At 40.7% G+C, this 72089-nt stretch overlaps 1 protein-coding gene and 1 pseudogene across 1 annotated transcript; one reads left to right on the top strand and one right to left on the bottom strand.

Annotated features, from left to right (window-relative positions):
• Positions 1–33546: 33546 nt before the first annotated feature.
• LOC147425301 (bifunctional nuclease 2-like) lies at positions 33547–37597 on the bottom strand. Its single transcript, XM_086499950.1, has 9 exons — positions 37167–37597; positions 36850–37020; positions 36669–36721; positions 36490–36546; positions 36335–36400; positions 34788–34859; positions 34577–34692; positions 34402–34493; positions 33547–33913 (listed from the first exon to the last, which is right to left on the bottom strand). Exons 1-9 carry the CDS (start codon positions 37456–37458, stop codon positions 33858–33860), a joined length of 975 nt encoding a protein of 324 aa, XP_086356076.1. The 5' UTR covers positions 37459–37597; the 3' UTR covers positions 33547–33857.
• Positions 37598–63656: 26059 nt separating this feature from the next.
• Positions 63657–64275, top strand: LOC147425300 (uncharacterized; annotated as a pseudogene).
• The last annotated feature ends 7814 nt before the right edge of the window (positions 64276–72089 follow it).

Here is a 72089-nt window from a genome sequence, read left to right as displayed (position 1 = left end):
CTTTACTGCGTAAATCATAGCTAGACCTTCGCGCTCTGTAGTAGTGTAGTTCATCTTGGCATCATTTAATTGGCGACTTGCAAAGCTAATAGGGTAGTCCAATTTATGTTCTCCTGGTTGAGTTAGAACACGCCCAATAGCAAAATTTGATGCATCAATATGCACATGAAAAGGTACATTCCAATCAGGTGTTTGCAAGATTGGAGCACTTTTTAGGGCCTTCTTTAATAACTCATAAGATTGATGACATTCTTCCGTCCAGTGAAACTCGATAAGAAGCTTGTACAATGGACGCGCTATCTCGGCAAAGTTTAAAATAAACCTTCGATAATAACCAACATGGCCCATAAATCTTTAAACTCCTTTATAGTTCGTTGGTGGTGGCAAATCGGCAATGGCTTTAATCTTACTCTCATCTGTGGATATCCCGTTCTTGGACACTATATGCCCTAGAATGACTCCATGCTTAACCCAAAATTGGCATTTGAAAGGGTTCAATGAGATGCGATAAAATCTGCACCTTTCAAATATTTTTCGTAGATATAACAAATGCTTCTCCCAAGAAGAATAAACACAAAGGTCGTCTAGGAAAGCTTCACAAAACTCCCTTAGAAATTCTTTAAACGCAGTGTTTATTAATTGTTGGAATGTAGCAGGGGCATTTGTTAAGCCAAAAGCCATAACACGAAATGCAAACACTCCAAACTCTGTGATAAAAGCAGTTTTAGCTTGGTCCTCTAATGCAATTGTGATTTGATTGTAACGAGAGTACCCATCTAAAAAGCTATAAGCTTCCTTGCCCGCAACTCTTTCAAGCACATGTTATGAATATGGCAAGGGATAATGATCTCTCCTAGTGGGTGCATTAACTTTCTTGAGGTCCACGCACACTCTTAGTTTCCCATTCTTTTTTGGCACAATGACTATTGGAGAAACCCATTCTGAGTGCTCATATAGGGTATATGAATCCACATTGGATAAGTTTTTCAATCTCCTCTTGTACAATTTTGGCGTACTTAGGATTCATTGGATAGGGTCGTTGTTGGACGGGTTTAGCAGTGTTGATCATGGGAATTGTATGTTGCACCACAGAAGGTGGAACGCCCTTCATGTCATGATATGTCCAAGCAAAGATATCCTTGTATTCCTTGAGGAGCTCCTTAAGTACAGCCTCTTCAGTTTCGGTAAGGTCTTGAGCAATAAAGACTGGTTTAGACTCCTCACCTGGTTCTGCTAATTCTATCTCTTTCACTACCGCTGGACCATCATAGACTCCACTGCTTCCATTGGTAGGTATTCGTTGGGCTTTGGCATACACAACCTTTCGCTCCCCCGTGGTATAAGATTTAAAATGTTTAGGAGCCTTATGTAAGTTAGCAGGCTCTTGTCCTGACAGAGACCTTTCTTTCGGCTCTGTAACCTCCAATTGAGCGAGGTCAATGGGTCGCGGGCTGCACCACATGACACTCTGGAGATGTTCACCCCAATTGTCTACTAGCTTTCGATGAGCATCACATGTCCCTAGATAGCTAAGCCATTCTGCAATAGATATTTCCTTGTTTATCCTAGCTCTCACATTTGCTTGATATCATTGTCTCTTATATGACCTTTGTTTCTTGTTGAGGTTTTGATTTTGGTAAATGTTTAAACTCGACTCGCCCGATAGGTCTTCGCTTGTATCTTCTTCACTCTCATATAAATTACCATAGATGGTCGTACTAGGCGTTGAGTGTTCAGTTTCTATACTTGGCTCACTCGATGTTTCCTCAGGTTCCGAATCCATTTCTTCGTGAGATTCCGTTTCCGATGTGTATTGGCCTGAAGCCTTTGAGGAAGCCTCTTTCTTTCACTCTCAGGTAGGTGTGCCTCTTTCTTATCATCAGATGTTACATGTGCTACACCTAACATGTTTACTGGTGCAATGTGTTGTATCTCTTCCCCATCTGGTGTTACCCAAGTTGTTCCTCTAGCTCCCCATGTATCTATACTTGCCGCAAGGTGTACCCAATCGACATTGTTTGACTCAACCATTCCGGGTAGGATATCCATATAAGGAGAGTTCTCCCCAATATCCGTGTCTTCGTTACACGTGTAACAATACTCTAATGGAGCTGAGTGAATGGTTGTGTCTGATCGATTATCAATGATGAATTTATTTCCTAGAGGATGCGTTCGACCACTTAAAAGATCAACTCGAATGACAAAGTCTTGGAACTGTAAGTAGACGTGGTTTTTGGACCAGTCATGCACCATTTTTGCTTCCCTCATGAATGGACGCCCTAAGATCATCTCAAATGACATAGGATGCGTGGAAAAATCCATAACAATGAAAGCCTGCCTTACCTTGTGTCCCAAGACCTTGATCCTGAGATCCTTTAGCATTCCAATAGGCGTAACAATAGATCCATTAGCCATTTTTACCACTACGCTTGTGGCTTCAAGGTGAGGTCGCCCCATAGACTCCCAACAACTCTTTGTCACCATGCTGACTCCCGCACCACCGTCAAGGACCCCCTTTATAGTTAATCCTTTAGTAGTGATTGGTAGAGTAGCATTAGATTCATCACCTTCAAAGTATTGCCCCAACTTGTTAACGGGTACTTCAATTACAGATTCATGTCCCGCTAGGTCAGATGGTGGTGCTAAATGTTCCTCATCATTCATTACCGAGTCATGTTTGTTCATATGTGCAAACTGTGGTAATCCGGCCTATAATTCTCCATTGAGGAAGGCTCGAAGAGCTGAGACTAGCTCGTGGTCTTTATATAGTTTGGACATGATGGTGGTTCTAACTTCTGAAGACATGAAATCCATCAATTTGGCAACATTTAATGGCATCTTGTGGGACGTAGGACCCTGACAAGAGAATGGTGAAGATATAATCTCCACTTCCTCAAGGGGGTCGGGCATTCCCTCACCAAACATTCTCTCTAGTAGGAAAGGTGTGTGTCCACTTTCAGATGTCCTACCCTCACTCTCTTCCCGAATGATACTGGGTATAGCTAACGGCCTGTAGTTCTTGTGAGGTTGAACTTGTGTGGGAAACACTGTGTCCAACATCTGGATATGTTTGGGTTCAGGTTCTAATGTTCGTTGAGTTTCTTCCATCAAACCCCTCAGTTGTTGGACTCGTTCAATTTCCACTGTTGGGTTTGGATAGGTTCCAATCTTTCTCTTGCAATCCTCATTTTTTGTCTCTCGTGGCTTATCTTGGGGGTTCGCAACTGCATGGTTTAACTTTGAATACTCTTTTGGTGTTCGTCGTAATTCCCTCTCGTGATCCTCCTCACTGGCTTTTTCCTTTGTAGTAAAAGTTTTGGTCTCCGTGGTCTCTATCGAATCTGAGTCATCCTCAGGGTCATTCATATACACGGGATCCTCTCCTGTCCCTATGTTAGTCTTTGAACTAGGTTTTGAGCTAGAAGCATTAAGGGATTTCTTTCTTCGTGTTTTCTTCTTTCTCGCTCGGCCAATGGATGCAGCATCTCTCTCTTCGAGGATGTAATTTTGCCTTTGGAGCATCGACCGTGTGAGTGCATTCACTGGTGCTATGTTTATAGTTGGTGGTGTCCCATCAACAATCTCTATTATGTTCAATGGTGTGATTTTCGGTGCGTTTGGATTGTTAGGACACTGTGCGATCAAATGATCTATGCCACAATGATTACAAGTGAGTATTGGCATTGCCAATGCACTCCCTTGACTTGTTTTCATTAGTGCGGCGTTCTTTTGCATTCTAATGGGGCACTCAGCTACTCGATGTGGTCCACCACATTCGTAGCACGGAAGAGGTGGTCTCTGGGCAAAACTATTAATGTTTTGGCCTCTTGCTGCTAGCGCAGTAGCTTGATATACCAGTTTGATTTGTCACCAATGGTCTTCCATATAGTACATGGGACACTCCTCAAGCATGTCGACTCCATAGGTGATACTAGAGTCTATGTCCTCTTCGCAATCTACATAAGTACTAGATGACTCGCAACCTATTTGGTTCATAGGTGTACCTCTGGGATGAGCCGGTTGCGGTCCTAGCACTGGAGGTGGCAACGGTGTGGTTAGGACCACATTTTGGGTTCTAGGGACCATGTGCTGTAATGCCAACTTTTGCTCCATGGGTGGGGTAGGAATCAATGCAGGAACTCGAGGTGAGTTTGCCCAAGCTATAGGCGGTCTATTTTCCATGATGCGTTTAAGCATTAGGCAATCCTTTGCTTCATGGCCATACCTACCACACGCGTTACAAGTCCCATTAAACTTTACTCTGAAAGTAGGGCATTCACTCGTAGTATGTGGGCACAAGTAAATTGAGCACCATTGTTGCTCCCTTCTTGGATACATATGAGTGTTTTGTGGAGCACGATTACCCCTAAGTCTTTCTTGGATGGCCTTGGTGAGATCTGCCAAAGTCATCTCAGATATCGTTTGCTCTTTCACGATTGGCTTTATCTTCATCGGCTCATGCCTTGACGCTTGCGAGCTACTAGACTTCGGCTCGACAGACACTCTTTCTCCTACAATCATTAAATTATCCTCCAATTGGATTGCATTCATGGTGACTACTTCCCAAGTAGTGATACCTCTAATGACTAGGCCATTATAGATACTTTCATGTCGTAGTCCCCTAATGAATCTATCGAGCAATTGGTTGTTGTTGAATCGCTCGTTTGGATTGCATCTAGAATTCAAATTCTTTAGGCGACTAATAAAGTCTCTCACGGATTCACCTTCTTCTCGTTGGGCTTTCTGGAGCTGAGAGGCTACACCCCAAAGTACTCCCTCTCGTATGTATTCTTTTAAGAACAGTCTCCTAAGAGTAGAGTAGATCGTTTTCTCTTCTACTCTTAAGGTTCTATACCAATCTCCAGCCTTTCCGCTTAGGGTCAAACTCAAAGCCTTACACTTATGTAGCTCATTGTGCTCTTCCAAGGAATCGTACACATGTTCAAAGACTTCCATATGCTTTCTAGCATCTCCGTCTCCACTGAATTTTTGTGTGAGCTTAGCTCCTTGAACTGCCTTGCTCCTAGGATCTCTATCAAGTGCACTACGCATGTTTTCCACAATAGAGCGACCGATAGTTTGAGCAAATGCTGCCAAATCTCCTATTTGAGCAGGTATAATGGGTGTATGTGCTCCTGGAACCACATGTGAGATGGGAGTTGGCCTTGGCCTTGGCATACGCGTGGCTCTTGGGTCCCATATTTCGTATGGTGGTGTACCAGACGGTGGTCCAAAGTTTACAGGCATGGCCCTAGGCATAGGGGGTGCCTGATATGCCATGTTATTATTAAATGGCATGGCTCCACTTGTATGAGAGCTTGGATAATGCCATTGTGGATTGTAAGCTCTTGGAATAATCGGAGGTGTAGGAGCTACATGAGGCTGAGGTACGACAGGTGCACATGATTGATACATACATGTAGGTATAGTTGGGGGCACTGTGCTACTAGGCATCGGTGCAGTATTAACAAATGAACTCCATGGTGTACTTCTTGTCACGCTCACCACTGGGATATGCATGGTAGCCGTAGTGTCATTAAGAGAAAGATGAGCTAGATCTTGGAAGGTAAAGCTGCCACTTGTGGGCTCAAATTGTACTGAGGCTCCTGGTGAAACAACATATGGAGGATCAATGGGGCTCACTGAGGGAGTCTCCATTTGTGATAGGGTTGGTTGGTTGGCCTTTCCCGTATCCAAGAATCTCATTAGGCATGTTGAAGGCATGTTGATCCCTTTGTTCTGTCTTTCTAACTCGACAATCCTATGGAGGACATCACAGAATTTCTGTTGTTGCTCATCTATGCTAGTAGCACCCGATGTGGATTGTAGAACATCTAACCAACCCACATGATAGGTGTGTCCTGTGTACAAATTAGTTAAAGCTTCCGCTTGTAGGTCATACTCCCAATTTTCGTTTAGGAATATCCCATCTAGGCCTGGCGTGCTGGAGGTTTCCCTCAAGGTGGAAGCATTATTGCTCCCGATCGCTTGCCCCTCCGTGGCTGCTACCTTGGGAGCACTCGGTTGCTCTGCTGGCATGATTGTTGTCATAGGAGCCTTTGCTTTCAGGGCTCGACTTTGTTCTAGCCTTCGTAGGTTCTCAATTTCCCTCTCCCTTGTTGCTTGCATATAGCGTTCGATCTCTTGCACTTCGGCAAGACTCCTACCATCGGGTAGTAGAACCTCAGAGGGAGATAGTCCTAAAGGATCAGGAGGTGCAGTGGATGGAACATTCACATGCACACTCTCAAGAAGCATAGGGTCTATTTTAGGCATGAATGACAAATTTACTTCCCCACTCCCTTCATTTATTTCATTAACCGCATGTTCGGAGCGAGTAACTCTACTAAGGGTCTCTTTTAAGCGGCTAAACACGCTGGACCCGGGCCGTGGGCCCATGGCATGCATGTCTTGACTTGAACTATCTGGGTTTGGTGTAGGATACCCCTCCATGACTTCGTAGTCAGAGGAAGAATCACTAGACGCGATATGAGGATCTTGGTTCGCGCTACCTTGAGTCCCGGCCGAAGGTCCAGAACCTAGGGTGGAGGAATAATGGGTGCCCGCGTAAATGGAGGCACTACCAATATGCTCGTGCTCTAACACTCATCCAGAGCGTAGGTACATGTGACCTCCACACTCTAAGCGCGTTGGTGAGTGCCCGTGAAGGCCGCTCACTTAGTTTTTTTTTTATAGGTGTTTATAACCCAAGTTTTTTGTTATTCTTGGTTATTTTTTGTAACCAAGCCACAAAATATGGCGTGTAATAGCTCAAGACGAGCGTTTTGGCTAAAGGAAGGTGCCGTGCTTTACAGCTCCCTATTCGGCTACGTGAAGCCCTCAAAATCCTAAAAAGTCTTTATAGTCCTCGAAATCCTAAAAATAGTTTTTAAATATAAAAAGGTGTATAAACTATATTTTAAAACTGAGGACTGAGGTCTGGGTTTGAGCTTGGGCTTGGGGAATGATCCCCAGCTCGATCCTTCTTTTAATTATTTTTTTTAAAGTTTTTTTTTAATTTTTAAAATTCGCCGCGGCCGCGCCTCGCACGCGCGCACACACACACACACACTTAACCTACACCTAATTTATCTACTTACAGCTAATAGAGATACTGCCACACACACTCTAACACTGTTTACACAGTACTACAATAGCTAACAGATCTACAAAACTAACCTTACAGAACTAACATTCCATAGCTAATACCTTAATTCTAACAATACATTGCAAAAAAATTGTAACTCCTTTACAGAAAACAAAAAAGACAGTTAAGTGTAACAAAAATCTTCTCCACACAACCACACACCTTCCTTTTTCACAAATCCTTCTCCACACAACCACACACCTTCCTTCTTCACAAATCCTTCAATTGAAATTGCATCACAAGAAAGTGTAAGGTGCTTAACCGAGCTTAGTGTTGGGCATTTTCCCGACAGCGGCGCCAAAAATGTGCGCTCCTTGCCGCACTGTCAAAGCAAGGGACTTGCCTAACACTCTGTGCGAGCCACAGACGGCTCCAAGCACACAACTAGCTTAACTAGTAAGCTCAAAGAAAGCGATGGTGTGTCACTCACCGCTCTACGCTTGCTTCGTGGAGGATTCCTCACCGCGAAGAAGAAGGAGCTGCCGCTTCGCCGCACTCAACCGCTTCGCCGCCACCGTGCCGTCGTCGCAATGCTTGATCGCACACTCTCTCTCTCTCTCTCTCTCTCTCTCACACACACACACACACACACACACACATACACACACACACAAGGAGGTGAAGAAGAAGAAGATGGAGATGGAGATGGAGCAAGAGCACTCTTCTATTGCACAAATGAGAGAATAAGTGAATTTTAGGTTTAGTTGGCTTTTATATGAGTTCACCCCATTCACACTTGGGCGCCCATGCTTAGCCAACTAATCCCTTGAATGTCCCATTTAGAGTGCGCCTCTCATCGGCGATCACTCTTACTCTTTTCCTATTGGTCCGACAAGACCGATACCTGACTCTACCAAATACATATTACACATCCGTCGTAGGTGATGGGGTGTCCGTGAGCCGTGAGGGTTAACAATTGTATGAAGTTCACATCGCAAATAGTCCAATTTGTACATGCGGAGACTTTACAAATCATATAGCACAAAGAAAACCATACATGGATTGCAAGAATATTTACTTTTTCTTCCTTCGCTACTTTGGATTGGATGTGAACCATAACATGTTTATCCATCAAGACAAGCTCACAAATCAGGATCTACCTCGAGTGTTCAATTGCTGTCCTACTATGTAGTCACACCATATGGTTTTAATTGTACTTGGTAATGTCACATTGGATATTTTGAACATTTTTCAACAATATTTGATTGTCATAATGTTGTTCTTCATGTGTGCATAGTTGTAAATTGTATGGCGTTGCCCTTACTAAGTTTGACATTTAGTAGAGAGAGAGAGAGAGAGAGAGAGAGAGAGAGAGAGTAATGGAATTGGCCTATTAACTTGAGAGTAGCGAAAATTAAAGAGAGTACTTTTGAGACATTACTTTGTCAGCATAGTGGGTGAACATAATTGATGGTAGTAACATAAACATAGCACTTAGTTGACTTGGCATGAACAATACTTTTGCAAGCGAGAGAATTTCAAGAACATGACAACAATTGAGGACCGGATTTATGTGGAGCCGGTCCCCCCTCCAATAGGCATTTGTGTCGTGATTTCTTTCATTAAGAGAGACTTGTTACAATACAATCTTTGTGTTCCTTGTGACCTAGGTGATGCAATGAAGATAGAAAGTTTCATGCATCACAAGCATAGCATAAACTTTGAGGAAAGCATTAACTATCCCAAGCCTCAATCCCAAGACCTCAAACACCTTCGAAGGTGGAGAGAGCTTGCAGGGAATGAGGGTAGGAAGAAGAAACATTTCATAAAAGAAATAATTAGTTCCTCACTTATCATCACTCTTCTTGCTAGCATACATAATAGCATAGTAATGAAGATGGAGAAGATTGCAAGCTTAAGCATTGAAGCGTGGCTCTTGGTTGGATTTGTACTCCATAGCCAGGAGCGTTGGTGTAGGCTCTCAACCTCTACTTGCTTGGAGAAGGAGAGGGAGCTCTTGCACTTTGCACAATGCACACTGAGAGTGTGTGTGTGAGTGTGTCTGGGAGAGTATACCCCCATAAGCAAGTCCCCCACTTGCTTTGGTCATCCCCCACCTGTAGCTCATGCTTGAAGCTCATTGGACCCCTCCAGGCCTAGCCAATCACAAGCAAGAGTCATACCAAGCAACAAGGGTAGCTTTGGGACAAGTGTCCCCCTTTCCCCTTTGAGGGAGAGGACTTGATAAATACAAAATCAATCAACTGATTGTGCTAAATTATCATGGACCCCTTGGAAGGCCAACCAATAGGCTTTAGGCACACCATGAGGGCAACCTAGCTAGGGGCTTGACAAGTGTCTCTTTTTCTTTCTTTGTACCAAGCATGCCTTGTCTGAGTGTGTGTGTATGTGTTCTCTCTCATCCCCAATCTTGTAGGGCTCGCCCCCTCCTTGTAGTGATTGAATCTTGACTTTTGCACACCTCAAGCCACTCAACCTTGGGCCTAGTTCTCACCACAAGCTTGGCCCTTAAGCCCTTCAAGCTTGGGTTGGGTTCTCACCTCAAGTACAGCCCTAGCATCTCAAGCATGACAAGCACCTCAAGCATCTCAATCATCAATCATCTCAAGTATCTCAAGCATCTCAATTGTCAAGAACCTCAATCACCTTAGTCACATCAAGCACGACAAGCACCTTAATTTTGGGCCGGGTTCCCACCTCAAGCTCAGGCTTAGCTTTACCTAAGGTCAAAGGACTTTTACACTAATTATTGGAGGCCTTCAATGAAGCTAACCCTAAGGTCTTATGCTCCATTGCTTAGCCTTGCTCTTTGATAGACCATCTCTCATTTGGGCCCCTTTACCATTGGGCCCCGTGTTGAGATAGATCTATAAGCACATGTCTATATCTTAACCCTTGTTCTCATTTATTCTCACACATTAAATGATCAGTTTAATATGAGAAAATCATTTGGGTTGGTTAGATATTAGATTTTATGACATTACCTCTCTCTTGAAATTATAGTCATCCTCGACTGTAAGGTAGAAGAGATAAAGCATTAGTCATTGGTCAATCTTACTTATCGGGTATAGGATCCCTTTTTACCCTACGGCATCTTTCCAAGATGCACGACTAATCCATTTGGTGCTTGGGAGAAATAGCTGCCACAAGATGTTTGCTCCTTAGTCCATTTCATTCTCCCAAAGTAGAGTGACAAGTTCTACATGGTGTTTGAGAGACGTCGTCATCACAAACATGATTCTAAGCATGCATACTATTTAAATTTGTGCACAATAAAAAAAGGACTAGTCTTATAAGACAAAAACATTGGTCATTGAAAAGAAATTTGTACATTTGCTTACTCTAATGTAGCATTGTAAGCATTGACAAGGTTCATACTATTCTTAAGCTGTATTCCTTGCATCCATCTAGCATCTTCAAAAGGACAATTTTTGAATTTAATAAGATGTCATCGGGGATGATCTTACCATGTTGTAGTACCTTGTCTTCATGCCCAAGGATAGCTTCGGGTTGTAGCATCTCTTCGGGAGGGTCTTCAATAATTGGTTCACTTGGTGTCTCTCCTTTGTAGGGCTTGAATAGACTCACATGAAAAGCATTGTGTATAGCCAATGGTTGGGCAACTTGAGTTGATAAGCCGTCTCATTGATAGGCTTTAAAATTTGGAAAGGACCATAGTATCTTTTCGCTAGCTTAGCATAATACTTTTGATGGCCCATAGGATTTTTTCCCGTCGTTTGCCTTAATCGAGCCTTAGTAAACTTAAGTAAGACCCAATCATTTTCCTTGAACATTAAGGTCCTTCTGTGCTTGTCAGCAGCAGCTTTTTGCCTTAGTTGAGAGATGGATATAGCCTCCTTAATCTTTTGAAAAGATTCTTGTAGGTCACGGATATACTCATCGGTAGCGAAGATCTTCCCATATACTTTGAGTAGCAAGGCACTTTTAGGTCTTTCCTCAATGATCTCAAAAGGTGCTTTTCCCGTAGAAGTATGTATAGTATTATTGTAGGCATACTCTACAAGAGGTAAGTACTTTTCCCATTGTGAGTGTTGATCTACTTCGGTAACATAAGTCTTGAGTAGATCAAGTATCATAAGATTGGCTATCTCACTTTGACCATCCATTTGTGGGTGATAGGCCGAAGAGAAATTCAATCTTGTTCCTGTGAGGGCCATACCCAGACTCCACCCTACTCACCTCCCTCAGTCTTCGAGACTGCTCCAAGGAATGACGTAGATCTATCTGTAGGTATCCTTCCCACTTGGGACCGACACCCAGACAAGACTCCGGCCTATCTCGAATGCCGACCCAAGGGGGTAAATCCCATCAATTTGACGATTCTATCCGCTTATCATAATTTAATCCGTCCTTGGCATCTTTCAATCACCCACAGCCAAAATTTTGGTCCTTAGTCTTGATTCTCTTGATCTTTAACTTGAGGATCTACTCTTGCTTTTTTGTTCTCCCTTGGTTCATGGCGATAACCATTTTTTTCTGACAAGCAGACACGGTAGTTATCGCTTTCCCCTAAGAAGAGGGATCTTGTAATCCTACCCGGTCTCGTTCATTCCTACTTACCCGTTTTTATCCCGCATAGTCCTAGCGTTTAACATAAAAAATTTATTCAACATCTGACCATCTGACCCTCCGGATCCGCCCACCCACCGAACCATTTCATGAAAATCCCTTCCCGAGGTAGTACTTAACTACTACAAAATCAGGAAGACAGTCTATCAGACATCGTCAGACAACAAGTAGCATACAATCTATTGCATATCCTTGTTTAGGCAAATTCATCTGGTTGTTCCCACCAGATCTTTATTTAGAAACTTTTAATTCATTTCTTTACCTTTATCTGCTATAATTAGCTTGTAACTAGTTTCCTAACTAATCATGCAACACATTTAGTTTCAACCAATTCATTTTGCCTTACTGAGGACCAAGATAATCGGTTACAAGCCATCAAAATGACAGCACCTTCACAATATTTCCCAGAATTAAGTGTTTGGGAAAGGCTCATCAAGTAATTTAATCATTCCTTCTTAAGCATTTTATTTCGAGAGGTATAGAATCATCTGGTGACAGATGCATAGGATAGCCCCTATATTCCTAGCCTTTCCAGTTTCTTTTTACGCAACCAAATTGAACAAACTTTCTTAACTCAATTCACATCATTCTCCCTGAGTATGACCTTCTCATCCAACTATTGGCAGCAGGCCATACCCGGATTATGGCCGTTTTCCAATAAGAAACCACGGGTACTTCACCCGACCGGGCAAAAATAAAATAAACCCATTCATCCCTTATCCCTCGGGAATGAATGACCTAGGTATAACAACTTGCCGGTTATGCTGCCCTACCCGAAAAGGGCCAATCTTCATCAAGTTCCCCAAGAGAATCCTCTCACTGGGCCGGCCTTTCAATCAAATTGACCCCAAGAAGATCCATCTTGATTTCCGATCATTTCCAGACAATCTTCAAAAGTCCTAGTTAAATCTATGTTTTGCAATGCGCTATCTCTATCACCTCTCAAGATTCCTTTTTAATTCCTAGTCCGTAATTTTCAGGTTCGTTCATTTATCAACCTTAATTCCTACTTTCATTAATTATCTATGAGCCAAGTTAATTTAGAAAATACAAGCGAGTTTTTGCCATAGGCATTTGATGATTAATGTCTCTTCGAAAATGCTGACTTTTTAAGTTCAATCCCTGTTTTCTACGATTCTTAGGTTTTGCAATCTTTTGCCATCCATGCGGCATCTCCATGGAAGCTTGTAGAGTTTTCGATTCAAAACAACACGGAGATCAATTCCGTGAAGTTATTTCCTATCTCCCCCATCTCGTATTTGCAAACAAACTTGAAATTGAGAACTTTAGAAATACTCTTCGATACTAAAAATTGAACTACTTCTATCGAGCTTAGACAACTACTCTTTTCTTATGGTGCCTAGCTTTCCATTTAGAAAGCTAGAAGTTCCTCCTATAATTTATGAGTCTTTGAGCTTTCCATTAAAACTCGCTTTGGGGATAAAATGGGAATCTAGAGCTTTCCATTAAAGCTTGGAAGAGAGGATTATAACCATACATTCTTCCTATCGTAAAGAGACATGCAAACCCTAAGCTTGATTACCAAAATGAGACTAAACCTTTCTTTCTTTAATGAGACAAGGTTTCCATGGAAATTTAACCCTAATCACACAAGGTCACCATGGAAGATTAACCCTAATCACACAAGGTCACCATGGAAGCTTAGCCCTAATCACACACAAGGTTACCATGGAAGCTTAACCCTAATCACGCACAAGGTCACCATGGAAGCTTATCCCTCATCACACACAAGGTCACCATGGAAGCTAAACCCTAAATTGCAACCTTGTCTCTCAAAGCTTTTCCTAAGTGCAAAGTTACCATCAAAGCTTAGCTTAAAGATGCAAATCTACCTTTGAAACTTAACTTAATCATGCATAGATACTCTTAGCACTTATCCTTAATTGCGAAGTTACCATTAAAGCTTAAACCTAAAATACAAGGTAGTCACTAAAGCTTACACCTAAGTGCAAAATTATCATTAAAGCTTAGCTTAAAAGTAAAAATCTACCTTTGAAAGCTTAACTTAATGATGCATAACTACCATCAATACTTATTGGATCCCAATTCTTCTCAAATCCTATCTCTTAACTTTATCTTTCAATCAAGTTAGACTCTTTTTGTGCCAGTCTGCTCTAGATCAGTTCCCATGCGGCTTTTGACGAAGAAGTATAAAAATAATCTTAATTTTTTTTGGAAAAATATAGGGATGACGTAATTTCTTATCCGAAATATCCTTGTCTTTTCATTATGGAGTAAAGTCTCGTTATTCGCATGACTTCTTTGTTAATCTTTCTTTTTCTAAATTATTTTCTAGGCTGAAAAAGTTCTGAATGGCTCTAGGGTTTAGGGAGGGACCTTACAAACTCCCCAACAAAATGAAAGAGTTGTCTGCATGACTTCTTTGTCGGTCTTGCTTTTTCTAAATTATTTTCTAGACTGAAAAAGTTCTGAATGGCTCTAGGGTTTAGGAAGGAACCTTACAAACTCCCCAACAAAAAGAAAGAGTTGTCCTCAGGTCGAAAAATGCTTTAGAGAGTAGTCAGACTCAATCTTCGGTCAACTTATGATTGAATATGGTCAGTAACTTTAGGGTATTTAGATTAAAGGACAATGAAGCTGGTATGGACCTTGAATAATACACTTCTCTTCCATTTTTAGCACTGACTCAAAAGTCTTAATCATAAAGAAGTCTTAATGACTCGGGGTTACTTTAATTATTGAATGTGATCTTACTCAACTAGGTATTTTTCCTTTGGTGTGACTTTTCTTTTGTGAGGTTTGAAGATCATTTCTTCACTTCGCTCTCTATCTAGCCTCAATACGCTTTGTAAAAATCTTACCATTCTTACCTAGACTTGAACTTTTTTCGTTTTGAGCGTTGACTCATTTCTCTATTGATATCATCCACATGATACCATGTTCTTGATAGTTAAGGATTTCATACTGATCTTTCAATTAATCTTGCAATATCTCCTCTCTTGTGTACCCAATTTATTTCCTCCATCCTTATTTCTCTTATGTCTATAGCTTACTGCCTTATCTTTCACTTGATAATCAGATATTTCATCTATCATAAGAATTAGACTTATAAAACACCATAGACGATTTGAATCTCAAAAGAATTGACTGCCTAGAGATGCTTGAATTCCATAAATAATAGTACGGCCGGCCGCCTTCGACGGACTCGCTCTCTCCCCCTCTCCCCCTCTTTATCGCGTGCAAAGGGGCTTTTTTTAGTTTTGGACTTTAGCCTTCAGGTTGCAGATTGCGACACGTGTAAAGGACTCCCCCTTCGGCTATATTATGTTAGTAGATGACAATTGATTACATCCGCATAAAAATTACATCAAAAGTGCCATCGATATCTTGAAGAATAATTATAAGTTGTTCCAAAGAACCAACCAAAAATATGATCAAGGGTTTGGACAAAAGGGAGATATTGATTTGATTCCAAAAGATGAATTGCATGGGCTCATCCTCCAAAACTTAGAAATTGGGTAATTATCTAGTCCCAATCTTCCCAGGAAGCATCTTCAACCAGATAGCTCTTCCACTTGATTAATACTTCTCAAATTTTCATGTGCCGTAGTTTCTTCTCTTTAGTTTCCAGAACTTGTTTAGGTTCCATTTGAAATTCTTCCCGATTCAAAACATGTAGAGGGTCAACCACATATTTCTTAAGGAGGCTGACATGAAAAACATTATGAATGCGCATGTGAGGTGGTAAGGCTAACTCGTAGGCTTGTTCTCCTATCTTTCTAAGGATTCCAAAAGGTCCAAAATATTTGAATGAAAGCTTACGGAATTTCCCTAGCTTTAAGGAGCTACGTTTGGGTTTGACTCTGAGGAAAACTTGTTCGCCTTTGCTAAAGCTTTTGGTGGAGCGGTGAAGATCAGTGTAGCTCTTCTGCCTATCTCACTAGCTCTCTTCAGGTTCTCTCTAATGACTAGAAGTTGATGATCCATCTCTTCCAGGGTAGACTTAGTGGCAGGAACATGAAGAGCTGGGTCAGCTAATCAAAGAGGGACTAAACATTCCTAACCATACAAGGCTTTAAAGGGTGACATTTTGAGGCTGCGATGGTGAGAAGAGTTATAAGCAAACTCAACTAAGGGAAGAAACTTGATCCATTGCTGGGGCTACTGGTTGTAGTATGCTCAAAGCATATCTTCAATGACTTGATTCACTCCCTCAGTTTGACCATTAGTCTCCGGATGATATGATGAGCTGAGATTCACTTGGGTACCCAGAGATCGAAACATGGCTTGCCAAAACTTAGAAGTAAATTTGACATCCCGATCATTGACGATTCTTGTAGGGATTCCATATAATCTTACTACCTCTTTGACAAATACTTGGGCTATGTCGATGACGGTGGCTGTTTGCTTGACTGGAATTAGATGAGCCACCTTAGTGAGCTTATCTACTATGACAAAAATAGAATCATAGTTTCCAGTTGTCTATGGAAGACTTGTAACAAAGTCCATACTCAGACATTCCCACTTCATCTGAATAATATCTAAAGGCTAAAGCTTTCCAGGTAGTAAAGAAGACCATCTGCTAAGGTATAGTCAATTAAGTGTTCCCTTGAGTTCTGAGCTTGAATCTCTTGCAGAAGAGTTTTAAAATAGGGGTCTACCTAAATTTCTTCTTGAACTTCCTCGGGTAAAGAAGAGCTAAGGAGTGAATTATTCAGGGTTGATGAGGACATAACTACTGGTCAAGAGGTCTTTGAGTCTATTGAAGGCAACATCTCTCCCCAACAAAAAAAGAAAGAGCTATCATCCACTCAAATAAAATACGTAATTGATAAAGCTTCGTGGATACGTCTTGTGACTTAGCTTCTTGTTAACGCTTTCAACTTGACTTCTCTCTTACACTTCTTCATCCCCAAAAATCTGCTAATATAATATTGGAGTCATGGAAAATCTTTCTTAATAAGCTATCTTCTTGAATAAGTCATCACGTTTGTGGCTTCTTTGATACGCTACTTCCTCTTTATAAGCTACTGGTAACCCCTTCTTTATCAGCACTCGTTATCCTCTTATTTTTGCGATCTTCACTCTCTTGTAACTTAGTCATTTTCTTATCTGATGGCGCTTTGGCAAAAAGACTTGGTTCTTCTTGTATGCATCTCTCACTTGCAGAGTGCAAATGAGGCAGTTAAAAGACAATTCTTAGAGCAATACAAAGATCTTCTCTTTCCTCAGCCAAATTTTTGTGTCGGCCAGACGATATGGAAGACATGGCGGCATCTCACAAGAGTGAATCTCTAGGGTAGAGATCATTTCCGCAACAATACCGGACTTGCTATGGTTACAGAGGCTCTAGGACTTGGCCCTCGATACTACTGCGTCAAAAGGACACGAGATCGTGGTTCTCCGTAAGGTTGTTCTTGCTTGTGCAGTTTGTCTCCCATTTCAAGATTTACCTCGATACCATCTGGAGTCTACCTCTTAGAGGTCCTTTTCTTTTCTCAGCTCATACGTGAGAAATTGCTCAAGCTGTTTCTCGTAAAAGAATTCCAGAGCGTGAGCATCCTAATATGTGCGGTGCTTGCGATACTTGGTTTATGTGACCATATATTAGAGAGTCTTGATGAGCTGTAAATTTTCTTGCCTCTCTTGTAATTACTTCTTACCTCCCTCGTAATCCTTTTTGGCTTTAATTGAAGAAATAACCCTTTGTTGAAAAATTTGAGTATTATCCATACTTCCTTGTCTTGAAACGTCAGTCTCTCCTCTTTAATTAAATTCTTAAGGACATCTCTATTTAGTGCATTTGGTCTTTTGTTTATGATAGTTTTGAGTAAAGATTCCAACTTTGAGTTCTTGGATAACTCATAAGTTTGTTTTCTTATTCTTCTTCGGAGTTTAAATGTCCGCAATATTTATGAGCTTATCTATTGCACTTTCCCATCTTGATTCCTTGTGAGTTTTAAGCACGTCTCATTTACTGTCTTTTCTATTTGTCAAATACACATCAATAACTTCTCATTGCACTACAAGAACTTGAAAGTAGAAGGCTGGATTGATCTTCTTTTTTCAAAAATTACAGCATCACGAGCTTACATATCGTTGGAAAATTGTATTCATCTTATGATCAAAACATCAAGAGCTTACATATCGTAAAGGGATAGTAACACTAAAAGAGAAGTGGTTACAACGTGCGTTCGATAGTTTTTCTTGGGGATCCTAAGCCCTCAAGATTCATAGGCTACGGGGTAAAATTCTTGCTGTAGAATCCCTCCTATTTATAGGGGACATGACATCCGCTACTGGAACTTCAAAACCCTTATAAGAAATTTGGAAGCTTCAAAACAGGTTCAATGGATTTCTAAGACGTTTTCATAGATATTGTTTACGATCTTCTTGACTTCTGAATAAACCAAATGTCATCTGCGAAGACCAAAACAAATACCTCTAACTTCTTCGTGAAGAGGTCTGTCACCACGCGATTAAAAGTAGGAGGGGTGTTAGTTAGACCAAAAGGCCTAACTATAAAATTGTAATACCCAAACTTGGTGTTGAAGGCGATCTTGGGAATGTCTTCCTCCTTGATCCTAACCTGGTAGTACATGACTTGAGATCTATCTTGGAATAAATTGAGGCTAGGTGAGGAGTAGCATCAACAGTGGTGGTTTTAGGTAGAAAGGTTACTGGAATTTCAAGTGACACTTTCTCTGAAGGGTTTATAGGTCTTTCAGGGCCAGTTATTGGCACAATAGTAGGGGCAACTCGTTCTCTCAGCTTTCGACGTGGTGACATGGTTACTATCTGCAATATCATATTCTTTATTTAGCAAGAGAGACTAGCACAATTCTGAGACAGAATTCTAGCTTGGATAAATAAACATCTTTTCATGAGGCAAATTAAATGCTATAAGTTGAAGTTTTACTTTCAAAATCTGGAAATAAGATTGGACCATACCATATCTCTTTGGTCCCAGTCCCAACTTTCTCTCATCATTGCGATCCGTAAATTATTCAATAGTTGAACGCGTCCCCATAGGGTTAACCATGTAACTCCATTTGACCCACATGTTCTCCATTTCTTAGTAGAAATGGCACTTTCCTTACGAGAGAAAAGTTTGATAAGGTGTCTCAACATGACTAACGTGTTCTCTGGTTCGGCTATTCCCATTCGTCTTGAATATTCCAAGCCATCAGTAATTTCAAAACGAGTCTTGCTATATATATACTTATAGCTGTATCTGTGGCTAATCACAAGAACTTCTTGGATTTCTTCATTACTACTCAAAATTATCTTCCAGTCAATGTCCCAAAAATTAATTCTTCATGTGGGTAGCTACTTTACCCAATCTTGCTCCTTATTACTAAACTTAAGGGAGAATGGCAAGTAAAGCTCAATAAAAGTTTCATCCATGTCACTTTCATGTGTCTTCGCACAAGTGCATGCGTCACATTCATTTATGCCACTTCCATGTGTCTTCGCACAAGTGCATTACCTATTCTTTCACAAATTTCTATATAATTCATTTCCAACTTTACTCACACTTCCCACTTGCTTAAATCAAAGGGGAAAATATAGGTTTTTGGAAATAAGAGCTCCCTAAAATGTTCCAGCATAGCGAGCCTGCTCTAGCGTAGCAGTTTCAATCATCTCATAGATAATCCGTTGAATTTCTTCTGGCAGATCCCAAGCCATCTTGAAAGTTTTTGAAAAATTTATTGGAGCATCAAGACTTCATTTTGTAATATATTATTGAAATTTGGATGTAAAATAGATTGAGTTGTTTTTCCCTCATGCATTAATCGTCCAACGTCCAAAATTAGGCTCTGATATCACTTGTGAGGGCCATACCCAGACTCGACCCTCCTCACCTCCCTCAGTCTTTCAGACTGCTCCAGGGAATGACGTAGATCTATCTGCAGGTATCCCTCCCACTTGGGACCGACACCCAGACAAGACTCCGGCCTATCTCGAATGCCAACTCAAGGGGGTAAATTCAATCAATTTGACAACTCTATCCGCCTATCATAATTTAATCCGGTCCTTGGCATCTTTCAGTCACCCACACTCGAAATCGTGGTCCTTAGTCTTAATTCTCTTGATCTTTAACTTGAGGATCTACTCTTTCTTTCTTGTTCTCCCTTGGTTCATGGCGATAACCCCTTTTTCCTGACAAGCAGGCACGACAGTTATCGCTTTCCCCTAAGAAGAGGGATCTTGTAATCCTACCTGGTCTCGCTCATTCCCACTTATCCATTTTTATCCCGCATAGTCGTAGCGTTTAAGATAAAAAAATTATTCAATATCCGGTCATCTGACCCACTAGATCCGCCCACCCACCGAACCATTTCATGAAAATCCCTTCCCAAGGTAGTACTTAACTACTATAAAATCAAGAAGACAGTCTATCAGACATCGTCAGACAACAAGCAGCATACAATCTATTGCATACCCTCGTTCAGGAAAATTCATCTGGTTGTTCCCACCAGATCTTTACTTAGAAACTTTTAATTCATTTCTTTACCTTTGTCTGCTACAATTAGCTTGTAACTAGTTAACCAATTCATCTTGCCTTACTCAAGACCAAGATGATCGGTTACAAGCCATCAAAATGACAGCACCTTCACAATATTTCCCAGAATTAAGTGTTTGGGAAAGGCTCATCAAGTAATTTAACCATTCCTTCTTAAGCATTTTATTTCGAGAAGTATAGCACCATCCGGTGACAGATGCACAGGATAGCCCCTATATTCCTAGCCTTTCCAGTTCCTTTTTACGCAACCAAATCGAACAAATTTTCTTAATTCAATTCACAGCATCCTCCCTGAGTATGACCTTTTCATCCAACTATTGGCATCAGGCCATACCCAGATTATAGCCATTTTCCAATAGGAAACCGCGGGTACTTCACTCAGTCGGACAAAAATAAAACAAACCCATTCATCCCTTATCGCTCGGGCATGAATGACCTAGGTGTAACAACTTAACGATTACACTGCCCTAGCCAAAAAGGTCCAATCTCCGTCAAGTTCCCCAAGAGAATCCTCTCACTGGGCCGGCCTTTCAATAAAATTGACCCCAAGAAGATCCATCTTGGTTTCCGGTCATTTCCAGACAATCTTCAAAAATCCTAGTTAAATCTATGTTTTGCAATGGGCTATCCCTATCACCTCTCGAGATTCCTTTTTAACTTCTAGTTGGTCATTTTCAGCTTCATTCATTTATCAACCTTAATTCCTACTTTCATTAGTTATCTTCCAGTCAGTTTATTTAGAAAATACAAGCGAGTTTTTTCCATAAGCATTTGATGGTTAATGTCTCTTCGAAAATGTCAACTTTTTAAGTTCAATCCCCATTTTGTACGATTTTCAGGTCTTGCAATCCTTTGCGATCCATGGGGCATCTCCATGGAAGCTTGTAGAGTTTTCGATTCAAAACAACACGGAGATCAATTCTGCGAAGTTATCCCCTATCTCCCCCATCCCATATTTGCAAACAAACTTGAAATTGACAACTTTAGAAATACTCTTCAATACCAAAAATTGAACTACTTCTATCGAGCTTAGACAACTACTCTTTTCTTATGGTGCCTAGCTTTCCATTTAGGAAGCAAGAAGGTCGTCCTATAATTTATTAGTCTTCGAGCTTTCCATTAAAACTCGCTTTGGGAATAAAATGAGAATCTAGAGCTTTCCATTAAAGCTTGGAAGAGAGGATTATAACCATACATTCTTCCTACCGTAAAGGGACATGCAAACCCTAAGCTTGATTACCATAATGAGACTAAACCTTTCTCTCTTTAATGAGACAAGGTTTCCATGGAAGCTTAACCCTAATCACACACAAGGTCACCATGGAAGCTTAACCCTCATCACACACAAGGTCACCATGGAAGCTAAACCCTAAATTGCAAGCTTGTCTTTCAAAGATTTTCCTAAGTGCAAAGTTGCCATCAAAGCTTAACTTAAGGATGCAAATCTACCTTTGAAGCTTAACTTAATGATGCATAGATACTCTTAGCACTTAACCCTAATTGCGAGATTACCATTAAAGCTTAAACTTAAAATCCAAGGTAGTAACTAAAGCTTACACCTAAGTGCAAAGTTACCATTAAAGCTTAGCTTAAGAGTGGCAATCTACCTTTGAAAGCTTAACTTAATGATGCATAACTACCATCAATACTTAACCCTAATTCCAAAGTTACCATTAAAGTTTAAACCTAAAATACAAAGTAGTTACTAAAGCTTACACCTAAGTGCAAAGTTACCAACTAAACTTAGTTTAAAAGTGCAAATCTACTTTGAAGCTTAACTTAATGATGCATAACTACCATTAATACTTAACCCTAATTCCAAGGTTACCATTAAAGCTTAAACCTATGTGTATTACAAGTTGCAAGAAAAGAAGATTGATAGTAATAATAAGATCATAAGACTATTTTGTATGTTTTGACATGGATTTTAAAATACGAAGTAGTCAGTAAAGCTTACACCTAAGTGAAAAGTTACCATTAAAGCTTATCTTAAAAGTGCAAATCTACCTTTGAAAGCTTAAATTAATAAGTCATAACTACCATTAATACTTAATCCTAATTCCAAGGTTACCATTAAAGCTTAAACCTAAAATACAAGGTAGTCACTAAAGCTTACACCTAAGTGCAAAGTTACCATTAACGATTAGCGTTAGAGTGTAAATCTACCTTTGAATCTTAACTTAATGATGCATAACTACCATGAATACTTAACCCTAATTCCAAAGTTACCATTAAAGTTTAAACCTAATATGATGCACATAAACCTTCCTAGTATTAAAACACATGGTTTAGGTTAATTAATCTCGCTAGAAGTGAACATTACCTCCTCTAAACAAGAGGGAAGTGTGATTGAAGTCCTTCTTGAAGAGACGCGAGGCTCAATGAAGAAGGAAAGGGATTTAGAATGAAGAGGAAAGAGAGAGAATCTTCTTCACAAAACTCTTAAGGGTTTTGCCTTCAAGAGAGTGAGAGAGCAAGAGCAAGGTTTAATGGAAACCTTGATTTACTCAAGTATAATATTGAGCATGGCAAGTATGCAAGTAGCTTAGCAATATGTGTCCAATTACAAAGGAGAGGGGATGCTTATATACGAAATGGTGGGTTAAAATACAGTGTATATACTGGGGGGGTTTGGTTGGGCTCACCTTCAATGCAAGCTAGAGAGAGAATGAGTGGAAAGTTGTAACTTTTGACTCATTCAAGAATTTTAGTCTAAATTGAAATCTTCAATCAAAGAATTTTATTTCAATTTGAATTCTTCGAAATTCCTATTGGACCCCAATTCTCTTCTCAATTCCTATTGGACCCTAATTCTCTTCTCAATTCGTATTGGACCCCAATTTCTTCTCAATTCCTATTGGAGCCCAATTCTCTTCTCAATTTTTATTGGACCTCAATTTCTTCTCAATTCCTATTGGACCCCAATTCTCTTCTCAATTCTTATTGGATCCCAATTTCTTCTCAATTCCTATTGGACCCCAATTTTCTTCTCAATTCTTATTGGACCCCAATTTCTTCTCAAATCCCATCTCTTAACTTTATCTTCCAATCAAGTTAGTCCCTTTTCCTGCCAGTTCTCGATCTAGATCAGTTCCCACGCGGCTTTTGACGAAGAAGTATAAAAATAATCTTAATCTTTTTGGAAAAATATAGGGATGACGTAATTTCTTATCCGGAATATCCTTGTCTTTTCATTCTGGAGTAAAGCCTCGTTGTCCGTATGACTTCTTTGTCGGTCTTGCTTTTTCTAAATTATTTTCTAGGGTGAAAAAGTTCTGAATGGCTCTAGGGTTTAGGGAGGGACCTTACAGTTCCTAGATTTTTAAAGAGACCTTTGCAAAAATTACTGGTCATTCTAGGATCTCTATCTGACACGATGTATGTTGGTAATCCATGGTGTTTGAAAATCTGAGATATAAAGAGAGTTTCCATTTGGTGTGTCTTAATAGTTTTTTTGAGAGGAATAAAGTGTGCTTGCTTGCTAAACATGTCGACTATTGTCCATATTCGCGTATTCCCATGGGTGGATAGACTTGGATAATCCAAAGATGAAATCCATGGATATACTCTCCCATGGTGAATTTGGGTAGGCAATGGCTAAAGTAATCCAGGTTGCTTCCCTCTATCATACCTGGTCTTTTGGCATACTACACATTTTGGAACATACTCTTGTATGTCCACTTTCATGGTAGGCTAATAGAAATATGTCTCTACTCCTTGAAGAGTAGGTTGAATACCTCTATGCCCCGCATAGGGAGGAGCATGGGATTCATACATAACTTTCTCATGAAGGAAATGGGTAACACATAGCCTATTGCCGTGGAGAAGATAACCATCCTGCATGGTGAATGGTTCCTCTTTCTTCCCCAAAGCAAGGGCTGACATTATGTCTCTAAAGTCAGGGTCAGGAGCATACTCATCTATCATAGAGGATAGATCATTGTGAGTAGCTATAGACACCGCATTAACTTTTGGTCTTCGTGAAAGTGCATTAGCCACTTGATTGTGCTTACCAGCAATGTGAGAAATATGAAAATAAAATTGAGAAAGGAAATTTTTCCACCTCATTCGTTTGTCGGAAAGCTTGGTTTGCGTCATGAAGTACTTGAGACTTTGGTGGTCGGTTCGTAGAATAAATGGAGTCCCCAATAAATAGGGCTTCCATGTGTCTAGGACATGTAGAACAGCTAAAAGCTCTTTCTCATAAATGCCCAAGACTCGTTCATCGGTATTGAGCCTTGGCTCTCATATGCTATGGCATGCCCTTCTTGAAGCAAAACTACTCCAAGGCAATCACCACAAGCATCACATTGGACCTCAAATGACTTTGAGAGATCCGGAAGTATGAGGATTAGTTGGGAAGTAAGCTTATCTTTGAGCTTATCAAAAGCATTTTGCTCCTTAGAAGTCCATACATACTTAACATTCTTCTTAGTTAAGTCGTGTAGTGGTCCTGTTATTTGAGAGAATTTTGCTATGAAGCATCTATAGTATGCACACATACCAATAAAGCTTCTTAGCTCATGTAGATTCCTTAGATTAGGCCATGCTTTTATTACCTCTAACTTTGATGGATCCATATGGATGACATCTTGAGAGATAATATGACCTAGGTATTGAATCTCTTAAAGGAAAAATTTGCTTTTCTTTTGGCTGAGAAAAAGCTTATTCTCCCTCAATGCTTGAAAAATCACTTGGAGATGTTGTTTATGTTCTTCCAAAGACTTGGAGTAGAGGATGATATCATCAACCAGTGAATTTGTGGTAAGGTCTAAAAATTTCTCCATTAGACGATTGAATGTAGCTAGTGCATTAGTCAAACCAAAAGGCGTGACTAGATATTCATATAGACCAAACGTTGTGCGCAACGCGGTCTTTAGGATATCTTCATCCACTATCATTATTTGATGATAGCCACTTTTAAGGTCAATGCTACTGAAGTAGTAGAGCCTTGTAGCTTATCAAACAGATCTTTTACCCGAGGCACAAGAAATCTGTTTTTGATAGTGATATGGTTTAGTGCTCGATAGTCCACACACATATGATATGTACCATCTTTCTTTTGCACTAAAAGGACTGGAGAACAAAAGGGAGAGGAGCTAGGCCTCACCATCCCTTCGTCTACCAATTCCTGTACTTGCCTCAGGATCTCCTCTTCTTGATCTTGAGAAACTCGATAAGGAGGCTTGTTAGGTGGTGAGCTTCCTGGAAGAAGCTCAATGCAATGATAATCATCCCCTCATTTTGGAGGTAAGTCCATAGGGATATCATTGATGAACACATCTTGGAATCCTTTTAGAAAATTAGACAAGTCTAACTCTTGTTGATTCCTACCATTTACATTTGATGAAACATTAGGACCTTTTAGAGACTCTTTGACAAAAATCATGTACGCAAAAACTGAGCTCTTCATTGATTTATCAAAAGCAGGAGGATTTACAAGTGGAATAGTGCGACCACGCTCACTAGCATCTATATACATGTTCTTTCCCTTGTAGGTGAAGTAGATTCTCCTATCAAAGAACTTCATATTGGCAACCATGTGATCAAACCATGGCGTCCCTAGGATAGCATCCTCATGTTGGAGAGGAGAGATGAAAAAGTCTTCTTTGTCGACATAGCTTTGTGCATGAAGCCTCAACTTCCCAATCAAGGGAGTAACAGAGGCTTGTTTTCCCTTGAAAGCTGTGTCAGCCGTTACTATATCTCCCATCTCAAAACCTTGAATGCCCAACTTGGTGGCCAACTCTGTTGATATGAAGTTGTGAGTAGAGCCAGGGTCAAAAAAAATGAAGGCATCATGCTCTCTTACCTTTCCCCAAGCATAGGAAAGTGATGATCCTTTGCAATGAGCATCCTCTTTTGGAGCTTCGATGGTGGAAGCCCTAGGAGTCTCATTGCGAGCATTTGTTTTGGGGTAAGAACGATAGCCATGTCCTTGCTCCCCACACTTGAAACACTTATGGTCCTTACAAAAAGCTTCTAGCTCTTCAAGAGAGAGTTTGTTTTTGCCTTTGTAAACTCCCTTCTCCTTGGACCGATTGTTATTGTTATTGGAAGGGCCTTGGGAAGAATTTTGAGCATTGGTTTTCCCCTTTGCATCATTTTTGTCTTTGTTTTCCATGGGCTTGACATTTCGTCTAGCCCCTTGATGAAAATTGATGTGTGAAGCAACCATGATGTGATGGATTACTTCGGTGATGGAACCACGCCATTGAGAGTTGATGTATTTGGCCATCTCTTCAGGTACTCCCACACAAAATTGCTGTTTTTGCTCGACAAAGTCTATCTTTTGAAAGACAGTAGCCTTGAGATGTATATCCCAAAACTTGTCTACATACTTTTGGATGGGATAAGCTTCAAGCTGCGCCATTCGGTAAGCACTTTGTCCTTTGCATCGCTTGCAAGGAATTTCTTCATGATAGAAACTTGTAGAGTTTTCCATGTTTTTGTGGCTTTGTCGTTGCCACGAAGGCTAACCCACCATTGACGAGCTGATTTTTAGAAGTGCATAGCTACATGGTGTAGCTTGGAGGACTCTGTGAAGCCCTCACCTCCAAAGGCCGCATCAAATTGCTGGATGAAGGCTAACACTTTGTTGGTATAGGGTGAGAAAAGAGATATTATTTCCTCCCTCGAACTTCTTTAGCTTTTGTGACCTTCACAATAATGCAGGGTATGATTTGCGATGTCTTCCCCTCTTGTATTCTCTAGGAGAATAGCCATAGCTTTCGTCGGAAGAGGAGGAAGGTGAAGAAGAAGGAGAAGAGGGTGACCTCTTTCTTTCCCTTTTCTTCCTTTGTTTCCTCTCTTCCCTTTTGGAGTGACGAGGAGGACAATGTGTTGATCTTTTCCTCTTGGGAGGAGTGGGCGATCATCTAGACTGCCGTCGTCGTGGATCCACATGTTCAGAGGAGCTTAAAGTTTCATTGCTTTCTTGCTCTTTGGATTCCTCCTCTCGTATGGGAGAGAGTCTTCTTTTGGAGGTCTCTTCAAGAGGCCTCCTAAGCTCTCTCTCCTCTTGGAGAGGAAGGGAAATTCCATAAGTGCAAAGTTGTTGAGTAATTTCGGCTTGCAAAGCAGGGTTGCCCATAGCTTACCGCAACCTAGTAAGAGATAATTAACAAACATGGGGGCATCATCATTAGCACTTCATGTGCAAAATCAAAGATATCAATGTTCATTCTAATCTCTTTCTTATTCTACTCTCTTGCTTATTGTTAGCCATGTTAACAATATTTGTGTACGTACTTAGTGTATGCTTTGGTAATTCAAAACCTTAGTTGCCACTCCTCTTAGCCTTTGAAAATTGGCTATTAAGTATCTACACCGACGGCTCGAAGTGGTTAATTATAGAGAGTAGTGGAGTAAGTCTAACATAGCAAAGTTGCCGAGGGCTAGCTCCTTTCGGACTTCTTATGGCTCAATAATGGTAAAGCCGTAGACAAGTCTAAAAACACTCCATTATTAGTCCAAAGCTCTCGAGGTGTGCACCATATCCCACATAGTGGGCTCAACAAAACCGATAATAGATCCCAATTTCACTTACCCTAATATAATTAAAACAATCAACCATTTATTGGCTACTTAAGGACCTCTCTTCTTAAGCAAGAAAAGAGAAACCAAATGCTCTGATACCAATGTAATGGAATTGGCCTATTAACTTAAGAGTAACGAAAATAAAAGAGAGTACTTTTGAGAAATTACTTTCTGAGCATAGCGAGTGAACATAATTGATGGTAGCAACATAAACATAGCATTAAGTTAACTTGGCATGAACAATACTTTTGCAAGAGAGAGATTAGAGAACATGACAACAGTTGAGGAACGGATTGGTCCCCCCTCCAATAGGCATTTATATTATGATTTCTCCCATTAAGAGAGACTTGTTACAATACACTATTTGTGTTCCTTGTGACCTAGGTGATGCAATGAAGATGGAAAGCTTCATGCATCACAAGCATAACATAAACTTTGAGGAAATCATTAACTATCCCAAGCCTCAGTCCCAAGACCTCAAACACCTTCGAAGGTGGAGAGAGCTAGCATGGAATGAGGGTAGGGAAGAGGAAGAAGAAACATTTCGTAGGAGAAAGAGTTAGTTCCTCACTTATCATCACTCTTCTTGCTAACATACATAATAGCATGGTAATGAAGATGGAGAAGATGGCAAGCTTAAGCATTGAAGCATGGCTCTTGGTTGGATTTGCACTCCATAGCCAAGAGTGTTGGTGTAGGCTCTCAACCTCTACTTGCTTGGAGAAGGAGAAGGAGCTCTTGCACTTTGTAGAATGCACAATGAGAGTGTGTGGGAGAGTATACCCCCTAAGCAGGCCCCCTACTTGCTTTGGTCGACCCCCCCTTGTAGCTCATGCTTGAAGCTCATTGGACCCCTCCAGGCCTAGCTAATCACAAGCAAGAGTCATACCAAGCAACAAGGGTAGCCTTGGGACAAGTGTTGCCCTTTCCCCTTTGAAAGAGAGGACTTGATAAATACAAAATCAATTAATATTGTGCTAAATTATCATTGGACCCCTTGGAAGGCAAACCAATAGGCTTTAGGCACACCATGAGGGTAACCTAGCTAGGGGCTTGACAAGTGTTCCCTTTGCTTTCTTTGTACTAAGCATGCCTTGTGTGAGTGTGTATGTGTTCTCTCTCATCCCCCCTCTTGTAGGGATCACCCCCTCCTTGTAGGGATTGAATCTTGACTTTGGCACACCTCAAGCCACTCAACCTTGGTCCTAGTTCTCACCACAAGCTTGGCCCTTAAGCCCTTCAAGATTGGGTTGGGTTCTCACCTCAAGTACAGCCCCAGCATCTCAAGCATGACAAGCACCTCAAGCATCTCAATCATCAAGCATCTCAAGCAGCAGGCACCTCAAGCACCTTAGTCATCAAGCACGAAAGCACCTCAAGCACCTTAAGTTTGGATTGGGTTCCCACCTCAAGCTCAGCCCCAGCTTTACCTAAGATCAAAGGACTTTTACACTAATTATTAGAGGTCTTAAATGAAGCTAACCCTAAGGTCTTATGCTCCATTGGTTAGCCTTTCTTTTTGATAGACCATCTCTCATTTGGGCCCCTTCACCATTGGCCCCATGTTCAAATAGATCTATAAGCACATTTCTATATCTTAACCCTTGTTCCCGTTTATTCTCCCATATTAAATGATCATTTTAATATGAGAAAATTATTTGGGTTGGTTAGATATTAGATTTTATCACACACACACACACAGACTTGGAAGAGAGAGAGGAAGAGGGATGTTATGCAACGGCTACGTCTTGTGTTTGGTATTGTTGGCAATGAGAGTTCTTGGAGAGAGAGAGAGAGAGAGAGAGAGAGAGAGAGAGAGAGAGAGAGAGCTAAACTTAAGCTACAGAGAAAGAGAGAGGGATAATCTAAGAAAAGTTCTCTCTCAAAAGCTCGCTCCAATTGCCTTTTGAGAAAGCATTTTTGGTAAAATACAAAGTTTAGGAAGAAATAAAACAACAGTTCTCTCCAAGCTTGCTCAAAAACCTCACTCCCTTCCAATCCTCTCAAGGAAGCTTCTCCCAAACCCCCTTATTAACTTGCATCTACACTCAATGCTAAGCATAAGCACATTCCTACACACAAGATTGAGCATAGTTTTCCTACTTTTTGTAATTTTGCAACAGAAAACAAAGGGACATGTTTAATATGGAATGGCTACACCACTTACATCATTTTTACGAGAGGGACTTAGCTTAGTGAAACTAAACCCGTTTTTGGTTCTTCTATGTTTCTCTTCTAAAATAAAGATCCATCTAGTTGAGCCTCCTTTTAGCGTTTGGTTGTAAGTGGTAGAGATGGGGTTTTCTAGGTGTGATCATCAAATATTTTCGCAAGAAGTAAACCAAAAATCGACCATTATTAAGTAAAGCTAGTGGTTTATGTAATTGCGGCCGAAGGCTTGATTTGTATGATAGATCTAGTCAAGGTTGTTGCGTACCCTGGAGCGATCCATAAGTGGTGTACATAAATTCCTACAATCAAGCGTTCCTAGCCCCATGAACATTTTAATGAATGTATTAAAGAGGGCCTCTCCAACCGATAAAGTGGGCTTCGGCCTATTTTGTCCATTCTTGGCTTGTATTTGATAATGCCTATTCTCAAAGAGAAGCCGGGACAAGGGCACTCAAGGGATCCTCTAGGGATCTAGGAGAACATGTAGCATTGGGTTGGGATTTAGTGAACTAACTAAGGTCGCTCCTATTGGGCTTCTTTGCACCTTTTTGTTGCCTTTTCTAGGTTATGCCCTCGGGACCCTTTTCCAAGTATATTTCTTTCACTCTACTTTGTCTAATCTTAACTTCACTCTTTTCACCATGGAATGAGACCAAGAGAATCTCTATCCCAACCAAGAGATGTTGCATATAATAGGAGATTAAGGCATAGCTTGTCGCCATCACTGAGGGACATTTAGCTTGGCCAACCATATCCGAACAATAATATTCCAAAAGAGAATGCACCTAAAATGGAATATTTTAGGCCGGCTTCCGTGGAAAATTAGGAGTCTCTCTTCTGCAATCACGTGAAAACATAAACTATAAGGCTCGATAGCTAAATACATGGCAATTAAATCACAGGCCAAAACCATAAAAAGCATACAATAATATTCCAGAAGAGAATGCACCTAAAATGGAATATTTTAGGCTGTCTTTCGTGGAAAATTTGGAGTCTCTCTTCAAGGCTGCAATCACATGAAAACATAAACTTCAAGGCTCGATAGCTAAATACATGGCAATTAAATCACATGCCAAAACCATAAAAAGCATACTGCAAGTAGAAGGTAAAGTTAATACAATAGATTCAAAAGCATTCAACCTCTCCCGTTTAAAATAATCAAAGCACATAACAATAGTACTGGCCATACTTAATAATGGCAATATCTTGCGAAAATACGTCGAATTGTCTTTCATACCATTATTATATAGTAGATAGTAGATTAGCAAACGTTATGGGTGCACCAACGGAACTGATGCGATGGTTATTAGAAACTAATCAGGCAGGCTTTCCTTTTCTGGTCAGAACTACACGTGCAAGTTTCCCCACATGTAGCTCGTTCATAATGACTTTTGGAGATTCTATCTAGGGGAGCTACCAGGCTAGGCCTGAACCGTGGGATGTGTGTCCCACATAAGTGAACAATTTTAATTGAACCCTGGTTTATGTGTTGAATGGTGGCAACACTCTTGTACATTGCTCTACAACCATCCTTCTTGTTCACACAAAGCAACACAAGAAACACCATACACACGTATGAATAGAGGGATTGAGAAATCTTCAATACAAACATCAATCCTTGTGTTGGGTAAAAGTCATCTCCATTTTCCTATGCCGCTTCCTCCAAAGTAAAGAAAAAAGCAATTTTACATTTGTGTACCCATGGCATGTTGGAGATATATCAACACTAGTTGGTTTGTATGGAAGATTTGACTTGCATATGCATTTCCAATTTTTTTTGGTCCATTTTTATTACCTGGATCTTTCATTAGTTTGTTGGCCCATTTTTGGTCCATTTATCCCATTATCGTTGAGGTGTCTCGTTTGTAAGGTCGGAGTCCCTTCTGTCCCAAATTTGGTGCCAAAGTAGGACATCCCTATTTTCACTCCTCTTGGGCACCTTTCCGATCTAAAGGTGACTCTGCCTCTCATTCTTATAAGAAAGGCAAGTATGTTTGTCACTTCATTGTGCTTATAACTCATATCAAGGCAACAAAATTAATCTAGTTGTATGAGCATTCTCTAGAGATATTGAGTTATGGTCTAATGTATTTGCTTTCATTGCTTCATTCCTTCATGGTATCGAAGCAAGGAGGCTGAGGATTGCTAAGAGAATGTACAAATGCTTTGGGAGGTTTCTACAAGAGAGTTTGTTAAAAAAATTTGGTTTAATTCATTGCAATTTTGTTCACAACTGTCGTGCAATTGCATTTTGCAACCATTTGAAGGACCTTTGTCGCAAAACCTCTGAACCCATTTCTATGACAGCTAACAAATCTTTCCTTCTCTCCCCCCAAATCTTGTATTTGTATTAGTGATTTTCCAACTCGAGTTTTTCAATGACCAACCTTACTTGTTGATTTGAATGCAAAATTGAATGCAAAATCCGCTGATTCAAGGCTAGAGACTGACCTCTCTTGGAAACTACAAGCAAGATTGACATCTCTTGAAAATGTTGTATTGCATTACATGCTAATACATTATGTGTGCACGACATTTAAAAAATCATTAAAAAATGGGAATCTAGGATGGTGCTATTTGGGCAGGTGGCACATGTGCAAGCCCATCCAGAAAGACAATAAGAAAGTATTATCCATAGTATGCTTAGACTTTCAACAAACCACTTCTCTTCTTCTACTACAAGTCTTGGAGTCTACTTTGATGACGGAGTAATTGAAGACTTAGATAGAAGGAACTATTCTTATGTGGCCCATGCTTATCAAGAAGGTGGCCTAAATCATATATAGTCTTTCCCTTCCAATATGAAGCCATAAGAGTCACACTTGCATCATACACGTTTAAGCCAAATCTAAAGTAATTCTCATCAACTATGCGAAGTAATCTCTTGTAATAAACGATAATATGGCTAGAATTTTAGATGGTATCGAGGATCTCAAGATGAAAAAATTTAGACACAAATGCTCCCCAATCTCAAAAACACAAAAATTGTTTCCAAACATGTCAAACGCATAAGTAAAGGGCGAGTTTAGGAAATGAAAAGTTCCATGGAGATGGGAAGTTAAAAAGCCTTTTAATGTCCATGAAGAGTTGGTCGAGTGTGCATATGTACATTTGTACTTTTCTTCTTTGCCTTTCCTTCCTGGTTTTCTTCTCTTTAGAGTTTCTCCTTGCATGATGAAGTTAGACTTTCATTCCACTACGCAAGTAGTGAATTTATTTATTTTGAAGCCATCATAAGATAGATCTCTAAAAAAAAGATAAACCTTTGAGGGGCATCCACAAATATCTAAAGTATTTTGGTCATTTCCTGAACTTTTATTAGTATCAATGTTTGGAGGTGGAAGTTTTGATTCTCTGCAAAGACAATAAACCTTTGAGCAGCATTTGGTTGGTCCCTCACATTTGAGAACTTGCAGTATAAGAGCTCCTCTCAATTGCATCAATGAAGCTCCATCAGCAAGATTGCCCATTCTTTCAACATGAGGTTGCATACATAAGCTATTTGCCAATTGAATTGGAATCCCTCTGTTGTTTTGGATCGTAAGAGCCTGACATATTTCTTCTCACAGCCCTCCACACAAATGAGCACGCACAGACACAAAACCCAACCTGAGACACAAACAATGAATTTGCCAGATACAAAGGCCCTGTTTCTTGGTAATAATATAAACCCAATTGTGGGCTGAAAATAATGCAGCTACATCAATTTTACTGTACAGATATACATTTGTAGATGGCTGACAATAAAGCCAAACAATAAATCTATAAGCATACTTAACAGCATCAAACCTATGGCCATGTTGCCGCATTAAGGAAGGTAGTGTGAAAAATTCCACAGTAAGAATCTGCTCTTTCATTGCTACACTGAGTGGGAAACCAGTCAATAATGTTGTTGAACCTTCAGTGCATAGCACAAGGTCATTAGAGGTGAAAAGTTGGTCAAGGCCTACTCAATCTTTTCGACCGAAAACTGTTGAGCTCATCCCTCCAGCGAGCTACACACACAAATGCATCAAGCTGTGAGCTAAATTCCAGATGTATTAGTATCCTGTAACACTAGGGTAGAGGAGCCAATACAGACATCTAGTTGAAAAATAGTAATTTTGGCAAGGAATTTGCATATCTAATCATTTTTAACTATGAGAATCAGATCGGATTTGTCATGAAAATGACAAATTTGATATTACATAAATTGAAAAAAAAAGTATTCTTTCTTGATGTTCTATTTGAAAACATTGAGTTTTAAGGCTTCTTGAGAGATTAGAGACACTCAAGCCCAAGTAGCAGTACACTTGTTTAGCAAATCACAAGAGGACACCTAAGTAAGATTCCAAGCACATTCTAAATTTCGTCTCTAAACTGGGGATGTATGCTTATGGGGTTATGTCTCACAATTAGCTCCTTTACCCTAAGTACAGTCACTCTAGAATGCTGTAGCTACTAACGGTAACTCGAAGCGTACAAAACAGATGAGAGTACCAACCTGCATCAGCATATCGCTCTTCGACGATTGCAAGGTGCATGCTCTTGACGAGCGTCATCTCTTCAGCAACAAGATCTTCACCGTCACTAGGACTGCAACCAGAATTCTTTTTAATTCAATGCTCCCATATATAGGTCGACAAAAAAAAAGGTAAAACTCAAGAAAGAGTGCTGACATGTCTAAGTTATCGCCAGAGTTGCTGTTTATTGCCATATCTGTTGCTTGAGAAGATACGACAACCGGCTTTACAGCATCAGAGGCTACAAGATCCTTGTGCACATAAATGGGGGCCTAAGTATAAAATAGCAATAAACATCAAACAATAGATCTAAAATTTGAAGAACCCAAACCATCACACTTTAGGCGTTTCAAGATCACAGCTTTACCTTACATCTGACTGCCAAGTTCACTGCATCAGAAGGTCGTGCATCCACACTCTGCATTTCCTTGTGCCCAGGCTGTCATAAAACAAAAATTGTTGGTTGATATCAACTCTCTCCAGTTGCATTCCTGCATAAAAATTCTAGAACCAAGGACATAAAGAAAACAGTAGCATGAGAAAAATGGGCGAGGCAGCAGCTCTAGAAATGCCTCCTTGGCACTCTCCAAACCTTACACCATGGAAAGGGGTAACCCCTTTTGCTTGAATATTTGTGCATCCTTGTTAGCTTGGATTTGCAAATTATTGGTTATGACCCAGATCTAGTTGTCCTCTCGAACGTAGGCTGGCGGTAAAGTGAGGGGAAGGTGCGTGAATTGTGATCAGTGCCACATGGCAAGTTGACGATGGAAAACCTGTTTTCTTCCTATTTCTTGTAAGAGGAGCATTAACTGAGCATCATCTTATGTATGTGTGTGCCAGAGAGAGACATTTGTTTCCCTATCCTGCTTCTATAAAGAGAAGCATTGAGTAGTGGCTCTCATAGTACCATAGTCACAAGGGACGCGTTTGGGGACGGGGGACGGGGCTCAAATGGATTTTTAGTGTAAAAAAGAGGGTGGGACGGCAAGTGGGGACGGAAAAGTAGGGACGGGAAGCCCAAAAATGGGTGTCCCCTGTGACTATGTCTCATACTCTTATGAAGGCCATTGTGACCTTGTTTTTCAGGTGAACCACTCGAGAAAGAAGAGCCCAACTTATTACAAAAAGTAGAAGCGTCCCCCTAAAACTGAAACACAAAAGTCCTTTAAAACATAAAGGTCTCTTCTTGATCATCGGTACACCTGGGACTTGAAAGACTGGCCCACAGCAACATGAATCAAACAGAATTCCCATATCATCATGTTCACCAAGGAGGGTATAGCACACCTCCTTTTTTCTTTCTGAAGTGTTTTTGAGCTGGTAATCATGCCTCCAATCTCTGACATAATCTAATTAATGACCTGAAGGTAGCCCCCTGCCCAAGCAGTAAAAACACTTATAGTGAAGCTTCTAAGAAACAACTTGCCAATGAGTGAGGTTGTGAAGGATCCTATACTAGGTCGACAATCGATCAATAACCACGCAAACAACTGAATGGTTGTAAATGCTTCAAATAATGCAACAGCTATATAAAACACTGTCAAAACTAAGAATATGCAGGATTCTCTGTGGATGGAGTAGCTAGCATTAATCCTAAACCTACTCTTGCAAAATATACTCAGAAAATACTGGGATGGTACACCTACATCGAATCAAATTATTTTGAACGTATAACCCACAAGACCATTGACAAGCACTAGAAACCATAAACACAGTAACCAATGGTTTCCAGGCCCACATCAGAAAGATCACCCACCAGACAGGTGAAGAACAACCAGGTATTAGTTTCTAAAAATAATAGACGTGCACCCTCAGCATTTTTTGCATTGAAAACCTTGCATTCAAAGGGTAGATAACTCACAGCCTGTATAAAAGACTATGAGAAAGTTCTTAAGCATCAGACTTGCTCACCTTACCAACATAGATGCGAGATATATAAGTGTCATTGATGCGTTCAGTGATTCTGACCATTCGAACCTACAACATATTAACAGAAAGAGAGTTGAAAGCAAGTATCTAAGCAAGAGGCCCTTCATGTACACTGTGATAGCCTGCACAAACCTCACCTCAAAGTCCAGGTTTCCGACCAGATCTCGCATGATGTGGTACTGATTTGGCCTCAACTGCACATTCACGACCAATATTTTAGCTTGACAAAAAAATCCAGAACTTAAATGGATGGAGAAGCATGTTCCCTAGCACAATAAGAATCAGAGAGCAGAGCAGAGAGCAAAGGAGTTCATACAACTTTCTCTTCTCCATGAAGCGCACTCATTAGCATGTCAATGGCAGAATCACCTGGATGGCACAAGAATTCTCATTTGAAATGTGCACGAGACAGACGCATAACAAAATTTAGGATGCCAATTGGACCGCAAGAAGCCCAATCACGTGACCAAACCATTTTGCAGGGAAGAGGCACTTACGAACAATAATTGGTAGAATGAGATCTGGCTCTGATACAATTTTGAGGAAGATTGAGGGGTTGCGGGATCGGAAAAGTAGAGGACGTTTAGGTGGCTTCACATGGTCGACCTCCACTTCCCCACCATCCGACAAAGTCATGTATAGATGGCCCTGGGAGGGTAGTAGGCTCACTAAACACAGAAAAAAGAGCTTCAACGCTTAGTTACTGAAAGTATACGAAATGGACAAAATTCTTGCAGTGCATGCTTTGGTAGCGTCTCTCTCTCTCTCTCTCTCTCTCTCTCTCTCTCTCTCTCTCTCTCTCGTATGGGCGTACCAGCATCAACAACTTGGGCTTCTAGATAATTGCAATCATCATTGTCCCATCCACCCGCAGCATTGCTGCTGCTGCTGCTGCTGCTCGAGTCTTGGCTACTACTACAGCATCGAATACAAGGAAAGCGAGCAGATCTGTGCGAAGGCAAAGAAAATGAGAAGGAGTTGGTCCGCCCAGGAAACAGAAGGTTGCGTCCAGAAGAAGAGGCGGACAAAGCACAGAAGCGTCGGCCGCAGGAGAAATCCAGGGAAGGCTGGCAGGAAGAAGAAGAAGAAGAAAGAAGGGAATCCATGGCTATGGTGATGGCCTTGGGGCTGAAGCAAGGTCTAAAGGCCGAAGGGCAACGCAAATGAGCAGGCTGGTGTACGCAGTATCTTTAGTGGGCTGTTTGAACAATCGGATTTGGTCTGCAAAAGCGCATGTTGCTCCATTCTGCAATCTGATTTGTGAGTAAGAAAGGGCCCACACATTTGATATTTCTTCTCTTCTTGCAAATTGCCGTTTCCATGTATCCATATCCACAACGATTCCACACGCCTCAAGAGATGCGCACATGAGAATTTGGCTGCAGGAAAATTTACATAGCCTGGAATTGAGGGAACCACCAGGGCCACTTCACGCACATGCTTGCCTCATCTGCATCAAATCCGCTCTCTCCCTCTTTTGCTTTGTAGCTAGACTAGCGGGCCGCAGTGGCAAACTACATGTTTTGTCCTACTTATAAGGGTTTGACGTAGCGGCTTGAAGATTCTTGCCAACTTGGATTTTTTTGCCGCAGCGGTCAATTTTCAATTACATGTGTGCACATGCCCTTTCAAAGGGTGCGCACATGTAATCGCAAACCAACCGCGCAACGACAAAAAAAAACTGAACATGCAAAAATCTTTACGGCTGTTGGATCAAACCCTTATAAGTAGGACTTTACATGAAGTTTATCGCTGCAGCCCGCTAGTCTAGCTGCAAAGCAAAGAAGGGAGAGAGCGGTTTGATGTAGACGAGGCAATCACGTGCGTGAAGAAGCCCTGGCAGTATCTTCTTGAATTTAAGGCTATGTAGAATTTGTTGTAGCGAAAGCCTCATGTGCGTAACCTTTCAAAGGGTGCGCACATGTAACTCAAAACTTGTCACAGCAGCTAACCCGTCTCCACGGCTTTAGCGTATAAGTAGGATTCTTTACATAGTTGACTGCTACGTCTGCAAACTTTTCGTTGTGAGTGGATTTACACTGAAGAACCTTGTCAAGGGGAGTTGGCCTAGTGGTTAAGGCGAGGAGCTTTGGCACAATCTCATAAAACTAGCTAATACTAAGCATTATATTGCAAAAAAAAAAAAGGTTCCACTACAAGCTCATGGGAGGAGAGCTCCAAAGAAAAAGAAAGGTAGGTTTGATAGAATCGTCTTCGAAGGCCGCGCACATGAAAGCTAGGATTATATGCACTAGCAAAAACAAGTGAGTTAGCATGAAGATTTCACACGTTGCGTGCATTGAACTCTCTATGCATTCATCATAGAGTTTTACCTTAACGGCTCTACCTATGCCATTAGCTAAGATACATTCTAGCATCTGCTCAAGTGACTTGTCTAGCTTCTTTGCCTCCTTTGGGCAACTGACTCTTGTGAGAGGGGATCTTGGTCCTTGGGGTGTAACAAAAATGGTTGGGGTGCAAATCCATGAGAGTTAGTGCAATACAACCAAGAATCAACATGACTTGACAAGGGGTACATATCAATGGGTCCCTGAAGTTTCGTGAATGACCTCTTGTACTATTCAATCTTTTTCAAAACAGAAGTCTCGCAAGAAATCCTTCACTCGCCCCAAGAAATGCAAGGATATTTTGTGTTGGGTTCCTAAATGCTATTGGAAGCCCAAGCCTACCATGACGGCAATGGTAAGATTTGGGTACCTAAACATAAGTTGTTTACTTTCATGTCACGTACAGAACCATGTAAATTCAATCTTTCACGAGCCTCTTAACTTCCAAATCTTAAAGAATATATATATGTGTGTGTGTGTGTGTGTGTGTGTGTGTGTGTGTGTGTGTGTGTGTGTGTGTGTGTGTGTATGTATATATATATATATATGGAGCCTTATACACAAACCAAAACCCAAAAAAAAGAGTAAAAGAGAAAGAGCAAGAGCCATTGAACAACGAGAGGGAAGCATACAAGATCTGGCCCATAACCCAAAACTCACAATGACACATCATGCACAACGAAACAACCGTATGTTATCTTTGCAACCTGACCTTAATCTATCTGTGTGTACAGATATGACTAGTTCACCACACAGTCATCTACTTCTACTTTTGGTGAAAGGTATCTTCTTTACCTTTCTCAAGTGTTTCACATGATCTACCCTGTACTTACCTCTGATGGGATTTGTTAGCTAATCTATCATGTGGGAAATTTTTTGAGGAGTTAGAATGGTTGATGTATCTATTTACTACCACAATTGATCCCTATGCAGTAGAGGATACTACCCCATTAGCACATGCTTAACCCTTTGCACACAATGTCTACCCGCGCATGGTAGCATTCTTGATTAGCATATATGCACAAGAAGATGAAGAAGAATCAATAGATGACACTAAGGTAGCCTATGGTCTGATTGAAAATGACTATATATATATCTTAACAATGAGGATAGAGGCCTAGCCTTAGGACTGCCTGCCAATCTACACAACATCCTCTTCCCTTGATCCTATAATGTGATGCAAAAGATCTATATTTTATTTTACTTTTGTTCAATAAAGGGTTGATGTCTTTTCCCACTAATGTGCCTCCTGGAGGTATGTTGTATTGTTTGCTAATGTGTACAAGAGAACGTTGTAGTAGCTTGACTCTTCAGCATCGAGGGATCCTTGCCACATCCATACCAAACTACACCAAGAAATTGATGTGACATAAAACAAGTGTTTCTTGTCCATTCTTGTTGCTTTGTTGCTTTTCTAGCATTCATGTTTTCCTGTTTCAAGATTAATCGGTAACAAAGTATTTAACACACCTGCTTAGTATTCTACTTTAGACTCAATATAATTTTACCTCACAATCCCTTGTTTAGGTTTATTAATCAACGATTCTAGCTCAGCTAATATAACCAATGTAGAGCATTAGAGATATTCTTTTGATACCGTAGACAGATGCCTTTCTAATTCTTCATAGTTACATTAGGCTTTAATATGATATTATGAAGCATTGTCTGCCATGTATTAGTGCTTTTGATTGAGTGTCAATATGAGCCCCCAAGGATAATAAGTGCAAATCAACAAGCAATAAAGACACAAAAAAAAAAACAAAAATGTAAGCCCAAATGTCAATTAAGGCTCTACATGGAAATAAAATCTATTAAAAACACTTTGGGGGTCAGTAAAAGGAAATATATTTAGGCGATGATTTTATGTGTGATTGAAATAAAATCTATTAAAAACACTTTGGGGGTCAATAGAAGGAAATATATTTAGGCGATGATTTGATGTGTGATTTTCTTTATCATATCTCAATTTGAGGGTCTTTTAGGTATAGCCTCTAGTCATATATGAAATATGAAACAATTTAGTCTTGCGATTAAATAGCTCTAACTTGACGGGGAGGAATTCAGAGGATTGACTGTTGGATTAAGAGTTGATCGTTCCCGCCTTGCTGATAGTAAAACTAGCAAAAGTAGAGTCCTTGATTCGTTAGCCTCTATAAGTTCTTGTGAGTTTAATTATATTGTGGTTTGATGTATAATGCGCGCACGGGATTCCTTCATTGACGGCTACATAGAGGTGAATGACACACCAATTGCATCTGTTGAGCTTGTCTACATATAGATTGTGTGTTTGCAGCTCCAACCCCTTGACATAGAGCCAAGTTGCAACTTGCTAGCAACAAATTGCCAATATTTTTTTGGAAACCATTCATAGGAAACGAAAAAGTTGGCAATATGTTGCAAACCAAGTGCTCATGTGAACTGCACCCAAGGTGTTTGTACCTTCACTTTTGAATAAATTTTGTAAGAAAAGGCTTTTGAACATTTTCAAACTCTTTCTAAGTAGATACATTAATGCTACCATACCTCAACCACATAAAGAAGTAAAAGTGTTACCAAAGTGTCAAAGATATATTTCTTGTTCAACATTTGATATCCCCTTGCTTACTCATGTTTTTAAGTACATAATATGCTCTTGTGTGTGTGTGTGTGTGTGTGTGTGTGTGTGTGTGTGTGTGTGTGTGTGTGTGAGTGAGAGAGAGAGAGAGAGATGTATACCTTTTAGCCACACACACATACACACTCACATTTCTAGTGCAAATGGCTTCATTCATTAGGATAATTTACAAATGTCTTCATCTCTCTTGTGCTGGGAACATGCTAGTAGTCACCAAGAGAGGGTCAAAACACAAAAACGCAAGGAGCAAGGACATTGAGAAACATCTAAATCATGAGAGAGAGAGAGAGAGAGAGGTGCCAAGGTGGTGTGTCTTGTAACAAAAGAATACTCTCTCTCCTCCCCTCTCTTCTCATTACCTATGAAGCTCGATTGTGGGCTAGTGCTTTGAGGACAAGGGTATGCAAAGTCCTTCATTGACTATGTGAGGACTGCTTGGATTGATTACCCTTTCAAGAGATCTCTCTCTCTCTCCCCCTCTCTCTGTGTCTCTCCCATTGAGAGTCCTTCAACAGCTCAACATAGAGCATGTGACAATTTTTTTAATGGAAATGGCCCATGAACTTTGAGAATAGCATAATTAAAAGGATTAGAGTGAGAATTTTTATGAGACTACTTTGAGAACATAGAGGGTGAACTTAATTAGCGGTGGCAACATAACCAAAGTACTTAATTAACTTGGCATGAATAATACTTTTGCAAGAGAGAGAGTTTAGAGAACTTGACAACAATTGAGGACTGGATTGATGTGGAGTCGGTCCCCCTCCAATAGGCTTTTGCATTATAGATTCTCCCATCAAGAGAGACTTGGTATAATACAATCTTTGTGTTCCTTGTGACCTAGGTGATGCAATGAAGATGGAAAGCTTCATGCATCACAAGAATAACATAAACTTTGTAGAAATCATTAACCATCTCCGCCCTCAGTCCCAAGGCCTCAAACACCTTCAAAGGTGGAGAAAGCTAGCGGGGAATAAGGGTAGGGAAGAGGAAGAAGAAACATCCATAGGAAAAAGAAATAGTTCCTCACTTATCATTACTCTTCTTGTTTAGCGTAGCATAATAGCATAGTAATGAAGATGAAGAAGATGGCAAGCTTAAGCATTGAAGCATGGCTCTTGGTTGGATTTACATTCCATAGCCAAGAGTATTGGTGTAGGCTCTCAACTTCTCAACAAGCTTGGAGAAGGAGACGGAGTTTTTGCACTTTCACCAAGTGAGAATGTGTGAAAAATGAGTATGTGAAAGAGTGTATACCCCCAAGCACAACCCTTCCTTGTAGCTCAATCTTGAAGCTCATTGAACCCCTCTAAGCCTAGCCAATCACATGCATAATGCATTTCAAGCAACATGGGTAGCATTAGGACAAGTGTCCTCCTAACCTCTTTGAGAGAGAGAACTTGAAAATATCTAGATATTTGTTGAATTGAACTAGAAGCTCATTGGACCCCTCTTTAGCCAAGCCAATAGGATGCAATCACACCATGTGGCTACGCATTGGGAGAGCTTGACATGTGTTACCATATACATGTGGTAGTGATGTTTGTGAACACACTAGGACCGCCGGGGCATTTTTTCCCTCTTTAGGAGGTTTTTTCCCCCGTGCATTGTATATACGCCCATCACTCTAGAGCTATCCATCTTTCCATTGCACACTAACATACTCTCTATTGTATGCCTTGAGCTTCCTTCGTCTTCTCCAAGCTGTGTGCGTTTCTCTGCAACCCTAATTCCAACAATTGGTATCAGAGCAGATCACGTCCTCCCGGGCTTAGTCGCCAGTTGCTCCAACACACGCCTGCTCACTTTCTCCGATTTCAGTGAGCTTTGGCAAGCATTCGCAGGTTGACAAATATTTTGGGACCGCTGGTAGAGCTTGGTCTACTCAGAATTTTGATTTGGGCTCATTTCGGCCTCCGTTTCCACTATAGGCAGTACTGCACAGGCTATTTTGTCATTTTGTGCAGAATTTCTATCAGTGCCGTTTTCTACATAACAGGTGCCTTATAGTCTTCTACGGTTTGTGCTATATAGCACAGGTTTTTCCCACTCCGTTTCTCCTATTTTCGGGCAGTTTTCACATCAAGTGCAACATTTACCATGGCTGACAACAACAACACAGATGTGTTCAAGATGTTTGCTGCTGAGGAGGACAGGTTGGATGGGGACAACTACCCTATGTGGGCTTATATGATGCAACATGTTCTTGTGTCAAAGGGTGTCTGGAACATTGTGCAGGGCATTGATGTGCGTCCTGGTTCTGAGGATGTAGGCGATGTTGAGGATGTTGCAGGTCTTGCTACAAGGATTGTTGTTGTTAGAGTTGTTTTGCCTACGGCAGAACAAGCTCGTTGGGATGTTAAGGATACGCAGGCTCATGCATTAATTACATTGTCTGTGAAGCGCACCATTGTTCCTCACATCCGTTCAGCAAAATCTACAAAACAAGCTTGGGATATTTTGGTTGGTCTTTATGCAAGTCGCAATGAGGCTAAAATTGCTTTGCTGCGTAAAGAGTTGGAGTCGAAGATTATGCATGAGGAAGATGATATGGACACTTTCCTTGCTAGTGTCAAGGATATCAATGAGCAACTTATTTCTGCAGGAGAAGTCATTTCAGACAGTTCCCTTGTGCAGACTGTTCTTGATGCCTTACCAGATTCTTACCAGACTTTTGGTAGTACTTGGAGACTTATGACCCAAGGAAATCCAGAAGTTGTCAAGTTTGATGCATTATGCACATTGCTGTTGCAAGAGTCACTGTCCAGAAAAAACAGGACTAGGCAGCGTGCAGTTGAACAGGCTTTTATTGCTTCTCAAAGAAAGGGTGGTAACAATAATGCAGCCACTTCTTATGGTTCTGTAGTGAGTGGCAAAAATTTTGTTCCTACTGGCAGCAATTCGTCAGGAAATTCTGGTGACAAGGGCAAAAAGAAGATGCGTTGCCATTATTGCAAAGCTAATGATCACTTGATCAAGTCGTGTCCTAAGTTGAAGGCCAAAAAGGCTAAGAAGAAAGAGGGTGGTTCCACTACAAATGCAGCCACTGTTAAGTCTTCTGTGAAAGGAGACTGTGTTGCTGATGTTGATGCTGAATGGGCTTTAAGCGCAGAGTGCACTTACAATCCTGTTGTCCATGATGCATGCTTGTCAGCTGCTGCAGATTCACATGTGTGGTATTTCGATAGTGGTGCTACAAAGCACATTACCTCACATCGTGAATTGTTTACCTCTCTCGAGTCTGTCCCTCATGGAAATTCAGTCACTTGTGCCAACAACGCCTCTTATCCAGTTCAGGGAGTTGGAAAGATTGTGCTCACTGCTGCTAATGGAAGCTCCTTCACACTTGTTGATGCACTTTATGTACCTGGGATCAAGAAGAATCTCTTGTCTGTATCCGCACTTGCTAGACTTGGACTTGTAGTCAAATTTGTGGATGACAGATGTACAGTTCATGATCTCAGTTTTGGTGATGAAATTGTTGCATCTGGGCTTTTGTGTCGTGGGCTGTATAAGCTCACTTTGTATGACAAGTGTGGACAAAATTCTGCAAATGCTGTTGCAGATTCAAGGGCTATTTCAGATGCAAAACTTTGGCATGCACGTTTTGGTCATCTGAATTTTGCCAGTTTGCTACGTTTGCAGAAATCTGATATGGTTGCTTCTTTGCCGCCTCTTGAAGCACCTGTCAAACATGTTTGTGAAGGCTATATTCTGGGTAAAATGCAGCATTCTAAGTTTCCAAAGGATGGTTCAGTTAGGGCCACATGCAGGTTGCAGCTTGTGCATAGTGATGTTTGTGGGCCCATGCAAACTCCGTCCTTGGGCAATTACCTGTACTTCGTGACTTTCATTGATGATAACTCCAAGCATGTGTGGGTATTTCCGCTTAAAGCGAAGTCCGAAGTTTTTATGTGCTTCAAACAATTTCTAGCTATGGCTGAAAATGTCTCGAAATGTACTATGGGCACCCTTCGTTCCGATCGAGGGGGGGAGTATATGTCTCATGAATTTAATGCATTTCTGGCTAGTAGTGGGATAAAAATAAGGCTGTCAAATGTATTTTTGTTGGTTATAGTGCTGAAAGCAAAGGTTACAGGTTGTATCATCCGCAAACAAAATGTATTCTGGTTTCATGGGATGTAGTGTTTGTGGAAGATTCTATTCAGCCCTTGCTGTCATGTACTAGAGACAGTAATGTAAGCTCACAGGACATTTATGACACTTTGTTGCCTCTTTTCAATGGTGGAAATACGAATGTAAGTTCCAATGAGGCAAATGTACAGCCTATGGGGGTTTCTGAAAATGTTTTAGATCAGCCTATTACTGATGCAGATGTACATGATGTACTTGATGAGGAAAGGGCTGAAAATGAGCAGGCTAGAGGTATGACAAAATGGCTGGTGCACACTTTGCGTGACAGTAAATTGGATGCACCTTTTTCTAGTCGTACTCGTTCAGGCTCTTGCCATGCATCTTATGCATCAGATTGTTATGCTTTGGCTGTGTCTAGCTTACATGTTTGATGAAGCACAAAATTCAGAAAATTGGATGGCTGCCATGCAATCAGAATATGATGCACTCATAGAAAATGACACATGGGCTTTATGTGATTTGCCTCCTGGCAAAAAGGCCATTGGTACGAAGTGGGTTTACAAGTTGAAACTCAAGCCGAATCGTGAGATTGATCACCATAAGGCTCGACTTGTTGCAAAGGGTTATGCACAGCAAAAAGGCATAGATTATGAAGAGAATTTTTCTCCCACTTGTCGTATGACTACTGTACGTTTTCTATGTGCATTGGCAACTCATTTTGGTTGGGATGTACATCAATTAGACATTGTTACTGCTTTCTTGAATGGTGACATATTTGAGGAAGTTTATGTAATGCAGCCTCGCGGTTTTGTCATAAAAGGACAAGAGGACAAAGTGTGCAGATGTAAGAAGGCTTTGTATGGGTTGAAGCAATCCTCCTGCTTGGTATGAGAAAGCTGACACTCATTTGGTTAAACGAGGCTTTCGTAACAGTCCAACAGAAAGCACATTGTATCTAAATCATGAGGGTGATGTACTTCTCATTGTGGTTCTTTATGTTGATGATTTGCTGATCACTGGACCAAATGAGACACATATTGCTGAATTTAAGGCTGATTTGAATGCTACTTTCAAGATGAAAGATTTGGGGCTGTTGCATCATTACTTGGGTATACAGTTTAAGCAGTGTGATGGTGGTATTGCCTTGTGTCAAAAAAGTTACATAGAGACATTGCTATGTAAGTTTGGACTTGAGGATTGCAAACCTATTGCCACTCCCATGTAAACAGGTTTGAAGTTGAGTCTACATGATGCTGGCGATCCTGCTGATGTCACTCTTTACCAAAACTGTTGTTGGCTGCCTCGTTTATGTATGCAACACGAGGCCGGATATTCAATTTGCAGTCTCACAGGTCAGCAGATTTATGCATAGCCCAGGGTCTAAGCATTGGCAGGCTGTCAAGAGGATTTTCCGCTACCTTAGTGTCACTTTACATCTTGGCTTCTTTTATCCCAAGGGGGGATCATTGCCGCTAGACTTACATGCTTTTTCGGACTCAGATTGGGCTGGTTGTTTTGACACGCGAGTGTCCACAAGTGGTTTTTGTTTCATGCTTGGCAGTTCATGTATATCATGGTTGAGAAGAAGCAACCTACTGTGGCCACTTCGAGTTGTGAGGCTGAGTACAGGGCAGTCTTCATAGCTACGGTTGAGTGTGCATGGCTCAGACGCCTTATGGCTAATTTGGGTGTTGGACAGGACACTGCCAACACTATCTACACTGACAGTCAGAGCGCATTGGCAGTTGCGAGGAACCCAGTTTTTCATGCTCGCATAAAGCACATTGAGGTGCATTACCACTATGTCAGGGAGAGGCTCTTAGCAGGAGAGATCAGCTTAGCTTATGTGCCAACACAGGACAACCTGGCAGATCTTTTCACAAAGGCATCGTCTCGTGAGAAGCTTGAAGCTTTCCACAAAGCTTTGGGCTTACTCCCCTTTGTGGACTGATCATGTCCTCAGGGCATGGCACTTCCCTTTACTCATGTGCCAGCTCTCGTTCACCGCATCACTCCAGGGGGAATTTGTTACCATATACATGTGGTAGTGATGTTTGTGAACACACTAGCACCGCCGGGGCATTTTTTCCCTCTTTAGGAGGTTTTTTCCCCTGTGCATTGTATATACACCCATCACTCTAGAGCTATCCATCTTTCCATTGCACACTAAGTAACATACTCTCTATTGTGTGCCTTGAGCTTCCTTCGTCTTCTCCAAGCTATGTGCGTTTCTTTGCAACCCTAATTCCAACAACATGTGTCCATGTGCCCCATGAAAAAGGAGGTGCCCTTTGGGTGAGTGGAAGGTTAAGTCAAAGATTCCCCTGACTTTGGGGGTTTCTCCCTCCTTTGTAGGGTCTCTTTTTGACTCAAGCACCTTACCCCCCATGCATGGGAAGCTTCTCCAACACCTTTCTTATCAAGCATGACAAGCACCTCAAGCACCTTGGTTAGCAAGCACAACAAGCACCTCAAGCACATTAGTCAGCACTCACGACAAGCACCTCAAGCACCTTACTCATCAAGCATGAAAAGCACCTCAAGCACCTTAGTCACCAAGCATGACAAGCACCTCAAGCACCTTAGTCAGCAAGCACGACAAGCACCTTAAGCTTGGGTCGAGTTTCCACCTCAAGCTCAGTCCCAGATTGCCTAAGGTCCTAGGTCTAAGGACGTTGAGAGGATTGAAAAATAAATACACATAATTCACGATGAGAGTGATGTAATTTTCTTATTCTAGAATCTAGTAGGGGGTACTAGCTAGGGGGAAATGGAAAAATCGCAGAATAATTGGGAGATACCAGTGAAAAGAAAATGAAAGGTAAAAACGACAAAAGCCGATGGCCATGGAGAGCTGCAGTGGCCGCGAAAGTTGATGGCCATGGAGAACCGTTGCACGCAGCACGAGAAGGGTGACCCGATGGCCCGCCCCAAGAGGGGGGGGGGGGGGGGGGGGGGAGCTTATGTGCATGGCATTGGTTTTTTTATATCTACATGGCCTTTGTACGGGAGTAGCTTTGCTTGCATGCTCGAGTGGTTACGGGATGCATTTAATCCTTAAGCTAGGTCTTTTGCAAAGGGTAAAAGAGAAGTGAGTGGCAAGTTTGGGGTGGGATAAATCTTGAGGAATCTTTGGATGTATTGAATAAAACCAACGGGCTGCCAATAGTACATGTTATACCTAGACTACACATATTGCATCTATGAATTCTGAAAAAGTTATGGTAACGACCAAAAGGTATGTTTCACTGTCAAGGTTAATTTGCATGGAGAAATGTCGCTCAAAATATTCTCTGTTTTACCCATGGAAGGTAAAGCTTTAGAGGGTTGTGTCATAGGTAATAATGTTTTCACCTCTCAAATCTGCGATGTTCCCTCATTGTGTGTTCCCCCAAGAGGTGATATCTCAGAGGCCGTTCCTTGAGTGGTAGGGTTCAGAGTTGGTTTTTGTGTTGTGATACTCCTGATCCCCCAATCAATAGTACACTTGGTTGCAAACACCAATTTACATCCTAGCTTTATGTTACCCTTCATAGCACCAACAAACATGTTACAGCTTTGTAATACCACTACGACAATTACAAAGGAGAGGGTTATGTCTAGAATTCTCCACCTAGCCATGAGAAGATGAGGCTTGCACCTCATTCCCAGACCATTATAATGTGTGGCCTGCCATCCACATTGGTTCGGCCACCCAGGCGCTTTGGCCACAGCGGGCAATCTCCAACTCAATGGTCGGAAGGCAATCTACTTACCCATAGCCATTACAAGCTACGTGACATTACTCCCCTTATAAAGAGTTTTTTTTTCTCAAAAACAACATGGGAAAATGTTTTGGCAATCGCACTACGGCATTCCCAAGTTGTCGCTTCCTCATCTAAGTCTATTCACATAACTAATACCTTGTGGTACACTTAGTGGCATGTCTATCTATCTTGATAGGAATCTTTTTTGGTTGATGCGATACCTTTGGTGGCTCTATCAACCATAATTTCTCAAGCAACTATGTTCTCCATATCGTAAACTGGTTTCTTCAGTTTACTGACGTGGAAGAAAGGGTGAACTTAAGGACTCTTTGGTAACTCAAGTTTATATGCTATGTCCCCAATCTTTTTTAGAATTTTAAAGGGACCACAGTATCTAGGGGAAAGTTTGCCACACTTCCCATATTTTCATGGTTTTCGACTTCAGAGGAACCTTTAGGAATACAAAGTCACCTTTTGCAAAAGGTAAGTTTTCTTCGTCCTTTATCGGCATACTTGTGCTTTCAGCATGTAGTTCACATATTCAAGGAAATCCTTGATAGATTGGATCTTCTCCTTCTCTAGGCGATAAGACATTTTGGTTGGAAATTCTACATCAACATGAATGTTGTAAATCCAGTTTCTTCATGTTTGAAACTATTATAAGAAATTTTCAAAATAGATAAGTATTATTCCCAATTAGATTGCTTCTTACTAACATAAGAATGCAACATGTCCTCTAGGGTTTGGTTAACCCTTTCGGTTTGACCATCAGACTGTGGATGATTGGTTGTACTCATACTTAGAGTAGTATCTATCTTTTTGAAGACTTCCCTCCAAAAATGACTGTTGAACTTTCTATCTATATCTCACACTATATCTGCGGGCATATCATATGGCTTGCAGAGATATTCAATAAAACGTTTTGCCAACTTTAGATTTTTAATCGTTTTCTTTGTGGCAATAAACTTTTCCATTTTGGTTAACTTGTTCACTACCACCCACACTGAGTCATTTCCTTGACTAGTCTTGGGTAAACCGGTAATGAAATCCATGAAAATGCTTTCCCATTTCCCTTCAAGAATCTCCAAAGGATGGAATAGTCCCCCAAACTTGGGATGCTCATCTTTATTGATGTGACACTTATTGCATTATTTCAGGACATAAGTTTGGACGCCCTTAAACAAACTAGGCCAATAAATTGTCTTTTCATTAGTGCATAGGTCAAGATTATGTGCGGGATGACCAACACTTGGACTATCGTGACTTCCTTTAAGAATGTAGACCCAAAAGTCACCAATATTTGGTATACACACTCTACCCTTGTGTTAACCCTCTACACACACTCTACCAATATTTGGTACACACACTCTACCCTTGTGTTAACCCTCACGCACATTCCTATCACCTAAAACGAACGTCATATTATTTATTTGGTAGAGTCAGGTACCGGGCTTGTCGGTCCAATAGGAGAAGGGTAAGAGTGATCGCCGATGAGAGGCGCACTCTAACTGGAACATTCAAGGGATTAGTTGGCTAAGCATGGGCGCCCAAGTGTGAATGGGGTGAGCTCATATAAAAGTCAACTAAACCTAAAATTCACTCATTCTCTCATTTGTGCAATTGAAGAGTGCTCTTGCTCCATCTCCATCTTCTTCTTCTCCATCTCCTTGTGTGTGTGTGTGTGTGTGTGTGTGTGTGTGTGTGTATGCATGAGAGACAGAGTGTGTGTGTGTGTGTGTGTGTGTGTGATCGAGCATTACGACGACGACACGACGGTGGTGAAGCGGTTGAGCGCGGCTCAGCGGCGGCTCCTTCTTCTTCGCGGCAAGGAATCCTCCATGATAGCAAGCGTAGAGCGGTGAGTGACACACCATCGTCATCTTTGAGCTTACTAGTTTAGGCTAGTTGCGTGCTTGGAGCCATTTGTGGCTCGCACACGGTATATGGGCAAGTTCCTTGCATTGACACGTGCGATAGACGTGCACATTTTTGGCTCCTTTGTCGGGGAATGCCATACACTAAGCTTAAGTGACACTCTGTGATTCTTTGTGGTGCAATTTCAATTGTAGGAAAGGTAGGGAAGGAAGGTGTGTGTGTTGAGAAGAAGGATTTTGTTTTGCTACTGTGTATTTCTTTGTTAATGAAGTTTTGAAAGGTACTGTGTTTTCTCTATGATAAGGTGTTAGTATTAAGGTTGTTAGTTCTATGTAATGTAAAGTACAGTAAGTAGGAAGTAGATCTGTTAGAGCTAATGAAGTGTGTTAGTGTGTAACATTATGTGTATTAGTTGTAAGTAGGTAGGTAGAGTGTGTGTGTGCTCACGTGAAAGGCTGTGGCGACCTTATCCCAAAAAAAAATTAAAAAAATTAAAGGTAGGACTGAGGTCGAGAATATCTCCCAGACCCAAGCCCAAGCTCATGCTCAGGCTCAGCTTCAGTCGCCCTTTAAAATTACGTATTTTAGCTTCACACGTAGCTAAAAATTGACTTTTTTGAGGACCAATGGAGCTTCAGGTGACCGAACGTTGGGCTGTAAAGCACACCGCGACCCTCTGAGTGATACGCTCATTTTGAGCTATCACACACTCTAATAAAAAAACCAATCATCAAAAACAGTATAACCGGCTTGGGGCATTCTAGTTGGATTGTATGTAGGTCACAATAAGTCAAACATTAGCATATTTGCGCAAAACGGCTAGAATCAAAGATCATGCATGAGGAAGATGAAATGCACTTTTATAGTTGAAATCAAAGATTTCAATGAGAAACTTATTATTACATGTGAATTCATTTTTGACGATTTATTTGTGTAGATATCAAATTTTTGTTTTCTATTTTGAGGCTTATTGCACAAGGCAATGATAACAGTATTACATTTGATGGGTTGGTTACTTTTCTATTTCAAAAGGCTATGTCAAGAAATAAAATAGGTTCAAGCAACGTGTTATTGATCAGGCTTTTGTTGTTGCACAAAGAAGAGGTAGCATTAACAATGCCACTACATCTAATGTTCCTTCTTTAGGTAGCACACCATTTATGAAAAATGCCTACCATAACAACAATGCATCTGGTAAATCTGATGAGGGAGGAAAGAAAAAGTTACATTGAGGTATAAGCATGTTGATGTGTCCCTGAAAATGTTGTCCCAGAAAATGCTAGTTATTTGTGCTTGTTAGCATATATTGAAAACCAAAGACCAAGTGTAGTTTCAATTTAAATTGTACAAAAAAAATATTATTCATTCCCTCTTGTTTGGGTGTGGCCTTGTTTTTATGGTTATTAAAGACGACATCAAGTACTAGAGTCTGTGTGTGTGTGTGTGTGTGTGTGTGTGTGTGTGTGTGTGTGTGTGTGTGTGTGTGTGTGTGTGTGTGCAACGTAGACTCTCTCTCTCTCTCTCTCTCTCTCTCTCTCTCTCTCTCTCTCTCTCTCTCTCTCTCTCTCCCTCGCTCTCTCGCTCTCTCGTTCCTTCCTTGTGTCAAGAATCCTACCTCAAAGTTGATTTGTCAAAGCTAAGCTCTTTCCCTCGCTCTAGCACAGACCTACATATATGGAGAACTAGCAGACAACATTATTGCCACTAGCTCCAATACTGGAAATGGAGGAGTGATGTAATATGATGTTAAGCAAACCTTTGTAGCTGGACCACTCACTCAAAATGAAGTCATTGATTGAGTTGGTCACATCATTGCATGTTTGGAGTTGTAGCATGTTTGTAATTACAGCATCAAGTGTTCACAGCTCTTCATTTAAGTGATTTCAAGTAAGTAATATATTATGCACGTTTATAGCCCTCGGGAGAAAGTAGAAGGGAGCCATTATAGGGAATGAATTACAAATCCTAGGATCCTGTCAGTAAGAAATATGAGAGAGAAAGAAAGAGTAAACAACGAGAGCACAAACAGATGAAAGTTGAACGAGCACATCATGTCATCAACGATGAGAAGAAAAAGAAAATCTCCTCCAAGATTGTGAGAGCTTTCAAGAGTAGGACTAAAGGTTTTGATACAGAAGTAAAGTGGAAAATCTAGAATCTTGTTGCTCAACATCCCCTTGTTCTCAGGCAATGCATGATCAGTGTTTAGTAGAGGAGGTTGTTGTATAGAGCGCAATTGTCTCTAATGTCCCGCAACACACTAGCTACCATCAAGCAGCCAGGTTCTAACAAGGAGTTTTTTTTGAAGAATGCAACATTGCATATGATGTTGAATTCAAAGGAAGAATGCCTATTGCAAAATTCTCTAGAGTCCTAAAAGTCAGCCGTGCACCTTGTTCAAGGCAAAATCCTGGTAGGTGAAGCTTGGTGTAACGGAATTGGACTTGTAACATGGAAAGTAGCGGAATTAAAATAACTATAGTAATCATTTTTAAGAGAATTCTTCAAGAGCATAAAGAGAAGACTTGATCAGATATAGCAACATATTCATTATACCTAATTAGCCTTGCATGAACAATACTTTGCAAGAGAGAGAATTAGAGAATTTGACAATAGTTGAGGACCGGATTTACTTGGACCCGGTCCCCCCTCCAAAAGGCTTTTGTATTATAGATTCTCCGATAATGAGAGACTTGGTACAATACAAGCTTTTTGTTCCTTAAGACCTAACCGATGCAATGAAGATGAAAATCTCCATGCATCAAAATTATTCCCTTAATCAACTTAATGAAAGCATTAACTTGTCCCGGCCTCAGTCCCAAGGCCTCAAGCACCTTCAAAGGTGGAGAGAGCTAGTAGGGAATGAGGGTAGGGAAGAGGAAGAAGAAGTAACATACGAGAAAGAAGTACCTTCCTTACCATAGATTACTCTTGTAGCTTAGCTTAGCATAGTAATATAGATGGTAGAAAAGATGAGCATACATTGAAGCTTGGCTCTTGGTTGGATATGCATTCCATAGCCAAGAGTTTTTGGTGTAGGCTCTCAACTTCTCAAGCTTGGAGAAGGAGATGGATTTCTTTGCTTCACACCATCAAAGTGTGTGTGTGTGTGTGTGTGTGTGTGTGTGTGTGTGTGTGTGTGTGTATGAGGATGATAATAAGGATGCCCAAATCAGTCCCCCCTCTCATGCTTGGTCAACCTCTCTCTCTCTCTCTCTCTCTCTCTCTCTCTCTCTCTCTCTCTCTCTCTCTTATTATTTAGTTATATCATTTGGACAAGTGTCCTCTTTTTCCTCTTTGAGAGAAAGAGCCTAATTATTTATTTAAATGCATCTAAATTCTCATCGGACCTCTTTAAATCCTATTCAATGGGATTCAAGCACATTATGAGGGGAAAATGGGGAGGATCTTGACATGTGTCTTATATGCTTCTTAAGAGATCATGTTTGAATCGAACACTTCAAGCACCTTAGTCATTTAAGCATTACAATCTTTTATGCCTCTTGAGAGATCATGTTTGAATTGAACACTTCAAGCACCTTAGTCATTCAAGCATGACAAGCACCTCAAGCTTAGGCAAGGTTCCCACAAACACCTTAAGCACCTTAGTCAGCAAGCACGACAAGCACCTCAAGCTTGGGTAGGTTTCTCACCTCAAGGTCAGCCCCGGCTTGTTGAAGGTCCTAGGTCTAAGGACTTTTAAAAATAACCTTTGGAGGTCTTTAAGGAAGCTAAACCTACGGTCTTCTAAGCTCCATTATATGCACATGTCTATATTCTAACCCTTGTTCCCATTCATCACCCCCATATTGAACGATCAATTCAATATGAGAAAGTCTTTTTGGAATAGGTAGATATTAAATTTTATGACATTATCTCTTTCTTGAAACCATAGTCGTCCTCGAATATAAGGTGAAGAGATAAAGTCTTAATCATTAGTCTATGTTTCTTAGCGGGTAGAGGATCCCTTTTTACCCTATGACATCATTCCAAAATGGATGACTAGTCCATTTGGTGCTTGGGGACTTAGCTGCCACAAGCATATCTGACAAATTCTCCTTGGTGTTTGAGTGATGTCGTCATAAACATGATTCTAAGCATGCATACCATTTAAATTTGTGCACAAAAGAGGATTAGTCTTATAAGACCAAAACATTGTTCATTTAGAAAGCATTTACATTTGCTTACTCTAGTGTAGCATTGTAAGCATTGACAAGGTTCATACTATCCTTAAGTTCTGTTCCTTGCATCCATCTAGCATCTTCAAAAGGATAGTTTTTAAATTTAATAAGATACCGTCGGATAATCTTACCATGTCTTAGTACCTTGTCTTTGTGTCAAAGAATCGATTCGAGCTGCAGCACCTCTTCTTAATCTTTAATCTGTGGCGGGTCCTCAATTATTGGTTCTTTTGGTGGCTCAACTTTGTAAGTCTTTAATAGGCTCACATAAAAAGCATTGGGAATGAGCCAATGGTTGGGCAACTTGAGTTGATAGGCCATCTTATTGATTGGTTTTAAGATTTGGAAAGGACCATAGTATCTTTTTGCTAACTTAGCATAATACTTTTGGTGGCCGTAGGATTTTTGCTCGTAGTTTGGCTCAATCAAGCCAAGTTGGGAAACTTGAGTAGGACCCAATCATTTTCCTTGAAGGCTAAGGCCCTTCTCTGCTTGTCAGCAAAACAGCCTTTTTCCTTTGTTTGGAGATGGACATAGCCTTCTTAATCTTTTGAAAAGATTCTTGTAGGTCTCGGCTATACTCATCGGCGGCGAAGATCTTCCCGTGTACTTTAAGTAGCAAGGGACTTTTAGGTCTTCCCTCAATGATTTCAAAAGGAGACTTCCCTGTAGTGGTATGGACAATGTAATTGTATGCATACTCTACAAGAGGTAAGTACTTCTCCCATTGGGCACATTGATCTACTTTTGTAACATAAATCTTGAGTAGATCGAGAATCATAAGGTTGGCTATTTCACTTTGGCCATCTGTTTGTGGGTGATAGGCCGAAGAGAAATTTAGCCGTGTACCTAGATTCTCAAAGAGACCTTCCAAAAATTAATGGTCATTTGAGGATCTCTATCCGACACTATTGATGTTGGCAAGCCATGGTGTTTAAAAATTTGGGATATGAAGAGGGTTGCCATTTGGTGTGCCTTGATAGTCTTTTTGACAGGTATGAAATGTGCTTGTTTGCAAAACCTATTAACTATCGTCCATATTCCCGTATTCCCATGGATAGACTTGGGCAATCCAAAGATAAAATCCATGGATATGCTCTCACATGGTAAATTAGGAATTGGCAATGGCTGGCGTAATCTAGGTTGCTTCCCCCTGTCATACTTGGTCTTTTGGCATACCACACATTTGGAAACATACTCTTGTATGTCCACTTTCATGGTACGCCAATAGAAATACATCTCTACTCCTCAAAGAGTAGTTTGAATCCCTCTATGCCCCGCATAGGGAGGAGCATGGGACTCATACTTTAATTTCTTGCAAAGAGAGTGAGTAACACATAGCCGATTGCCATGAAGAAGATAACCATCTTGCAAAGTGAATGGTTCTTCTTTCTTCCCTAAGGCAAGGGCTGAAATTGCATCTTTAAAATCAGGGTCAGTAGCATACTCATCTATCATGAAAGATAGATCATTGTGAGTTGCTATGGACACCGCATTGGCCCTTGGCCGTCGTGATAGTGCATCAGCTACTTGATTGTGCTTGCCAACAATGTGAGCAATATGAAAATTGAATTGCGAAATAAAATTTGTGCACCTCATTTTTTTTGTCAGAGAGCTTGGTTTGCATCATGAAGTACTTAAGACTTTGGTGATTCGCTTGTCGGATGAATGGAGTCTCCAAAAGGTAGTGCTTCCATCCTAGTAGCTCCTTTTCGTAGATGCCCAAGACACGCTCATCGAAATTGAGTCTTTGACTCTCATATGCTATGGCTTGCCCTTCTTGAAGCAAGACTGATCCAAGGCAATCTCCACAAGCATCACATTGGACCTCAAATGGTTTTGAGAGGTCCAAAAGTGTAAGCACAGGTTGAGAGGTAAGCTTGCTTTAAGCTTATCAAAAGCATTTTTCTCCTTGGCAGACCATATGTACTTAACATTCTTCTTTGTCAAGTCATGTAATGGTCACACTATTTGGGAGAACTTAGCTCTGAAGCGTCTTTAGTATGCACACATACCAATAAAGCTCGTAGCTCATGTAGATTCCTTGGGTTAGGCCATCCGTTTATTACCTCTAACTTTGTTGGATCAATACGGATACCATCTTGAGAGATATTGTGACCTAAGTATTGAATCTCTTCAAGGAAAAATTCACTCTTCTTTGGATTAATGAAAATTTTATTCTCCCTCAAAGCTTGAAAAATTACCTGGAGGTGGTGCTTATGTTCCTCAATGGATTTGGAGTAGATGATGATATCAACAAAGAGCACTCCAGTAAACATACAGTAGGGTCAATTTAGAGATTTTCTCCATCGGACGGTTGAACATGGCTGGAGCATTTGTCAAGCCAAAAGGCATAGCAAGATATTCATAAACACCAAACGTTGTGCGAAACATGGTCTTTATGATATCTTCATTCACTATCCTTATTTGATGATAGCCACTTTTATGGTCAATCCCACTAAAGTAGGTCAATCCTTGTAGCTTATCGAGAACATATCTTCTACCCATGGTACAGGAAATCTGGTTTTGATAGTGATACGGTTTAGTGCTTGATAGTCCACACACATGCAATAAGTTCCATCTTTCTTTTGCACTAGAAGGACTGGTGAACAAAAGAGAGAGGAACTAGGCCTCACCATCCCTTTATCTACTTGTTCATGCACTTGCCTCATAATCTCCTCTTGTTGAGCTTGAGAAACTCTATAAGGAGGCTTATTAGGCGGTGAGCTCCCAGGTAGAAGCTCTATGTTATGGTCATCATCCCCTCATTTTGGAGGTGGCTCTCCAGGGATGTCTTCAATAAAAAAATCTTGGAATCCTTTTAAGAAATGAGACAACTCTAATTCCTCTTGATTCTTATCATCTTTACCTAAAACATTAGGGTCATTAGTGGTTTCTTTGACAAAAATCATGTACGCAAAAACCAAGCTTTTCATTGACTTATCAAAAGCAGGTGAATTTACAAGTGGTATAGTATGACGAGACTCATTAGCACCTATATACACGCTCTTTTCCTTGTAGGTGAAGTAGATTCTCCTTTCAGGGAACTTTATGTTGGCAGCCATCCAATTGAACCATGGTACCCCTAGGATAGCATCCTCATGTTGGAGAGGGAAGATGAAGAAATCTTCTTTGTCGACATAGTTTTGGACATGAATCCTCAACTTCCCAATTAAGGGCATGATGGAGGCTTGTTGTCCCTTGAAAGCTCCATTAGTAGTGACCATATCTCCCACCTCAAAAGCTTGTATGCCCAGCTTGGTGGCCAACTCTTTTGATATAAAGTTGTGAGTAGAGCCAGGGTCAAAGAGAATAAGTGCATCATGCTCCCTCACCTTTCCCCAAGCATAGGAAATGGATGAGCCTTTGCAATGAGTATACTCTTTTGGAACTTCAACCATGGAAGCTCTAGGAGTGTCATTGTGTATAATTTTTTTTGGGGCAAGAACGATAACCATGTCCTTGCTCCCCACACTTAAAGCATTTATGGTCTTTACGAAAGGCCTCTAATTCTTCGGGAGAGAGCTTATTTTTACCTTTGAAAGTTCCTTTCTCCTTGGCCTTGTTGTTGTTGGTGTTGGTGTTGCCTTGGGAAGAGTTTTGAGCATTGCTCTTCCCTTTAGCTTCATTTGATCCTTGTTTTCCATGGGCTTGAAATTTCTTCTCGCCCCTTGTTGAAAATTGATTCTTGAAGCACCCATAGTGTGGTGGATGACTTCGGTGATAGTGCTAGGCTGTTGTGAGTTGACATACTGAGCCATTTCTTCAAATAATCCCGCACAAAATTGTTCCTTTTGTTTGGCAAAGTCTATCCTTTGAAAGATTTTAGCTTTGAGATGTAAATCAAAAACTTGTCTACATATTTGTGGATAGACTCATTGAAGAGTAGCTTCAAACTTCGCCATTTGGTGAGCACTTTGTCCTTGGCATCACTTGCAAGGAATTTCTTCATTATGGGAACTCGTAGAGTTTTTCATGTTCTTGGGGCTTTGCCATTCCCGCGGAGACTAGCCCACCATTGATTGACAAAATTTGGAAGTACATAGCTACATGGTGTAGCTTCAAGGACTCTGTGATGACCTCATCTCCAAAGGCCGCATTGAATTGTTGGATGAAGGCCAAAACTTTGTCTGCAGTACCAAAGGTCCCATCATAGGTGAGAAAAGAGATGATCTTTCCTCCCTCCTTGAAATTCTTTAACTTGTAAGACCTTTTCCAAGCAGCATGGGACTTGCGATGTCCTCTCCTCTTGTATTCTTTAGGAGAATAGTCGCTGCTTTCATCGCGAGAGGAGGAAGATGATGAAGATGGAGAAGAGGGTGACCTCTTTCTCGTCTTTTTCTTCCTTTGGTTCCTCCCTTCCTTGTCAAAATGACGAGGAGAAGGACTATGTGGCGATTGTTTCCTCTTAGGAGGAGTTGGTGATCGTTGAGACCGCCGTCTTCATGGAGCCACATCCTTCAAATCACTTCTTTCTCTTTCAGTGGGATCCTCTTCTTCTTCTCGCGCCAGAGAGAGCCTTCTTTTGGAGTCTCATTAAGAGGCTTCCTTAAAGCTCTCTCTCATCTTGGGGAGTTTTAAGGAGGTCATAGCTGCAAAGTTGTTGGGTAACTTCGGCTTGTAGGACAGGGTTGCCCATAGCTTGTTCCAACCTAGTGACAAGGTAGTTCACAAGCATGGGGGCATCTTCAGTAGCACCTTCATGTGCAAAATCAAAGTTATCAGCATTCATTCTACTCTCTTTATTATTGTTAGCCATGCTAATTAAACTTATGTAAGTAGTACTTTGTGCTTTGGTACCCTCAAAACCGTAGTTACTACCCTTCTCGACTCTTGAAAATTGGCTCTCAAGCAACCACACCCGTGGTTTAGAGATTGTGATTGCTAAGAGTAGTGGAGAGGGTCTAACAATGCCCGATGGATTATGGTTCTTTCCGAGTTTGTTATTAGCTCAATAATGGTTTAGCCAAAGGCAAGTCCCGAAAGACTCCATTATTAAGTCTATAGTTCTCAACAGTGTACGTCGAACTAAGTTCTTCCCATCAGGAAAATAGATCCCTGTCCCACTTACCCTCTTGCAATTAACAAGTTCAACCTTTCATGAACAACTTAAGGACCTCTCTTCTTAAGCAAGAAAAGAGAAACCAATAGCTCTGATACCAATGTAATGGAATTAGACTTGTAACATGGAAAGTAGCGAAATTAAAATAATTGTAGTGATCATTTTTAAGAGAATTCTTGAAGAGCATAAAGAGAAGACTTGCTGATACATAGCAACATATTCATTATACCTGATTAGCTTGGCATGAACAATACTTTTCAAGAGAGAGAATTAGGGAACTTGACAAGAGTTGAGGACCGGATTTACTTGGAGCCGGTCCCCCCTCCAAAAGGCTTTTGTATTATAGATTGTCCCATAATGAGAGACTTGTACAATACAAGATTTGTGTTCCTTATGATCTAATGAATGCAATAAAGATGGAAAGCTTCATGCATCTAAATTATTCCCTTAATCAAATTAATGAAATCATTAACTTGTCCCCGGCCTCAGTCCCAAGACCTCAAACACCTTCAAAGGTGGAGAGAGCTAGCAGGGAATGAGGGTAGGGAAGAGGAAGAAGAAGTAACATACGAGAAAGAAGTACCTTTCTCACCATAGATTGCTCTTGTAGCTTAGCTTAGCATAGTAATATAGATGGTAGAGAAGATGAGCATGCCATTGAAGGTTGGCTCTTGGTTGGATTTGCATTCCATAGCCAAGAGTTGTTGCTGTAGGCTCTCAACTTCTCAAGCTTGGAGAAGGAGATGGAGTTCTTTGCTTCACACCATCAAAGTGTGTGTGTGTGTGTGTGTGTGTGTGTGTGTGTGTGTGTGTGTGAGTGTGTGTGTGTGTGTGAGAGAGAGAGAGAGAGAGAGAGAATGAGAATCAGGATGCCCAAATCAGCCCCTCTCTCTCTCTCTCTCTCTCTCTCTCTCTCTCTCTCTCTCTCTCTCTCTCAACACCCTTTATGCTAGTTAATATACTTAGTATGACCACTAGAATTCTAAGTATGTTGTTTAACACAAGGTCTATGCTAGTTAGCATTCCTAGTATGTTGGGTATGTTGTTTAGCATAATGAGTATGCTAGTTAGCATGCTAAGTAATCTTATAGAGTATACTAGTTAACACAATATGTATGCTAATTAACACCCTTTATGCTGGTTAGCATACTTAGTATGCTCATAGCATGCTGAGTATGTTGTTTAACATAAGGTTTATGCTAGTTAGCATTCCTAGTATATTGGGTATGTTGTTTAGCATAATGAATATGCTAGTTAGCATGCCTAGTAATCTACCTAGTATACAGATTATGTTGGTTAACACAATATGTATGCTAATTAACACATTTTATGCTAGTAAACATACCTAATATGCTCACTAACATGTTACATATGCTATTTAACACAATGTTTATGCTAGCTAGAGTTCCTACTATACAAACTAGCATGTTGAATATGTTGTTTGACGTAATAAGTATGCTAGCTACCTTTCCTAGCATGCTAACTAGCATAATGCATATGTTGGTTAGCACATTCTATGATGCTTAGCATACCTAGTATGCTAATTACCATGTTGGGTATGCTAAACTGCATAACTAGTATGCTAATTAGCATACCTATTATTCTTGTTAGCATTCAGGGTATGCTAGTCAGAACCTAGTTCATCCTAGTTAGCATATCTTCTACTCTTCTTAGCACACACTCTATGTAGTTTAGCATACCTCATATGCTAAACTATACACTGGTTATGCTTGTTAGCATAGCTAATATGCTAGTTCCCATCTTGGGTATGCTGATCAGAACATTGTCCATGCTAGTTAGCATACCTAAGGAGCTAGCTAGCATACTTGAATGCTAGTTAGCACACATGCTATGCTATTTACATATGCTTGTTAGCACACTCAGTATGCTATTTAGCATACCTATTATGCTAATGAAAACATTGTATATGGTAGTCAATATACCCTGTTACATGCATGTTAGGATGTTGAATGTGCTATTTAACACTCCGATTTGTTTATGTGAACATGTCAGATGTCCTAAGTAGCAATCTGTATATTCCTGTTTGGATTCATTTATCCTAGTAAACATATTGATCAAATATGGATATTGCAAGTTGAGCTCTTTCACAAATCCAAAGAAAAAGATCCAGATTGCAAGATTGGTATGAGAATGTTTGAGATGTTGAAGCCATTCTTTTGCAGGCAACTAAAGGATAGATACACATGGTGTTGAAAATACCATGTGCAGATGTCCTTTTAAAAGGACACATAGAACCATATGCGCTCTTGTGCTTTTGGGTTGCATGATACATGTTGCGACTGTGTATGCGGTATCTATGCCATAGGCAAGAACATTAGCAAGGGTTGCTTGGCTTCACATTACATGTTCAAATGTATCACACAAATGTGGAAGTCCTTTCTTTATCCAAAGACAACAGATGTTGTTTTCCAAATAAGGGAATGCCTGATGGGAGATTGTAAAATATGTGGAGTCAAGAGGTTAGAATTATGTTACTTGGAGATAGCAAAGCCAGGTAAGAATTATGTTACTTGGAGATAGCAAAGCCAGGTAAGAGTATTACTATGAAATTACTTGGATATGTAAAAGCAAAAGACAAGCATGGAAACAATAAATAAAATAAAAAATCTTTTGCATAAAGAAATGTAGTGCTAGGAGTTTCTTCAACTCTTGAAGACCAAGTTAAAGCTCTTCATCACTCATAACTATGTAGTTTCATGGCAAGGACAACAATTCAAGGATTGTCTACTTCCATTTTCAGATAATTTCATTGTCTCAGTTATTGAATCTTTTGAGAATTATTCCTTTTTGAAGGAAAAAATTAGATTCATTCAATGCATTGGCACTCTAGTCACGTAAACATTTTTGTACATATAACGTACGACCACGAAGGCAGGGGAGGTAAAAGAAAATCCACTTCTTCATATCAGATGACAAGGTGCATGACACATTGTTCGTGCAACATTGCTTCATGCTACACCGTGACTGGTTACAACAAGAGGGTGTCACTCCTAAACAACATTGGGTGTGGTTCGATGGTGCGGCCTGGCAGTTCAAGGGAGCTATGCCTTTCTATTTGGTTGCAAGTTATGGTGGACTCACATGGATGGGGATGAGTTGGTTCTTATTTTGATCAGAGCATGGTAAGGGTGAGCATGATGGTGCAAGAGTAGTTGTGAAAATAACCTTGACCCATGAACAACTAAAACCTAATGGAGCTATTTTGCGGTGTATAGCAGATGTGGTTGCTTATTATGCCAAGACAACATGTTAGGGATCACATACATCATATCCTTCAAAAGAAAGGGAATGTGCCCGTGTGTTCTGGGAGGTTAGGGAAGTCAAGAAAAATTATGTCACTATGGAAAAATCTTGCACTCTGAATGCTTTTCGTGGTCACAGCCCACAAGATCCAACTGCCCCTACAATAAGAAACTTGGCATGCTTCTATGATGCATTCATGCATAGAAGGTGGAATTGCTGCATCAATAAATCTCACGTGCAAGCTTGGGACTATCATATTTTGTTGCCATTACCTAATGAGGTTGTGGCGGATTCTGAGCCAATAGATGAAGTTTCAAAAGAGAAAGTCGTTGGCTACAATGACTTTACATACAAAGTTCATCATGATGTGTTGAGTAGTGCTCTATGTGTTGGCGACACATTTGCTGTTCTTAATTTGATGCTTCAACCAATGCCGAGGATGTTGATTTCTACCGATTCCAGTGTGTTGTAGTAAAGGAGAAGGTGGAAAAGGGATACATGGATGAATGGAGAAATGTAATTGATAGAGGCTCATCTGTTGTGCAAGGACTGTATTACAAGCAATTGGATGCATACGCCTTCAAGCTAGACTACAAGCAACCCATCTTCCACCTACTTTCACATCTTATGTGATGTATCGAAAAACCTATGGATCGCATCCCAAGGAGAGGGCAGGTGTACAAAATCACCCCAAAAATCTATGAAGCAATTTGTAATAGTGCACCCTTCAACTTTTAAGTTGTAACCACTGAATTTTCAATATACTTCTTGCTGCAAATAATGTTGTTTTATCATAAATTTGGTTATGTGTCTCTTGTGCACACTATGTATACATGGCTTTGGTGTTTAGCAAATAACCATATTGTATGTTGGCTACAACTATCTTTACTATCAGCTTACCAAGTTCATAATAATATAGTATACAAAATTGGATCCTTACTATCTAAAATTAAAGTCGGCATAGGTATGAACATTGAAAAGGCAATCTCATGATGATATTACAACTTTCCATCATAGTACATAATTTTACAAGTATGAAAAGAGTCTCCTACTCTTGAAAATGCTTGTGGTGCCCATGGTGCTTGTACTTGTAGTACCCAGTGTGCTCGTGCTCTTGTCTTTGCTGAGCCTCTGGTTCGTGCATTTGCCTTTCTACTTCAAGTTGCTATTGCTCCTCTAATATTTCCCTCTCAAGCCTTTCCCCCTCATGCCTTTCAACTTCTCTGTCACAGTCTCCCTTTGTCTACCCTCCACTGAGCCTTCCCCCCGCATGCCTTTCAACTTCTTTGTCACAGCCTCCCTTTGTCTACCCTCCACTGGGCCTCATTGCTTGCTCATAGATCTGATTCCATCTTGTTGAGGACTACATCAAAAACCCGTATGGGCCAGTGTCAAACCCATTGGCAGTTGTATATGTTGTGTGGTCCTCAGATTGCAGCCATAGAAACAACCAATTAGTCAAAGTGTCTATCAGAAACTATTGCTACTATTCAACAGTCTGGTACTCTAACTTGGGAGTAATAAGCCAAGATCCTTCAGGGTTCTAGCATAGGCCATTCAAATCAAGAACGAGAGAGCTCTTTGTGTTTTCCAATAGCTTTGGGACCCATATTAGGTCCGATGGTGGATACCACTCAGCATAAATAACTTCCCTTGAGGGATGAACAAAATTCAAATACTCGTCAATTTTTCCAGGAGTGGTCCTGGTGCTTCTCAATCTCATCTATTTCTTAGCTGTCTGGTCTCGACAATATGCCTTTTTGTATCTTTTTCAATGCAATTGTAAAATTCATATCATATAGGGCAATTAACTATAGTTTCTCTTTCCCTACGACACATTAAAGGTATCAAATATGAAGACATCATAAAGGAAAAGAAAAAATTATTGAACTATTGCACAAATACATCATTATGCCAACATAGACATCATTATGAAAAACAGAGTTTCTCCATTATAAATATTCAAAAAGATACACGCCATAAGATGTGCAGCTTGCTAGCACTACAAAATTTGGGCACAACAGAGAACATGTTCAACATGGTTCCTTGCAAGCGTGTGAGCAAATGGCTTTATTTTCACCTTTGGTAAGTTCAGTTATGTCATCCAAGGTGCTCTTTGAGGGCAACACATGTGTCGTCTCCAAGCTCTTTTGGAATTTTTTTCAGGCCACCTTTTCTCTTCAACTTCACTTTCTTTGCAAAACCCAAGAGAGGGTTGTCATCATTGGTATATTGTGCTTTGTGCCCGCTGTCAGTCCTCAGCTTCCTCTTATGCACTCTTGACTATTTCCTTTGGAGCACTTATTTGATCAACTGCAACAACCTTGGGTTTGTGATGAGTAATCATGATGAAGTCATCACTGTCATCTATTTTTTTTACTACGTACAACACCCCCATGCGATTTTGCATGCTACGTTGTCACATTTACTCCTTCATGTATTTAATCCAGCTCATCCAAGTCATCATTATAGGGATTCTCTTCTTGTATCCTTTGCTTGACATGCTTCTTGTCATGGGTGCTTCGCATATCATAGTTTCATGTGTATTCCTTTCAAACGTTAATTATCATATCCAAATTGCTAGTTAAAATGCAAAGTTGGATTGTTAACACTACAATTAGCATACTCAAGATGCTGGTAAGCATGGGATGTGTGGTAGTTAACATAATGAATATGCACATAGATATAGTATGCTAGTAGCATAGTTGGTATGCTAGCTAGCATACATAGTATGCTAGCCACCATACCCCGTATGCTAACTAGCATACACAATATGCTAATTAGCATTCACGGTATGCTAACTAGCTAATAAGCATGTATTGGGTATGCTAACTAGCATATGGAGTATGCTAGTCTCCATACCCACTATGCTAACTAGCATACATAGCATAACTGGGTATGCTAACTAAAGTATGGTAGCCACCATGCCCACTAGACTAAAAAGCATACACAATATGCTAACTAGCATTCACAGTATGCTAACTAGCCAATAAGCATTCCATGTACTGGGTATGCTGACTAGCATATTGGGTATGCTAACTAGAATACACAATATGCTATCACCATACCCACTATGCTAACTAGCATACATAGCATTATTGGGTATGCTAACTAGCATACACATAATGATAACTAGCATTCACAGTATGCTAACTAGAATAACATACTCAAAATGTATATTAGCTAGCATAACATGTATAGCATTCCATGTACCTGGTATGCTTACTAGCATACACAGTATGCTAGCCACCATACCCATTGTGCTAACTAGTATACAGACTATGCTAACTAGCATACAATAGCATAACTGGGTACGTTAACTAACATACAAAGTATGCTAATCACCATGCCCACTATGCTAACTACCATACACAATATGCTAACTAGCCTTCATAGTATGCTAAGTGGCCAATAAGCATTCCATGTACCGGGTATGCTAATTAGCATAGTGGGTATACTAACTAGCATACACAGTATGCTATTCACCATACCCAGTACGCTTACTAGCATACAGACTATGCTAACTATCATACATATCATAATTGGGTATGCTAATTAGCATACACATTATGCTAACTAGCATAATATACTCAACATGTATGCTAGCTAGCGTAACATGTATAGCATTCCATGTATTGGGAATGCTAACTAGCATACACAGTATGCTAGCCACATGCCCACTGTGCAATCTAACATACACAATATTCTAACTAGCATACCAATATTTTTTTGTTATGCTGGTTTACTAATTAGCAGGCTACCATTTATGACTATCTTATAAGATATTGGTGTGATTGGATGTCCTTGCCTTGTGAGCTTGCAACACCATTATGTTTGTATCCTCTGCTGGCAGGTTAAAGCTCTACATTCTATCCCCAGGGAGCATGCAACAGCAATGGAGAGAAAGTGATAGCTGTGCTCACAGGGTATCTTGACCATTGCAATGATTTCATGTACTTATAATGGCACACCACAACCAGTACATTGTTTGATCATTGTCCCCTCGCGTAGCCCTCCTATCCTTTTCGTAAAAGTGTCCATAGCTAATTTACAAAGGGCAGTGGGGAAGAAGGATCCTTGTAGCATCTTGCTTATATGCATGAGGAGCTGCAATCGACTTTCACAGGCATACACTTTTACTCCTTGCACCTTGACATTAATCTACAAACCAAATAAAAGAGAAACATGGTAAGTACGTAGGTGAGTTGTGCACATATTCCAAACATAAGGTGCAAGCACAAAAATTATGGACACTTACACGATGACAAGTTATGTCAATTTCAACATCAACGGGGGTATCTGCACTATGAGGAAGCCCCAAACCATCTAGTGTCTCTATTTTCACTTTGAGCTCTATTTCCCTCTTTACATTCACATTATGGCTCTGTAGTAAACTCTGCAATTCATTGTCAGCATCACGAAGCTTCTGTCTCATAGAAACTACAATTGGGCTAACCATAGCATTGCTTGCTTTCAAAACCCTCGCATCTTCAAACTCTATCTTGCATTCACGAGATGTTGTTTAGCATCCTGCAGTTGTTTTCGGAGATGGTGATCAACCTTTATGTGTTGTAAATCCTCAAGGTCAAAATATGACACGCTTTCTGCCCCTTGGTGAGTGTTGTGGTGAGGAAGGGATGTCGTCTTGGTAGCTTTAGCAACATTCGTATAACTACTCGGCCTGAGTAGTCCTCCCTCATTTCATTAAACCCCTCCTTGGTGTTTTGACATAAATGATGGGAATTACGCATCCTCCGCTTTTTGACATGGGCCTCATAGTGTCCTTTCTCTCAAAGGTCCTACAAATGCCAGACAATGAGCTCAACCCAATTAAACTGCATGGCTGGATTGCTTCTAATTTCCGTGGGACCAAAGTGTATTGTGCTTTCAAATGCTTGAACATTTACAATGAGACGTTGTTGGGCACATTTTTGACACCCCGTTTTTTGTAAATTTGTACATATGGACATGACGCCCGATGTCAAAATGGCGTGTGGGATTTCTTTTTGTGGGTTTTTTAGCTTGCTTTAGCAAGCACATGTACATGCACTGCAAGTCGCTAGTCTAGTGACAGCTGTCGGGCTGCTATAAGTGCCCGTGAGTGAGTTTTTTGAAGTGAGACTTGTACATAACTAAAACTTATGTACAAACTAAAAAAAGTTCAGCCAAACATCAAAAAATTGCAGGTTTTAGCTCGTTGTGCCTCTTGGTGCTTTTGGATGCAGTTTTTTGCCCTGACTAGCCTTCTCTACGTGTAGTCGTGTTGGGACAGCTTTCTGTTCACGTCAATTTTGCTCATGGCGGCGTATAGAATCAATTTTGGTCATCTTCAGCTTTCTCTCCATTCATTTTTCAATCTTTTTTCCAAGCTTTAAAGTGCCCCAATTGGAGTTGTGCTCTTCAGTTTATAACTAGTTCTCTCCAGGGTTATGGCTATGGCAGCCTAGTGGAAAATTGTGTGTAGACATATTTGGAGGGCATGTATCTATGAATTGTGGAATTGATGTTGAAGTTGTGGGTTTGTGATGTTTGATTCTAAAAGGAGAGGCTCTTGTCTTCATATGCATTGGTCGCCGTGTGCTATAAATCCGTGCTTTGACATGGTTTTGCTCCTATGTGACATAGTCTCTTGGGTGGGCGACGGCTAGTAAATTCCCAAGGGTCTACTCCTATTGGACTTGTGGTGTTTCAAAAGGATTTTGCAAATCTTTGGTGTCTTGTGGTTCTCTTTCAACGCTCTTGGATGACATCGCTATAGAGGTGTTTCAGTTTTCTTGTTTTCCAACAGTGTTTTGGTGCCCGCCACCGAGGAATCGCTTCAAGTTACCTTCAGTTTACAGGTTTTGAAGACATGGCGTTTAATTTTCCGGAGTTTAGTGAGAAATCAAATGAAAGTTCCAAAGCTTTCATTGAGAGTTTGCTTGCCTTCTTGCTGACAAGCAAGACCCAGCGTTGGTGTTGTGAATCTTCTATTTCTGTTTGAAGGGAGATGCTAGGGAATGGTTGGAAGGCTACGAAAAGGAGCTACAATCAGCCCAACCTCCTCAAGTTATGACTTATGAAATGGTAAGGCATGCTTTTCGTACACACTTTCAACAGGTGGAAGACCCACAAAAGGTATGGGAGTCTATTCAAGGCTTAGTACAAGGTGAAGGCCAAACCATAGAAGACTTTGTGAAGGCATTCAATGCATTGTGGACAAAGTGGTGTACATCTTTGGGGGTTGAAATTCCTCCAGCCATGTTGAAAAAGGACAGGTTTCTTGCAAGCTTGAGGAGTAACCTACGCTTGAAGGTAGAGCTTAAGCAGCCAAGGACCTTTGAGGAGGCAGTTGAAATTGCAAAGAATTAAGAGTGGAAAGCAGAGCGTCTTCATCAACTTGGAATCAATGTCGAGCCAAAGCTTGAAGTGAAAGCTGTAGAGCAACCAAGGGTCCTCATCAGGGAGCCAGGTTATGATCAACAAGATTCTCATGATGTGAATGCCTTTCGCAAGGAGATGCAAGAGGTTGTAGGTCTTATGAAGAATCTTAGTGTGCATATGATGGGAGGTGGAAGAGGTCAAAGCTATGGATATGGACGTGGTTATGGAAGCAATGAGGGTTATACAGGTGGTAGAGGAAGAGGCATGGCTGGAAGAGGGGATATGTTTCAATGTTACAATTGTGGTGAATGGGGTCATAAAAGCCCTCAATGTGACAAGCCAAAGAGAATGGGTGGCGACATGTTTCCTCTTCCTCCACAAATTCCTTCTCGAGCTCAAGATTATGGTATTGAGATTAAAGGGGAAGCAAGACCAAGTGGTTTGACAGCAGAAGAAAAGGGCAAAACAAAAGTGGTAAGCATAATTCGTTTGGAGAAGAAAGAGGATGATTTGGGAGCTATGGTCATGCCTATAGGTAAGAGGGTCACAAGAGATCATGACATGAGTGATGCAAGTCCCAGCCATAAAAGAAGGAAACAGGTTGAAACAGGTACAGGTAAAGAGAAGAGGAAGAGAAAGCCCAGGAAACATTACAATGCATCTGACTTTTCTTTGGGAGAAGGGCAACCAAATTATAGTTTAAGGGCTGATTTGGTGGGTAGAAAGGCTGATGTTACCTTTGGGCAACTCATGGAGATGTGTCCCAAGTTAAAGAGGCAATGGAAGCATGTAGTCAACCCCATGAAGAAGGAGCCTACAAGGGGGTCAATGAGAGTCTTGTCTTTGAATGAGCTACCTGATATATGTCCCACTATGGATGCATGGCATAAGAGGAAGTGCATTGGAGAGGCTTATATTGATGGAGGTGCACAGGTATGTGTTATTACTCAAGCTTGTGTATCGAAGTTGGGACTCAACATGGTGAAGAATTCAGGTTTTCACATAAAGCTTGCCAACCAATCAAGGGTGAGGTGCTTGGGAGTTGTAAAGGACTTGTAGGTGGATGTATTTGATGTTAAAGTGCTAGTCAATTGCCATGTTATGCCCTCAGGTATTGGTGCTTTCCCTCTCATCCTTGGAAGACCATGGTTACAGGCAACCAAAGCTATACAAGATTGGGGACATGGTACCATCACTCTCTACAATAGAAGGGGTTATAAGAAGAGGTTTGACATGGCTAGCAAGCAATCTTTGGATGATGATTTTGATGAGAAAAGTGATGAAGAAGAGTACTCAAGTGAAGAAGAAGACAATAGGGATGATGGAAGTGAAGTGGAAGATAGCAGCGATAGTGATCTAGATATTTCCTCCTTGTTTCTTGAAGAAGAGCATGATGAGAAACAAAGATTTCTTGGCCTTATGGAGAATGAGGATATCTCTGGTCCTTATGAGCAAATTGAAGAGCTGATGGAACCCAAAGTTCAACCTAATGTCAAACAGGAGTTGATACAAGGTATGTTGTCTCCCGACTTGACTAGTCATGAGAAGGGTGAGTACCTACACATGATACATCAATTTCCCCATTTATTCATCACTTCTTATGAGGAAATTAGAGGATTTAAGGGAGAGGAAATCCACATTCCAATCAAGGAAGGAGCTCAGCCCGTACACCAAAAGCTAAGGAGAATGGGACAGGTACAACTTAATGCTTTAAAGGAAGAGGTAGACAAGCTTCTTGAAGTAGGTTTCATATGTCCTATGAGCACTGTAGAATGGGTGAGTCCTGTTGTTGTCACACCCAAGAAGGATGGAAAGTGGAGGATATGTGTTGATTTTAAGCCTCTAAACGCAGCCATGAAGAGGGATCCATACCCTCTTCCTTTCATAGATGACATACTTGATTCTATTGCAGGGCATGAGAGGTATAGCGTATGTGATGGATTCTCTGGATATTTTCAGCTCACCTTGGCTTTAGAAGATCGAAAGAAGACCACATTTATCACACCATGGGGATGCTTTTGTTATTGTGTTCTTCCTTTTGGTCTTATGAATGGCTGTGCGTGGTATCAAAAGCGCGTCAACAAGGTGTTCTCTCCCTTTCTTGGCAAGTTTGTGAAGGATCTTATTGATGACTTTTGTGTTTATAGCTCTAGAAAGGATCATTGTGTAAATCTTGGGATGGCATTGAA

The sequence above is a fragment of the Adiantum capillus-veneris genome, chromosome 25 (genome assembly GCF_014529385.1).
Source record: "Adiantum capillus-veneris isolate H3 chromosome 25, ASM1452938v2, whole genome shotgun sequence".
Lineage (NCBI taxonomy): Eukaryota > Viridiplantae > Streptophyta > Polypodiopsida > Polypodiales > Pteridaceae > Adiantum > Adiantum capillus-veneris.
This window is presented reverse-complemented; position numbering and strand designations above follow the sequence as displayed.

Bases quoted from the DNA above. Each gene is read 5' to 3' on its own strand.
- LOC147425301 (XM_086499950.1), bottom strand. From the start codon at position 37,458: ATGGATTCCCTTCTTTCTTCTTCTTCTTCTTCCTGCCAGCCTTCCCTG. The intron at 36,722-36,849 runs GTAAGTGCCTCT...TGTGCCATCCAG, and splicing joins CATTCTACCAATTATTGTTC to GTGATTCTGCCATTGACATG. The intron at 36,401-36,489 runs GTGAGGTTTGTG...AATATGTTGTAG, and splicing joins TCGGAAACCTGGACTTTGAG to GTTCGAATGGTCAGAATCAC.